Source organism: Semicossyphus pulcher, unplaced genomic scaffold (assembly GCF_022749685.1).
Source record: "Semicossyphus pulcher isolate SPU_LCO1_2020_fin unplaced genomic scaffold, fSemPul1.0.p SCAF_65, whole genome shotgun sequence".
In the NCBI taxonomy this organism is placed as follows: Eukaryota; Metazoa; Chordata; class Actinopteri; order Labriformes; family Labridae; genus Semicossyphus; species Semicossyphus pulcher.
In genome coordinates this window covers 79,739-151,827 of record NW_027211743.1, presented here as the reverse complement: position 1 = coordinate 151,827, position 72,089 = coordinate 79,739, and the positions used below count along the sequence as shown (strand labels likewise).

At 38.1% G+C, this 72,089-nt stretch overlaps 2 protein-coding genes and 1 long non-coding RNA gene across 3 annotated transcripts; 1 reads left to right on the top strand and 2 right to left on the bottom strand.

Moving 5' to 3' along the window:
• Positions 1-27,436: 27,436 nt before the first annotated feature.
• Positions 27,437-45,056, bottom strand: LOC138611029 (uncharacterized). Its single transcript, XM_069683907.1, has 8 exons — positions 44,916-45,056; positions 32,745-32,867; positions 32,456-32,581; positions 31,594-31,764; positions 31,158-31,306; positions 29,610-29,844; positions 28,012-28,229; positions 27,437-27,647 (listed from the first exon to the last, which is right to left on the bottom strand). The coding sequence occupies exons 1-6, from the start codon at positions 45,054-45,056 to the stop codon at positions 29,682-29,684; spliced, it is 873 nt and encodes a 290-aa protein (XP_069540008.1). The 3' UTR covers positions 27,437-27,647; positions 28,012-28,229; positions 29,610-29,681.
• Positions 45,057-45,083: 27 nt separating this feature from the next.
• On the bottom strand, positions 45,084-52,537 carry LOC138611026 (uncharacterized). The gene is made up of 4 exons (XR_011309595.1): positions 52,474-52,537; positions 46,806-46,877; positions 46,506-46,697; positions 45,084-45,308 (listed from the first exon to the last, which is right to left on the bottom strand). It is a non-coding gene; the product is annotated as an uncharacterized lncRNA (long non-coding RNA).
• Positions 52,538-55,084: 2,547 nt separating this feature from the next.
• Positions 55,085-67,836, top strand: LOC138611027 (probable RNA-binding protein 46). The gene is made up of 8 exons (XM_069683906.1): positions 55,085-55,217; positions 55,658-55,838; positions 56,041-56,197; positions 57,780-57,909; positions 63,316-63,413; positions 64,171-64,510; positions 67,341-67,531; positions 67,720-67,836. The coding sequence occupies exons 1-8, from the start codon at positions 55,133-55,135 to the stop codon at positions 67,834-67,836; spliced, it is 1,299 nt and encodes a 432-aa protein (XP_069540007.1). The 5' UTR covers positions 55,085-55,132.
• Positions 67,837-72,089: the final 4,253 nt, after the last annotated feature.

Sequence of the window (72,089 nt, the reverse complement as noted above, 5' to 3'; positions counted from 1 at the left end):
TGGCGAGAGGAGGTCGAAAACAGCATTTGAGCGTCTTTGGTAAAGATGCAATAAAGTGTGGATGGCATGGACTGTTTGTCGAAAGATGCCAAATTCAGCGACAGAAGCTCAAAACGTGCTTTATTGTTTCAATGAGTGCCTTTGAGACATAAAATACAGGTTTCTCATCTTAATCATAATTTTTAGTAATTTTGAAATATTAAATATTTTTTAAATCCTGGATAAGGACATAGCACCTTAACCTATGAAAAGTGTTAAAATGCACTTCTTTTGGCGAGAGGAGGTCGAAAACAGCATTTGAGCGTCTTTGGTAAAGATGCATTAAAGTGAGGATTGCTTTGACTGGTTGTCGAAAGATGCCTAATTCAGCGACAGAAGCTCAAAACGTGCTTTATTGTTTCAATGAGTGCCTTTGAGACATAAAATACAGGTTTCTCATCTTAATCATAATTTTTAGTAATTTTGAAATATTAAATATTTTTTTAATCCTGGATAAGGACATAGCACCTTAACCTATGAAAAGTGTTAAAATGCACTTCTTTTGGCGAGAGGAGGTCGAAAACAGCATTTGAGCGTCTTTGGTAAAGATGCAATAAAGTGTGGATGGCATGGACTGTTTGTCCAAAGATGCCTAATTCAGCGAGAGAAGCTCAAAACGTGCAGTAAAGTTCATATAGCGTGTACTGTCATACTTGTCGAAAGATGCCTAATTCAGTTAGAGAAGCTCAAAACGTGCTTTATTGTTTCAATGAGTGCCTTTGAGACATAAAATACAGGTTTCTCATCTTAATCATAATTTTTAGTAATTTTGAAATATTAAATATTTTTTTAATCCTGGATAAGGACATAGCACCTTAACCTATGAAAAGTGTAAAAATGCACTTCTTTTGGCGAGAGGAGGTCGAAAACAGCATTTGAGCGTCTTTGGTAAAGATGCAATAAAGTGTGGATGGCATGGACTGTTTGTCGAAAGATGCCTAATTCAGCGACAGAGGCTCAAAACGTGCTTTATTGTTTCAATGAGTGCCTTTGAGACATAAAATACAGGTTTCTCATCTTAATCATAATTTTTAGTAATTTTGAAATATTAAACATTTTTTTAATCCTGGATAAGGACATAGCACCTTAACCTATGAAAAGTGTTAAAATGCACTTCTTTTGGCGAGAGGAGGTCGAAAACAGCATTTGAGCGTCTTTGGTAAAGATGCAATAAAGTGTGGATGGCATGGACTGTTTGTCGAAAGATGCCAAATTCAGCGACAGAAGCTCAAAACGTGCTTTATTGTTTCAATGAGTGCCTTTGAGACATAAAATACAGGTTTCTCATCTTAATCATAATTTTTAGTAATTTTGAAATATTAAATATTTTTTTAATCCTGGATAAGGACATAGCACCTTAACCTATGAAAAGTGTTAAAATGCACTTCTTTTGGCGAGAGGAGGTCGAAAACAGCATTTGAGCGTCTTTGGTAAAGATGCAGTAAAGTGTGGATGGCATGGACTGTTTGTCGAAAGATGCCAAATTAGGCGAGAGAAGCTCAAAACGTGCTTTATTGTTTCAATGAGTGCCTTTGAGACATAAAATACAGGTTTCTCATCTTAATCATAATTTTTAGTAATTTTGAAATATTAAAGTATTTTATAGCCTGGATAAGGACATAGCACCTTAACCTATGAAAAGTGTTAAAATGCACTTCTTTTGGCGAGAGGAGGTCGAAAACAGCATTTGAGCGTCTTTGGTAAAGATGCAGTAAAGTGAGGATTGCTTTGACTGGTTGTCGAAAGATGCCTAATTCAGCGACAGAAGCTCAAAACGTGCTTTATTGTTTCAATGAGTGCCTTTGAGACATAAAATACAGGTTTCTCATCTTAATCATAATTTTTAGTAATTTTGAAATATTAAATATTTTTTTAATCCTGGATAAGGACATAGCACCTTAACCTATGAAAAGTGTTAAAATGCACTTCTTTTGGCGAGAGGAGGTCGAAAACAGCATTTGAGCGTCTTTGGTAAAGATGCAATAAAGTGTGGATGGCATGGACTGTTTGTCCAAAGATGCCTAATTCAGCGAGAGAAGCTCAAAACGTGCAGTAAAGTTCATATAGCGTGTACTGTCATACTTGTCGAAAGATGCCTAATTCAGTTAGAGAAGCTCAAAACGTGCTTTATTGTTTCAATGAGTGCCTTTGAGACATAAAATACAGGTTTCTCATCTTAATCATAATTTTTAGTAATTTTGAAATATTAAATATTTTTTTAATCCTGGATAAGGACATAGCACCTTAACCTATGAAAAGTGTTAAAATGCACTTCTTTTGGCGAGAGGAGGTCGAAAACAGCATTTGAGCGTCTTTGGTAAAGATGCAATAAAGTGTGGATGGCATGGACTGTTTGTCGAAAGATGCCTAATTCAGCGACAGAGGCTCAAAACGTGCTTTATTGTTTCAATGAGTGCCTTTGAGACATAAAATACAGGTTTCTCATCTTAATCATAATTTTTAGTAATTTTGAAATATTAAAGCATTTTTATAGCCTGGATAAGGACATAGCATCTTGACCTATGAAAAGTGTAAAAATGCACTTCTTTTGGCGAGAGGAGGTCGAAAACAGCATTTGAGTGTCTTTGGTAAAGATGCATTAAAGTGAGGATTGCTTTGACTGGTTGTCGAAAGATGCCTAATTCAGCGACAGAAGCTCAAAACGTGCTTTATTTTTTCAATGAGTGCCTTTGAGACATAAAATACAGGTTTCTCATCTTAATCATAATTTTTAGTAATTTTGAAATATTAAATATTTTTTTAATCCTGGATAAGGACATAGCACCTTAACCTATGAAAAGTGTTAAAATGCACTTCTTTTGGCGAGAGGAGGTCGAAAACAGCATTTGAGCGTCTTTGGTAAAGATGCAATAAAGTGTGGATGGCATGGACTGTTTGTCCAAAGATGCCTAATTCAGCGAGAGAAGCTCAAAACGTGCAGTAAAGTTCATATAGCGTGTACTGTCATACTTGTCGAAAGATGCCTAATTCAGTTAGAGAAGCTCAAAACGTGCTTTATTGTTTCAATGAGTGCCTTTGAGACATAAAATACAGGTTTCTCATCTTAATCATAATTTTTAGTAATTTTGAAATATTAAATATTTTTTTAATCCTGGATAAGGACATAGCACCTTAACCTATGAAAAGTGTAAAAATGCACTTCTTTTGGCGAGAGGAGGTCGAAAACAGCATTTGAGCGTCTTTGGTAAAGATGCAATAAAGTGTGGATGGCATGGACTGTTTGTCGAAAGATGCCTAATTCAGCGACAGAGGCTCAAAACGTGCTTTATTGTTTCAATGAGTGCCTTTGAGACATAAAATACAGGTTTCTCATCTTAATCATAATTTTTAGTAATTTTGAAATATTAAAGCATTTTTATAGCCTGGATAAGGACATAGCACCTTAACCTATGAAAAGTGTTAAAATGCACTTCTTTTGGCGAGAGGAGGTCGAAAACAGCATTTGAGCGTCTTTGGTAAAGATGCAATAAAGTGTGGATGGCATGGACTGTTTGTCGAAAGATGCCAAATTCAGCGACAGAAGCTCAAAACGTGCTTTATTGTTTCAATGAGTGCCTTTGAGACATAAAATACAGGTTTCTCATCTTAATCATAATTTTTAGTAATTTTGAAATATTAAATATTTTTTTAATCCTGGATAAGGACATAGCACCTTAACCTATGAAAAGTGTTAAAATGCACTTCTTTTGGCGAGAGGAGGTCGAAAACAGCATTTGAGCGTCTTTGGTAAAGATGCAATAAAGTGTGGATGGCATGGACTGGTTGTCGAAAGATGCCTAATTCAGCGACAGAAGCTCAAAACGTGCTTTATTGTTTCAATGAGTGCCTTTGAGACATAAAATACAGGTTTCTCATCTTAATCATAATTTTTAGTAATTTTGAAATATTAAACATTTTTTTAATCCTGGATAAGGACATAGCACCTTAACCTATGAAAAGTGTTAAAATGCACTTCTTTTGGCGAGAGGAGGTCGAAAACAGCATTTGAGCGTCTTTGGTAAAGATGCAATAAAGTGTGGATGGCATGGACTGTTTGTCGAAAGATGCCAAATTCAGCGACAGAAGCTCAAAACGTGCTTTATTGTTTCAATGAGTGCCTTTGAGACATAAAATACAGGTTTCTCATCTTAATCATAATTTTTAGTAATTTTGAAATATTAAATATTTTTTTAATCCTGGATAAGGACATAGCACCTTAACCTATGAAAAGTGTTAAAATGCACTTCTTTTGGCGAGAGGAGGTCGAAAACAGCATTTGAGCGTCTTTGGTAAAGATGCAGTAAAGTGTGGATGGCATGGACTGTTTGTCGAAAGATGCCAAATTAGGCGAGAGAAGCTCAAAACGTGCTTTATTGTTTCAATGAGTGCCTTTGAGACATAAAATACAGGTTTCTCATCTTAATCATAATTTTTAGTAATTTTGAAATATTAAAGTATTTTATAGCCTGGATAAGGACATAGCACCTTAACCTATGAAAAGTGTTAAAATGCACTTCTTTTGGCGAGAGGAGGTCGAAAACAGCATTTGAGCGTCTTTGGTAAAGATGCAGTAAAGTGAGGATTGCTTTGACTGGTTGTCGAAAGATGCCTAATTCAGCGACAGAAGCTCAAAACGTGCTTTATTGTTTCAATGAGTGCCTTTGAGACATAAAATACAGGTTTCTCATCTTAATCATAATTTTTAGTAATTTTGAAATATTAAATATTTTTTTAATCCTGGATAAGGACATAGCACCTTAACCAATGAAAAGTGTTAAAATGCACTTCTTTTGGCGAGAGGAGGTCGAAAACAGCATTTGAGCGTCTTTGGTAAAGATACAATAAAGTGTGGATGGCATGGACTGTTTGTCCAAAGATGCCTAATTCAGCGAGAGAAGCTCAAAACGTGCTTTATTGTTTCAATGAGTGCCTTTGAGACATAAAATACAGGTTTCTCATCTTAATCATAATTTTTAGTAATTTTGAAATATTAAATATTTTTTTAATCCTGGATAAGGACATAGCACCTTAACCTATGAAAAGTGTTAAAATGCACTTCTTTTGGCGAGAGGAGGTCGAAAACAGCATCTGAGCGTCTTTGGTAAAGATGCAGTAAAGTGAGGATTGCTTTGACTGGTTGTCGAAAGATGCCTAATTCAGCGACAGAAGCTCAAAACGTGCTTTATTGTTTCAATGAGTGCCTTTGAGACATAAGATACAGGTTTCTCATCTTAATCATAATTTTTAGTAATTTTGAAATATTAAATATTTTTTTAATCCTGGATAAGGACATAGCACCTTAACCTATGAAAAGTGTTAAAATGCACTTCTTTTGGCGAGAGGAGGTCGAAAACAGCATTTGAGCGTCTTTGGTAAAGATGCAATAAAGTGTGGATGGCATGGACTGTTTGTCGAAAGATGCCTAATTCAGCGACAGAGGCTCAAAACGTGCTTTATTGTTTCAATGAGTGCCTTTGAGACATAAAATACAGGTTTCTCATCTTAATCATAATTTTTAGTAATTTTGAAATATTAAAGCATTTTTATAGCCTGGATAAGGACATAGCACCTTAACCTATGAAAAGTGTAAAAATGCACTTCTTTTGGCGAGAGGAGGTCGAAAACAGCATTTGAGCGTCTTTGGTAAAGATGCATTAAAGTGAGGATTGCTTTGACTGGTTGTCGAAAGATGCCTAATTCAGCGACAGAAGCTCAAAACGTGCTTTATTGTTTCAATGAGTGCCTTTGAGACATAAAATACAGGTTTCTCATCTTAATCATAATTTTTAGTAATTTTGAAATATTAAATATTTTTTTAATCCTGGATAAGGACATAGCACCTTAACCTATGAAAAGTGTTAAAATGCACTTCTTTTGGCGAGAGGAGGTCGAAAACAGCATTTGAGCGTCTTTGGTAAAGATGCAATAAAGTGTGGATGGCATGGACTGTTTGTCCAAAGATGCCTAATTCAGCGAGAGAAGCTCAAAACGTGCAGTAAAGTTCATATAGCGTGTACTGTCATACTTGTCGAAAGATGCCTAATTCAGTTAGAGAAGCTCAAAACGTGCTTTATTGTTTCAATGAGTGCCTTTGAGACATAAAATACAGGTTTCTCATCTTAATCATAATTTTTAGTAATTTTGAAATATTAAATATTTTTTTAATCCTGGATAAGGACATAGCACCTTAACCTATGAAAAGTGTTAAAATGCACTTCTTTTGGCGAGAGGAGGTCGAAAACAGCATTTGAGCGTCTTTGGTAAAGATGCAATAAAGTGTGGATGGCATGGACTGTTTGTCGAAAGATGCCTAATTCAGCGACAGAGGCTCAAAACGTGCTTTATTGTTTCAATGAGTGCCTTTGAGACATAAAATACAGGTTTCTCATCTTAATCATAATTTTTAGTAATTTTGAAATATTAAAGCATTTTTATAGCCTGGATAAGGACATAGCACCTTAACCTATGAAAAGTGTTAAAATGCACTTCTTTTGGCGAGAGGAGGTCGAAAACAACATTTGAGCGTCTTTGGTAAAGATGCAGTAAAGTGAGGATTGCTTTGACTGTTTGTCGAAAGATGCCTAATTCAGCGACAGAAGCTCAAAACGTGCTTTATTGTTTCAATGAGTGCCTTTGAGACATAAAATACAGGTTTCTCATCTTAATCATAATTTTTAGTAATTTTGAAATATTAAATATTTTTTTAATCCTGGATAAGGACATAGCACCTTAACCTATGAAAAGTGTTAAAATGCACTTCTTTTGGCGAGAGGAGGTCGAAAACAGCATTTGAGCGTCTTTGGTAAAGATGCAATAAAGTGTGGATGGCATAGACTGGTTGTCGAAAGATGCCTAATTCAGCGACAGAAGCTCAAAACGTGCTTTATTGTTTCAATGAGTGCCTTTGAGACATAAAATACAGGTTTCTCATCTTAATCATAATTTTTTAGTAATTTTGAAATATTAAAGCATTTTTATAGCCTGGATAAGGACATAGCATCTTAACCTATGAAAAGTGTAAAAATGCACTTCTTTTGGCGAGAGGAGGTCGACAACAGCATTTGAGCGTCTTTGGTAAAGATGCAATAAAGTGTGGATGGCATGGACTGTTTGTCGAAAGATGCCTAATTCAGCGACAGAAGCTCAAAACGTGCTTTATTGTTTCAATGAGTGCCTTTGAGACATAAAATACAGGTTTCTCATCTTAATCATAATTTTTTAGTAATTTTGAAATATTAAAGCAATTTTATAGCCTGGATAAGGACATAGCATCTTAACCTATGAAAAGTGTAAAAATGCACTTCTTTTGGCGAGAGGAGGTCGAAAACAGCATCTGAGCGTCTTTGGTAAAGATGCAGTAAAGTGAGGATTGCTTTGACTGGTTGTCGAAAGATGCCTAATTCAGCGACAGAAGCTCAAAACGTGCTTTATTGTTTCAATGAGTGCCTTTGAGACATAAAATACAGGTTTCTCATCTTAATCATAATTTTTAGTAATTTTGAAATATTAAAGTATTTTATAGCCTGGATAAGGACATAGCACCTTAACCTATGAAAAGTGTTAAAATGCACTTCTTTTGGCGAGAGGAGGTCGAAAACAGCATTTGAGCGTCTTTGGTAAAGATGCAATAAAGTGTGGATGGCATGGACTGTTTGTCGAAAGATGCCAAATTCAGCGACAGAAGCTCAAAACGTGCTTTATTGTTTCAATGAGTGCCTTTGAGACATAAAATACAGGTTTCTCATCTTAATCATAATTTTTAGTAATTTTGAAATATTAAAGTATTTTATAGCCTGGATAAGGACATAGCACCTTAACCTATGAAAAGTGTTAAAATGCACTTCTTTTGGCGAGAGGAGGTCGAAAACAGCATTTGAGCGTCTTTGGTAAAGATGCAGTAAAGTGTGGATGGCATGGACTGTTTGTCGAAAGATGCCAAATTCAGCGAGAGAAGCTCAAAACGTGCTTTATTGTTTCAATGAGTGCCTTTGAGACATAAAATACAGGTTTCTCATCTTAATCATAATTTTTAGTAATTTTGAAATATTTAGGTATTTTATAGCCTGGATAAGGACATAGCACCTTAACCTATGAAAAGTGTAAAAATGCACTTCTTTTGGCGAGAGGAGGTCGAAAACAGCATCTGAGCGTCTTTGGTAAAGATGCAATAAAGTGTGGATGGCATGGACTGGTTGTCGAAAGATGCCTAATTCAGCGACAGAAGCTCAAAACGTGCTTTATTGTTTCAATGAGTGCCTTTGAGACATAAAATACAGGTTTCTCATCTTAATCATAATTTTTAGTAATTTTGAAATATTAAATATTTTTTTAATCCTGGATAAGGACATAGCACCTTAACCTATGAAAAGTGTTAAAATGCACTTCTTTTGGCGAGAGGAGGTCGAAAACAGCATTTGAGCGTCTTTGGTAAAGATGCAATAAAGTGTGGATGGCATGGACTGGTTGTCGAAAGATGCCTAATTCAGCGACAGAGGCTCAAAACGTGCTTTATTGTTTCAATGAGTGCCTTTGAGACATAAAATACAGGTTTCTCATCTTAATCATAATTTTTAGTAATTTTGAAATATTAAAGCATTTTTATAGCCTGGATAAGGACATAGCACCTTAACCTATGAAAAGTGTTAAAATGCACTTCTTTTGGCGAGAGGAGGTCGAAAACAGCATTTGAGCGTCTTTGGTAAAGATGCAATAAAGTGTGGATTGCATGGACTGTTTGTCGAAAGATGCCAAATTCAGCGACAGAAGCTCAAAACGTGCTTTATTGTTTCAATGAGTGCCTTTGAGACATAAAATACAGGTTTCTCATCTTAATCATAATTTTTAGTAATTTTGAAATATTAAATATTTTTTTAATCCTGGATAAGGACATAGCACCTTAACCTATGAAAAGTGTTAAAATGCACTTCTTTTGGCGAGAGGAGGTCGAAAACAGCATTTGAGCGTCTTTGGTAAAGATGCAGTAAAGTGTGGATGGCATGGACTGTTTGTCGAAAGATGCCAAATTAGGCGAGAGAAGCTCAAAACGTGCTTTATTGTTTCAATGAGTGCCTTTGAGACATAAAATACAGGTTTCTCATCTTAATCATAATTTTTAGTAATTTTGAAATATTAAATATTTTTTTAATCCTGGATAAGGACATAGCACCTTAACCTATGAAAAGTGTTAAAATGCACTTCTTTTGGCGAGAGGAGGTCGAAAACAGCATTTGAGCGTCTTTGGTAAAGATGCAATAAAGTGTGGATGGCATGGACTGTTTGTCCAAAGATGCCTAATTCAGCGAGAGAAGCTCAAAACGTGCAGTAAAGTTCATATAGCGTGTACTGTCATACTTGTCGAAAGATGCCTAATTCAGTTAGAGAAGCTCAAAACGTGCTTTATTGTTTCAATGAGTGCCTTTGAGACATAAAATACAGGTTTCTCATCTTAATCATAATTTTTAGTAATTTTGAAATATTAAATATTTTTTTAATCCTGGATAAGGACATAGCACCTTAACCTATGAAAAGTGTTAAAATGCACTTCTTTTGGCGAGAGGAGGTCGAAAACAGCATTTGAGCGTCTTTGGTAAAGATGCAATAAAGTGTGGATGGCATGGACTGTTTGTCGAAAGATGCCTAATTCAGCGACAGAGGCTCAAAACGTGCTTTATTGTTTCAATGAGTGCCTTTGAGACATAAAATACAGGTTTCTCATCTTAATCATAATTTTTAGTAATTTTGAAATATTAAAGCATTTTTATAGCCTGGATAAGGACATAGCATCTTGACCTATGAAAAGTGTAAAAATGCACTTCTTTTGGCGAGAGGAGGTCGAAAACAGCATTTGAGCGTCTTTGGTAAAGATGCATTAAAGTGAGGATTGCTTTGACTGGTTGTCGAAAGATGCCTAATTCAGCGACAGAAGCTCAAAACGTGCTTTATTGTTTCAATGAGTGCCTTTGAGACATAAAATACAGGTTTCTCATCTTAATCATAATTTTTAGTAATTTTGAAATATTAAATATTTTTTTAATCCTGGATAAGGACATAGCACCTTAACCTATGAAAAGTGTTAAAATGCACTTCTTTTGGCGAGAGGAGGTCGAAAACAGCATTTGAGCGTCTTTGGTTAAGATGCAATAAAGTGTGGATGGCATGGACTGTTTGTCCAAAGATGCCTAATTCAGCGAGAGAAGCTCAAAACGTGCTCTATTGTTTCAATGAGTGCCTTTGAGACATAAAATACAGGTTTCTCATCTTAATCATAATTTTTAGTAATTTTGAAATATTAAAGCATTTTTATAGCCTGGATAAGGACATAGCACCTTAACCTATGAAAAGTGTAAAAATGCACTTCTTTTGGCGAGAGGAGGTCGAAAACAGCATTTGAGCGTCTTTGGTAAAGATGCAATAAAGTGTGGATGGCATGGAATGTTTGTCGAAAGATGCCTAATTCAGCGACAGAGGCTCAAAACGTGCTTTATTGTTTCAATGAGTGCCTTTGAGACATAAAATACAGGTTTCTCATCTTAATCATAATTTTTAGTAATTTTGAAATATTAAAGCATTTTTATAGCCTGGATAAGGACATAGCACCTTAACCTATGAAAAGTGTAAAAATGCACTTCTTTTGGCGAGAGGAGGTCGAAAACAGCATTTGAGCGTCTTTGGTAAAGATGCAATAAAGTGTGGATGGCATGGACTGGTTGTCGAAAGATGCCTAATTCAGCGACAGAAGCTCAAAACGTGCTTTATTGTTTCAATGAGTGCCTTTGAGACATAAAATACAGGTTTCTCATCTTAATCATAATTTTTAGTAATTTTGAAATATTAAATATTTTTTTAATCCTGGATAATGACATAGCACCTTAACCTATGAAAAGTGTTAAAATGCACTTCTTTTGGCGAGAGGAGGTCGAAAACAGCATTTGAGCGTCTTTGGTAAAGATGCAGTAAAGTGTGGATGGCATGGACTGTTTGTCGAAAGATGCCAAATTCAGCGAGAGAAGCTCAAAACGTGCTTTATTGTTTCAATGAGTGCCTTTGAGACATAAAATACAGGTTTCTCATCTTAATCATAATTTTTAGTAATTTTGAAATATTAAAGTATTTTATAGCCTGGATAAGGACATAGCACCTTAACCTATGAAAAGTGTAAAAATGCACTTCTTTTGGCGAGAGGAGGTCGAAAACAGCATTTGAGCGTCTTTGGTAAAGATGCATTAAAGTGAGGATTGCTTTGACTGGTTGTCGAAAGATGCCTAATTCAGCGACAGAAGCTCAAAACGTGCTTTATTGTTTCAATGAGTGCCTTTGAGACATAAAATACAGGTTTCTCATCTTAATCATAATTTTTAGTAATTTTGAAATATTAAAGTATTTTATAGCCTGGATAAGGACATAGAACCTTAACCTATGAAAAGTGTCAAAATGCACTTCTTTTGGCGAGAGGAGGTCGAAAACAGCATTTGAGCGTCTTTGGTAAAGATGCAATAAAGTGTGGATGGCATGGACTGTTTGTCGAAAGATGCCAAATTCAGCGACAGAAGCTCAAAACGTGCTTTATTGTTTCAATGAGTGCCTTTGAGACATAAAATACAGGTTTCTCATCTTAATCATAATTTTTAGTAATTTTGAAATATTAAAGTATTTTATAGCCTGGATAAGGACATAGCACCTTAACCTATGAAAAGTGTTAAAATGCACTTCTTTTGGCGAGAGGAGGTCGAAAACAGCATTTGAGCGTCTTTGGTAAAGATGCAATAAAGTGTGGATGGCATGGACTGTTTGTCGAAAGATGCCAAATTCAGCGACAGAAGCTCAAAACGTGCTTTATTGTTTCAATGAGTGCCTTTGAGACATAAAATACAGGTTTCTCATCTTAATCATAATTTTTAGTAATTTTGAAATATTAAACATTTTTTTAATCCTGGATAAGGACATAGCACCTTAACCTATGAAAAGTGTTAAAATGCACTTCTTTTGGCGAGAGGAGGTCGAAAACAGCATTTGAGCGTCTTTGGTAAAGATGCAATAAAGTGTGGATGGCATGGACTGTTTGTCGAAAGATGCCAAATTCAGCGACAGAAGCTCAAAACGTGCTTTATTGTTTCAATGAGTGCCTTTGAGACATAAAATACAGGTTTCTCATCTTAATCATAATTTTTAGTAATTTTGAAATATTAAAGTATTTTATAGCCTGGATAAGGACATAGCACCTTAACCTATGAAAAGTGTTAAAATGCACTTCTTTTGGCGAGAGGAGGTCGAAAACAGCATTTGAGCGTCTTTGGTAAAGATGCAGTAAAGTGTGGATGGCATGGACTGTTTGTCGAAAGATGCCAAATTCAGCGAGAGAAGCTCAAAACGTGCTTTATTGTTTCAATGAGTGCCTTTGAGACATAAAATACAGGTTTCTCATCTTAATCATAATTTTTAGTAATTTTGAAATATTTAGGTATTTTATAGCCTGGATAAGGACATAGCACCTTAACCTATGAAAAGTGTAAAAATGCACTTCTTTTGGCGAGAGGAGGTCGAAAACAGCATCTGAGCGTCTTTGGTAAAGATGCAATAAAGTGTGGATGGCATGGACTGGTTGTCGAAAGATGCCTAATTCAGCGACAGAAGCTCAAAACGTGCTTTATTGTTTCAATGAGTGCCTTTGAGACATAAAATACAGGTTTCTCATCTTAATCATAATTTTTAGTAATTTTGAAATATTTAAGTATTTTATAGCCTGGATAAGGACATAGCACCTTAACCTATGAAAAGTGTTAAAATGCACTTCTTTTGGCGAGAGGAGGTCGAAAACAGCATTTGAGCGTCTTTGGTAAAGATGCAATAAAGTGTGGATGGCATGGACTGTTTGTCGAAAGATGCCAAATTCAGCGACAGAAGCTCAAAACGTGCTTTATTGTTTCAATGAGTGCCTTTGAGACATAAAATACAGGTTTCTCATCTTAATCATAATTTTTAGTAATTTTGAAATATTAAATATTTTTTTAATCCTGGATAAGGACATAGCACCTTAACCTATGAAAAGTGTTAAAATGCACTTCTTTTGGCGAGAGGAGGTCGAAAACAGCATTTGAGCGTCTTTGGTAAAGATGCAATAAAGTGTGGATGGCATGGACTGGTTGTCGAAAGATGCCTAATTCAGCGACAGAGGCTCAAAACGTGCTTTATTGTTTCAATGAGTGCCTTTGAGACATAAAATACAGGTTTCTCATCTTAATCATAATTTTTAGTAATTTTGAAATATTAAAGCATTTTTATAGCCTGGATAAGGACATAGCACCTTAACCTATGAAAAGTGTTAAAATGCACTTCTTTTGGCGAGAGGAGGTCGAAAACAGCATTTGAGCGTCTTTGGTAAAGATGCAATAAAGTGTGGATGGCATGGACTGTTTGTCGAAAGATGCCAAATTCAGCGACAGAAGCTCAAAACGTGCTTTATTGTTTCAATGAGTGCCTTTGAGACATAAAATACAGGTTTCTCATCTTAATCATAATTTTTAGTAATTTTGAAATATTAAATATTTTTTTAATCCTGGATAAGGACATAGCACCTTAACCTATGAAAAGTGTTAAAATGCACTTCTTTTGGCGAGAGGAGGTCGAAAACAGCATTTGAGCGTCTTTGGTAAAGATGCAGTAAAGTGTGGATGGCATGGACTGTTTGTCGAAAGATGCCAAATTAGGCGAGAGAAGCTCAAAACGTGCTTTATTGTTTCAATGAGTGCCTTTGAGACATAAAATACAGGTTTCTCATCTTAATCATAATTTTTAGTAATTTTGAAATATTAAAGTATTTTATAGCCTGGATAAGGACATAGCACCTTAACCTATGAAAAGTGTAAAAATGCACTTCTTTTGGCGAGAGGAGGTCGAAAACAGCATTTGAGCGTCTTTGGTAAAGATGCATTAAAGTGAGGATTGCTTTGACTGGTTGTCGAAAGATGCCTAATTCAGCGACAGAAGCTCAAAACGTGCTTTATTGTTTCAATGAGTGCCTTTGAGACATAAAATACAGGTTTCTCATCTTAATCATAATTTTTAGTAATTTTGAAATATTAAATATTTTTTTAATCCTGGATAAGGACATAGCACCTTAACCTATGAAAAGTGTTAAAATGCACTTCTTTTGGCGAGAGGAGGTCGAAAACAGCATTTGAGCGTCTTTGGTAAAGATGCAATAAAGTGTGGATGGCATGGACTGTTTGTCCAAAGATGCCTAATTCAGCGAGAGAAGCTCAAAACGTGATCTATTGTTTCAATGAGTGCCTTTGAGACATAAAATACAGGTTTCTCATCTTAATCATAATTTTTAGTAATTTTGAAATATTAAAGTATTTTATAGCCTGGATAAGGACATAGAACCTTAACCTATGAAAAGTGTCAAAATGCACTTCTTTTGGCGAGAGGAGGTCGACAACAGCATTTGAGCGTCTTTGGTAAAGATGCAATAAAGTGTGGATGGCATGGACTGTTTGTCGAAAGATGCCTAATTCAGCGACAGAAGCTCAAAACGTGCTTTATTGTTTCAATGAGTGCCTTTGAGACATAAAATACAGGTTTCTCATCTTAATCATAATTTTTAGTAATTTTGAAATATTAAATATTTTTTAAATCCTGGATAAGGACATAGCACCTTAACCTATGAAAAGTGTTAAAATGCACTTCTTTTGGCGAGAGGAGGTCGAAAACAGCATTTGAGCGTCTTTGGTAAAGATGCATTAAAGTGTGGATGGCATGGACTGTTTGTCGAAAGATGCCAAATTCAGCGACAGAAGCTCAAAACGTGCTTTATTGTTTCAATGAGTGCCTTTGAGACATAAAATACAGGTTTCTCATCTTAATCATAATTTTTAGTAATTTTGAAATATTAAAGTATTTTATAGCCTGGATAAGGACATAGCACCTTAACCTATGAAAAGTGTTAAAATGCACTTCTTTTGGCGAGAGGAGGTCGAAAACAGCATTTGAGCGTCTTTGGTAAAGATGCAGTAAAGTGAGGATTGCTTTGACTGGTTGTCGAAAGATGCCTAATTCAGCGACAGAAGCTCAAAACGTGCTTTATTGTTTCAATGAGTGCCTTTGAGACATAAAATACAGGTTTCTCATCTTAATCATAATTTTTAGTAATTTTGAAATATTAAACATTTTTTTAATCCTGGATAAGGACATAGCACCTTAACCTATGAAAAGTGTTAAAATGCACTTCTTTTGGCGAGAGGAGGTCGAAAACAGCATTTGAGCGTCTTTGGTAAAGATGCAATAAAGTGTGGATGGCATGGACTGTTTGTCGAAAGATGCCAAATTCAGCGACAGAAGCTCAAAACGTGCTTTATTGTTTCAATGAGTGCCTTTGAGACATAAAATACAGGTTTCTCATCTTAATCATAATTTTTAGTAAATTTGAAATATTAAAGTATTTTATAGCCTGGATAAGGACATAGCATCTTAACCTATGAAAAGTGTTAAAATGCACTTCTTTTGGCGAGAGGAGGTCGACAACAGCATTTGAGCGTCTTTGGTAAAGATGCAATAAAGTGTGGATGGCATGGACTGTTTGTCGAAAGATGCCTAATTCAGCGACAGAAGCTCAAAACGTGCTTTATTGTTTCAATGAGTGCCTTTGAGACATAAAATACAGGTTTCTCATCTTAATCATAATTTTTAGTAATTTTGAAATATTAAATATTTTTTTAATCCTGGATAAGGACATAGCACCTTAACCTATGAAAAGTGTAAAAATGCACTTCTTTTGGCGAGAGGAGGTCGAAAACAGCATTTGAGCGTCTTTGGTAAAGATGCAGTAAAGTGAGGATTGCTTTGACTGGTTGTCGAAAGATGCCTAATTCAGCGACAGAAGCTCAAAACGTGCTTTATTGTTTCAATGAGTGCCTTTGAGACATAAAATACAGGTTTCTCATCTTAATCATAATGTTTCAATGAGTGCCTTTGAGACATAAAATACAGGTTTCTCATGTTAATCATAATTTTTTAGTAATTTTGAAATATTAAAGCATTTTTATAGCCTGGATAAGGACATAGCACCTTAACCTATGAAAAGTGTTAAAATGCACTTCTTTTGGCGAGAGGAGGTCGACAACAGCATTTGAGCGTCTTTGGTAAAGATGCAATAAAGTGTGGATGGCATGGACTGTTTGTCGAAAGATGCCTAATTCAGCGACAGAAGCTCAAAACGTGCTTTATTGTTTCAATGAGTGCCTTTGAGACATAAAATACAGGTTTCTCATCTTAATCATAATTTTTAGTAATTTTGAAATATTAAATATTTTTTTAATCCTGGATAAGGACATAGCACCTTAACCTATGAAAAGTGTTAAAATGCACTTCTTTTGGCGAGAGGAGGTCGAAAACAGCATTTGAGCGTCTTTGGTAAAGATGCAATAGAGTGTGGATGGCATGGACTGTTTGTCGAAAGATGCCTAATTCAGCGACAGAAGCTCAAAACGTGCTTTATTGTTTCAATGAGTGCCTTTGAGACATAAAATACAGGTTTCTCATCTTAATCATAATTTTTAGTAATTTTGAAATATTAAATATTTTTTTAATCCTGGATAAGGACATAGCACCTTAACCTATGAAAAGTGTTAAAATGCACTTCTTTTGGCGAGAGGAGGTCGAAAACAGCATCTGAGCGTCTTTGGTAAAGATGCAGTAAAGTGAGGATTGCTTTGACTGGTTGTCGAAAGATGCCTAATTCAGCGACAGAAGCTCAAAACGTGCTTTATTGTTTCAATGAGTGCCTTTGAGACATAAAATACAGGTTTCTCATCTTAATCATAATTTTTTAGTAATTTTGAAATATTAAATATTTTTTTAATCCTGGATAAGGACATAGCACCTTAACCTATGAAAAGTGTTAAAATGCACTTCTTTTGGCGAGAGGAGGTCGAAAACAGCATTTGAGCGTCTTTGGTAAAGATGCAGTAAAGTGAGGATTGCTTTGACTGGTTGTCGAAAGATGCGTAATTCAGCGACAGAAGCTCAAAACGTGCTTTATTGTTTCAATGAGTGCCTTTGAGACATAAAATACAGGTTTCTCATCTTAATCATAATTTTTTAGTAATTTTGAAATATTAAAGCATTTTTATAGCCTGGATAAGGACATAGCACCTTAACCTATGAAAAGTGTTAAAATGCACTTCTTTTGGCGAGAGGAGGTCGAAAACAGCATTTGAGCGTCTTTGGTAAAGATGCAGTAAAGTGAGGATTGCTTTGACTGGTTGTCGAAAGATGCCTAATTCAGCGACAGAAGCTCAAAACGTGCTTTATTGTTTCAATGAGTGCCTTTGAGACATAAAATACAGGTTTCTCATCTTAATCATAATGTTTCAATGAGTGCCTTTGAGACATAAAATACAGGTTTCTCATCTTAATCATAATTTTTTAGTAATTTTGAAATATTAAAGCATTTTTATAGCCTGGATAAGGACATAGCATCTTAACCTATGAAAAGTGTTAAAATGCACTTCTTTTGGCGAGAGGAGGTCGACAACAGCATTTGAGCGTCTTTGGTAAAGATGCAATAAAGTGTGGATGGCATGGACTGTTTGTCGAAAGATGCCTAATTCAGCGACAGAAGCTCAAAACGTGCTTTATTGTTTCAATGAGTGCCTTTGAGACATAAAATACAGGTTTCTCATCTTAATCATAATTTTTAGTAATTTTGAAATATTAAAGCATTTTTATAGCCTGGATAAGGACATAGCACCTTAACCTATGAAAAGTGTTAAAATTCACTTCTTTTGGCGAGAGGAGGTCGAAAACAGCATTTGAGCGTCTTTGGTAAAGATGCAATAAAGTGTGGATGGCATGGACTGTTTGTCGAAAGATGCCAAATTCAGCGACAGAAGCTCAAAACGTGCTTTATTGTTTCAATGAGTGCCTTTGAGACATAAAATACAGGTTTCTCATCTTAATCATAATTTTTAGTAATTTTGAAATATTAAATATTTTTTTAATCCTGGATAATGACATAGCACCTTAACCTATGAAAAGTGTTAAAATGCACTTCTTTTGGCGAGAGGAGGTCGAAAACAGCATTTGAGCGTCTTTGGTAAAGGTGCAATAAAGTGTGGATGGCATGGACTGTTTGTCGAAAGATGCCTAATTCAGCGACAGAAGCTCAAAACGTGCTTTATTGTTTCAATGAGTGCCTTTGAGACATAAAATACAGGTTTCTCATCTTAATCATAATTTTTAGTAATTTTGAAATATTAAATATTTTTTTAATCCTGGATAAGGACATAGCACCTTAACCTATGAAAAGTGTTAAAATGCACTTCTTTTGGCGAGAGGAGGTCGAAAACAGCATTTGAGCGTCTTTGGTAAAGATGCAATAAAGTGTGGATGGCATGGACTGTTTGTCGAAAGATGCCTAATTCAGCGACAGAAGCTCAAAACGTGCTTTATTGTTTCAATGAGTGCCTTTGAGACATAAAATACAGGTTTCTCATCTTAATCATAATTTTTAGTAATTTTGAAATATTAAAGTATTTTATAGCCTGGATAAGGACATAGCACCTTAACCTATGAAAAGTGTTAAAATGCACTTCTTTTGGCGAGAGGAGGTCGAAAACAGCATTTGAGCGTCTTTGGTAAAGATGCAGTAAAGTGAGGATTGCTTTGACTGGTTGTCGAAAGATGCCTAATTCAGCGACAGAAGCTCAAAACGTGCTTTGAGACTTTCAGACATAAAATACAGGTTTCTCATCTCAATCATAATTTTTTAGTTATTTTGAAATATTAAAGCATTTTTGAATCCTGGATAAGGACATAGCACCTTAACCTATGAAAAGTGTAAAAATGCACTTGTTTTTGCGAGAGGAGGTCGACAACAGCATTTGAGCGTCTTTGGTAAAGATGCATTAAAGTTCACATAGCGTCTACTGTTATACTTGTCGAAAGATGCCTAATTCAGCGAGAGAAGCTCAAAACGTGCTTTATTGTTTCAATGAGTGCCTTTGAGACATAAAATACAGGTTTCTCATCTTAATCATAATTTTTAGTAATTTTGAAATATTAAAGCATTTTATAGCCTGGATAAGGACATAGCACCTTAACCTATGAAAAGTGTTAAAATGCACTTCTTTTGGCGAGAGGAGGTCGAAAACAGCATTTGAGCGTCTTTGGTAAAGATGCAATAAAGTGTGGATGGCATGGACTGTTTGTCGAAAGATGCCAAATTCAGCGACAGAAGCTCAAAACGTGCTTTATTGTTTCAATGAGTGCCTTTGAGACATAAAATACAGGTTTCTCATCTTAATCATAATTTTTAGTAATTTTGAAATATTAAAGTATTTTATAGCCTGGATAAGGACATAGCACCCTAACCTATGAAAAGTGTCAAAATGCACTTCTTTTGGCGAGAGGAGGTCGAAAACAGCATCTGAGCTTCTTTGGTAAAGATGCAGTAAAGTGAGGATTGCTTTGACTGGTTGTCGAAAGATGCCTAATTCAGCGACAGAAGCTCAAAACGTGCTTTGAGACTTTCAGACATAAAATACAGGTTTCTCATCTCAATCATAATTTTTTAGTTATTTTGAAATATTAAAGCATTTTTGAATCCTGGATAAGGACATAGCACCTTAACCTATGAAAAGTGTAAAAATGCACTTGTTTTTGCGAGAGGAGGTCGACAACAGCATTTGAGCGTCTTTGGTAAAGATGCATTAAAGTTCACATAGCGTCTACTGTTATACTTGTCGAAAGATGCCTAATTCAGCGAGAGAAGCTCAAAACGTGCTTTATTGTTTCAATGAGTGCCTTTGAGACATAAAATACAGGATTCTCATCTAAATCATAATTTTTAGTAATTTTGTAATATTAAAGTATTTTATAGCCTGGATAAGGACATAGCACCTCAACCTATGAAAAGTGTTAAAATGCACTTCTTTTGGCGAGAGGAGGTCGAAAACAGCATTTGAGCGTCTTTGGTAAAGATGCAGTAAAGTGAGGATTGCTTGTACTGTTCGTCGAAAGATGCCTAATTCAGCGAGAGAAGCTCAAAACGTGCTTTATTGTTTCAATGAGTGCCTTTGAGACATAAAATACAGGTTTCTCATCTTAATCACATTTTTTTTGTAATTTTGACATATTAAAGAATATTTATTGCCTGGATAAGGACAAAGCACCTTAACCTATGAAAAGTGTAAAAATGCACTTCATTTGGCGAGAGGATGTTGAAAACAACATTTGAGCGTCTTTGGTAAAGATGCAGTAAAGTTCATATAGCGTCTACTGTTATACTTGTCGAAAGATGCCTAATTCAGCGAGAGAAGCTGAAAACGTGCTTTATTGTTTCAATGAGTGCCTTTGAGACGTAAAATACAGGTTTCTCATCTAAATCATAATTTTTAGTAATTTTGAAATATTAAAGCATTTTTATAGCCTGGATATGAACATAGCACCTCAACCTATGAAAAGTGTTAAAATGCTCTTTTTTTGGCGAGAGGATGTCGAAAACAGCATTTGAGCGTCTTTGGTAAAGATGCAGTAAAGTGAGGATTACTTTTACTGTTATATTTGTCGACAGATGCCTAATTCAGCTAGAGAAGCTCAAAACGTGCTTTGAGACTTTGAGACATAAAATACAGGTTTCTCATCTTAATCATATTTTTTAGTGATTTTGACATATTAAATATTTTTTAAATCCTGGGTGGGGACCTTAACCTATGAAAAGTGTTTAAATGCACTTCTTTTGGCGAGAGGAGGTCGAAAACAGCATTTGAGCGTCTTTTGTAAAGTTCATATAGCGATTACTGTTATATTTGTCGAAAGATGCCTAATTCAGCGAGAGATGCTCAAAACGTGCTTTATTGTTTCAATGAGTGCCTTTGAGACATAAAATACAGGTTTCTCATCTTAATCATATTTTGTAGTAATTTTTACATATTAAATAATTTTTGAATCCTGGGTAAGGACATATCACCTTAACCCATAAAAAGTGGTAAAATGCACTTCATTTGGCGAGAGGATGTCGAAAACAACATTTGAGCGTCTTTGGTAATGTTCATATAGCGATTATTGTTAAACTTGTCGAAAGATGCCTAATTCAGTTAGAGAAGCTCAAAACGTGCTTTGAGACGTTGAGGCATAAAATACAGGTTTCTCATCTTAATCATAATTTTTAGTAATTTTGAAATATTAAAGTATTTTATAGCCTGGATAAGGACATAGCACCTTAACCTATGAAAAGTGTAAAAATGCACTTCATTTAGCGAGAGGAGGACGATAACAGCATTTGAGCGTCTTTGGTAAAGATGCAGCAAAATTCACATATCGTCTAATGTTATACTTGTCGAAAGATGCCTCATTCAGCGAGAAAAGCTCAAAACGTGCTTTGAGACTTTGAGACATAAAATACAGGTTTGTCATTGTAATCATATTATTTAGTAATTTTGGCATTTTAAATAATTTTCGAATCCTGGGTAAGGACATAGCATCTTAACCTATGAAAAGTGTTAAAATGCTCTTTTTTTGGCGAGAGGATGTCGAAAACAGCCTTTGAGCGTCTTTGGTAAAGATGCAGTAAAATGAGGATTGCTTGTACTGTTATATTTGTGGACAGATGCCTAATTCAGCGAGAGAAGCTCAAAACGTGCTTTGAGACTTTGAGACATAAAATACAGGTTTCTCATCTTAATTATAATTTTTAGTAATTTTGAAATATTAAAGCATTTTTATAGCCTGGATAAGGACATAGCACCTTAACCTATGAAAAGTGTAAAAATGCACTTCTTTTGGCGAGAGGAGGTCGAAAACAGCATTTGAGCGTCTTTGGTAAAGTTCATATAGCGATTACTGTTATACTTGTCGAAAGATGCCAAATTCAGCGAGAGAAGCTCAAAACGTGCTTTATTGTTTCAATGAGTGCCTTTGAGACATAAAATACAGGTTTCTCATCTTAATCATATGTTTTAGTCATTTTGACATATTAAAGCATTTTTGAATCCTGGATAAGGACATAGTACCTTAACCTATGAAAAGTGTTAAAATGCACTTCTTTTGGCGAGAGGAGGTCGAAAACTGCATTTGAGCGTCTTTGGTAAAGATGCAGTAAAGTGAGGATTGCTTGTACTGTTTGTCGAAAGATGTCTAATTCAGCGAGAGAAGCTCAAAACGTGCTTTATTGTTTCAATGAGTGCCTTTGAGACATAAAATACAGGTTTCTCATCTCAATCATAATTTTTTAGTAATTTTGAATTATTAAAGCATTTTTATAGCCTGGATAAGGACATAGCACCTTAACCTATGAAAAGTGTAAAAATGCACTTCTTTTGGCGAGAGGACGTTGAAATCAGCATTTGAGCGTCTTTGGTAAAGATGCAGTAAAGTGAGGATTGCTTGTAATGTAGCTTAGCGACAGTTCAAGCAGGAAGACTGTTCTCATTCATTCATTCATCATTAACTTCATTCATACTACACTCTCTCTCTTTCCCCCCTCTGTTCCTGTTTCGCGATCAGCTGATTATGGGCGTTCCCATTTAAGCATTAACCAATCAGAGTTAGACACGACGTCTGTGAACCAATCATCTTACTGCTGTCAAACTTTAAATCTGCTCCTCTCCCTTCCGCAGTCTGCTCATCGTTTCAGACGATTATTGCGACCCTCCTCCACCCCAGTCACCTCCATCCTTTTCATCAGTGTCCAGTCAGCTCAGCTCATCCTGCATCCTCTCTTCACCATCATCACCACCAGTGTCTAGACTCCATCGGGGGGGTATCCTATCCTGCTCTCAGCCTCTACACCCCTCCAGCACACGATGACATCACAATGGAGTCTAATCGCCAAAGACTTTGCACATTTCATTTCAACCTGTAAATAAATAATTGTCAAACGTATTAAGTCTCTCCTGATTGGACTGTTATATTTGTCGAAAGATGCCTAATTCAGCGACAGAAGCTCAAAACGTGCTTTATTGTTTCAGTGAGTGCCTTTGAGACATAAAATACAGGTTATTCATCTTAATCATATTTTTTAGTAATTTTGACAAATTAAATAATTTTCGAATCCTGGGTAAGGACATAGCACCTTAACCCATAAAAAGTGGTAAAATGCACTTCATTTGGAAAGAGGAGGTCAAAAAATTGTGGAAAGCCACAATGGTCAAAACGCGTAGTCCGACATTTGTCAAATAACGCATAGTAACACGGAAAAATATAACGTCATAGTATCATAGTACATAGTATCACTACTTACAGCAGTGATACTATGTTCTCTGAGAATGCTCCATTACTTTCTGAAAGGCAGAAAAAGCTTTGAATTGATTAATATTCTGATTAAAGCAAAAATTGCTGTGATAGACACTGTACTCCACATATTCTGCTAGTTCTCATTCTGATCCAGAAGGTGAACAGGACACGTTTTCATCCACTCCCCATTATACAAGAATTTCTTTCTAAACACAAATGTGATGTCTGACACAAGAAAGCTGATTCCTAATTAACAGTCTGTTCATGAAAAGATAAAAGTTAATTTATATATATATTTTTTTACATAATAGTCACAATGTATAATTTACAAGACCATTACATTAAAAACATACCCATTGGCTGCACTAAAAATGTCGCCATTTATCAGAAAAGATCTTAACAGGTATCATGCAGAACATCAACCGCCTTCCAATTATTCTAAATTCAACAGGTTGCCACTTGTGCTCCAATACTGCCATCTAGTGGGCGTGTAGGCGAGCACACCACATTAAATGAAAGTACACAAGCTACAGTTTTCTTCGATAAGTAACTAGTACAGAAATGGCGATTTTAATAACATCACTGTAAATTCATATCATTTCTAAACCCCAGTTCAATAAATATTGTATCCTGAATTCAATTCATACAAGGTTTATTGAGCGGGAAACTGTTTTCTGTCTTTCAACGACTGTATGTCGGGATTCCCCTCAGAAACGGATGAATTGGTATCACCCAATATTATACGTCATAAGAAGTAAAAAATTCACTTGTTAACAGGTTATTTTCTAATGTCTCAAGGCGTTTTTAGCATGTTATGACGTTGTACTGTTCCGTGTTAAGACGTCCATATTTGACATATTAATGCGAACGTCGGACTACACGTTTTGACCCTTATATAAGACTCTTTATATTGTGTAACGCTAACAGGTTGGAGAAAATGGCGACAAGTGTTCCCAGGGCCAGAGGGCGACCTTCGGTTGAACCTGAAGTGGACGATGAAATGCTTGGGCTCATCAGCGAGTTAATTCAGGATGCCAGCAATCATGACCAACAACAACCTGGTAAGTTTGTTTGTCATATTGAACAGTTGTGTTTTTTAAATAGCTCTTTAATGTGTAGCCCAAATATGTCATTCTAACAATTTCTGAATGATACTGTCTACCTGCACACTCAGGTGACCAAAATTTGGTACAGAAACCTAAATTGAGCTTGGGAATGACATCCCATGCCTCACTGCCCTCAGACAGAATTTGAACATGAGAGATTCAAAACACAATGCTTCTAACATTGTAATGAAAAAAAGACACACAATGTGAAGCTCTATCTTTAAATTAATGTGTGTATGTGGTACTTCCTGCTGACCTTGATCCCTTGTGCACTCAAAAGTGTTGGGTACATGAAATTGATTTGCTTTGCATTTTAATTGGGTAAATGTGTCTATAGCAACGTAATATACTGTTGGCTTTGTAAATCTCAAGATCCAACTTGTAGTGGGAACAGTCCAGCACAGGGGTTGGGATTGCGTGGAACAACAGTAAAATATCCTTTTTCTTAATCCTGGGTTTCTCTTGGTCTAGAGTTCTTCCTGGTTTCACCGTGCCTCAAATGGGAGGACAGACTGGGAGACCGGTGTACCAAATAACCCAAAAGCAGCTGCAGATGTTGTTGTCATTTAACTTCTCTGCAAAACAGATTGCCAACATATTAGGTGTGTCAAGAAGCACAGTGAAGCGACGCTTAAGGTACGTGTCTATTGTTTGATTTATTTACAAAGTGTTTTATCATATGAGGGTCAAGAAACATTGCTGAATTGCCCTGTCTATGAATCAGATATAAAGAAAACAAAACTATTGTGTATTTGAAATCGCAAATCTGGAATGAAAAATAACTGTGATGCTCATTATACTGTATACCACATAGCAGACCTTGCCTATCTTTTTTTCCATAACTAAACTAAGTTTTGTTAAGCAAGCTCTGTAAAGCAATCATTATTGTGGTTTGTTGTTTATTACCACTAGGGATGTCCTGATCAAGTGTTTTCACCCCGAATCTGAGTCATTTAATATTGAATATCTGCTGATGCCGAGTCCTGGTTGTATTTCTCAAGGTGTTATAGCTGCACAGTGCACACTTCAAGCATATAAACCTGAGTAAAACCAATCCAATGTAGGTAAGATATGATTGGTAATCGAATAGCTCTGCTTAAAGAAAAAGTGTCAGAATTTGATTGGGATTTATATGGCTGATACCCATCAATTGCTGTGATCAGCTCAGATTCTGATCAGGACATCCCTAATTACCAGAAATAGATCTCAATTCTTATTTTTTATTTATTGTCTTCTATAGACAGTACAATCTTTCACTTAGGGGTCGCTACACAGATCTAACCAATGACACACTTGATAACCACTTGATGGAGATCGTCTCTGGCAATGACAATGCTTCGGGCTAGGTCCCACAGGCTTCGCAGGAGAACCTATCAAGTAGCAGGGCCAAATTCACTGTGGCATCTTGATGGCAACCACAAGCTCATTAGGTAAGTGGCAATTGAAGATGTTTTACTCTGCTCTATTTACTTGCCCTAACAGTGATCAGTGGGTCACCCTTGGGGGGTTGATAATAACAATGACAAGGTTTGTCTTCGTTGATTTTCAGTACATTAGACTGATAGAGTGCATTGTTTTATTTTTTGTCTTTTTTAAAAAAGAGGTGGGAAATCACTTGACTGGACAGTGATTAGGACTTTTTTTTGCTACGAAAGCCCAACATGTAGCACAGAAAAATATACAAATCACTGCAGCTGCATTCAAGCCATTTGTGTTCTTAAATTATTAATGGCCTACTAGATCATGTTGTGCTACTACAGCCAACAGCATTTTTCCCCATTGTCTTTTGAGTGGATACCTTTAAAATGTAATTGAAATGTGTTTATTTTCTCTCCCTCCTTCACCCTCTCCCCCCCCCCCCCTTCTTCTACTCCCTTTATTCATCTTTTTTTAGGTGGAGGATTGTGATCCATGGAGGAGTCGATGGTTACAGTCGACTTGTGGTATTTCTTCAAGCTTCTAACAACAACAGAAGTAACACCGTAATGGACCTGTTTGTGGAAGCTATCAGCCAGTATGGTGTCCCATCCAGAGTCAGATGTGACCATGGAGTCCCCTCCAAACAATGCTTGTCTCTTTATGGATGTGTTCCACGGCTCAACCCGGGGGAGTGCTTTAAGAGGGAGGAGCACTCATAACCAACGCATCGAGAGGCTGTGGGGCGATGTCTGGAGAGGTGTTACAAACGTCTACCATTTCTTGTTCACATACCTGGAGAGCGAAGGAAAAATTTACTTGGGCAACGAAATGCACTTCTGGGCTCTTCACTTTTTTTACCTGCCCCGGATAAACCGTGACCTGAGATTATTTCTCAATGGAACCACCACGGGCTAAGGACCGCCAGACACATCAGATTTTTGTGCATGGTTGCCTTGCACAACAGTTGCAACATCACACCGGTCAATTTGGAGCGGATGAGCAGCCAATTCCAGGGGGAGATCAGGGTGCAGCTGCAGTGGAGGACCAAGGGGCGGCTGCAGCCGTTGGCTTGGTGGCGGCTGCAGTGGAGGACCAGGGTGCGGCTGCAGTGAAGGACCAGGGGACAAGAGTACCTGCCTTTGACTGGTTTAAAACAGTTCAGGTTCCTGTCAACCAATTTCTACCCAGTGATGAACAGTTGCAGTTCAGACAGCACATAAATCCTTTTGGTGGAGCTAGAGACAGTTTTGGAACTGATATTTTGGTCCTCAACTACCTGTCTTAGAGTGTTTTAAAACTCTTAGAGCAAGTCAACAACTTGTTGTGCGTCTTTTAAATGTTGTCTTGTGTGGATATTTTTTGAGTGCAGCTCTGTTGTTATGTGAGCAGATACCTTTTAATACAAAATAAAGTATAAATACAAATCTAATGTGCTGTGTTTTCATGTTTAAACTTAACGATGCATTATCCTATGAGTAATACTTTTAATTAGGCCATAAATCAATTACTCTATATAGCATATGAATTCTTATGTTTTAAGTTATGGCCAAAGTGTCTAAGTAGTGTGAATAAGAATGAGATGGACATCAGGTTTGAGGTTTTGATATTGATGACTTTAATATTGTTTTATTATCCCTGTCCAAACTGATGAGCTGAGCCTATTCCGAGCTCCATGTTTTCTTTGAAGTCAGTATAAGTCTGGCCCAAAGGTAGGTGGAGCACCAGCACACAAGTGTTTGCCCTGGGAAACTAGGCCAGTCCATCTTCAGGGTGCAAAAATGCCAGCTTCGATTCGGTGCTGGCCTGTGGCAAAAATGAGGACATGCTCAAGGGTCACTGGATGGGCAAGTCCACCTGTATAAAAAGGGACAAGGAAGCAAATTACATTACTAGGGCTACCGATCACACTTCAAGTACACTCAAGTTATTAAAATCAATCCATTGTATATGCTTGGCAACTGAATAGCTCTGCAATGAATTGGGGGAAAGTTGCCTGCATCCAAGCTGTTCCTTAATTTTATTTTATCCTTATTCTAAACAAAATAAAATATTAAATAACAAACCCTCTCTGTGATCTTTTTGGCCATTTTGCTGTCTCAAGGAAATTTTTCTACCTTTTAAGAAGTATCCTCAAATGGTTGTTATCCAAATACATTTACCATTTAACTTGTAGAATAATACACAGACATTTTGTAACAATTGGCATAGGAACCCATACCTTCTACCTCCAGGAGAAAATCTTTCCAAAAGGCAATCGTCCTGGCTTCCAACCGCCTCCTATTTGATGCTGGCAGTGATCTACATTTGGCCTGGAAAAGCCCCACGATGTCACTGGCCTTCAGGGATTTTGTGTCCTGGAGGAAGATTCCCTGGAAAGCTTGAGGGTGTGAGGTGACCTCCTCTAGGACACCAAGAGTGCCAAGTCCTTCTTTGAATCTGTCACAAAAAAGACAAACAGAAAAAAATCACAATGTGAATCAATAATGCCTGTACTGTTACTCTAAGACGGTCACGGTGTTCTTCAATCAGTGGAAGAAATAATAATTGGCATCATCAAGCGTCTCTGCACAGTTTATCTGACATTATATAAAGAAAGAATTGCCAAGTAGACTGAAAATAATGGGTAAGAAGTGATTTCTTTTTATGCCAGTTACAGCATATCTTAACCTATATCAAATACTTAAAGTTCAGATTTGCTGATTTTCAACCTTATATCTATCTATCCACATTAGGGATATAGCGTGATGCATGCTGCAGTTGTTGCTGATGTTCTCCGTGTCTCTGGGGTGCATTTGACGTCCGGGTACAGGAGAACAACAGATTTGACATCTGTGCTAAACTGCACCTCAGAAAACATCAGCAACAACTGCAGTGTGTGTCACACTATATAACTAATGCAGATAAATACAGATAAGGTTGAAAGTCAGTAAAGCAATAATTACCACAAGACAGGTCTATACTGTAATTATGGGGATGTGACGTTTCCAGGGCCTCTCACCATTGATATTACTGAAGTAGCCATAATCGCAGTAAAAAAAGGTATTATAGCTATTATAATATTAACCTTAACGTATGCTAAATGTGTTTTTATTTTTGATATAGTAAGAATAAACTCCACAAGGAAGCAAGAACAATGTTAGATAGCTCCCTGGTAGTTAGCAAACAAGATACTTTTTCTAAATGCCCAGTTAAATGTCGATCATTGTATCACCATTTCACCAATCAAGAACTTAGATCTTCTATGCCAAAACTTTGACACTCTGTGTATTTAAAAACAAAAGATAACATGCTAGAGCTGTGTTAGGATTTCTAAACTTGCTTTCTCCAGTTTAGTCCTTAGACCATGGTTTCCTACTTCCTCAATGGTTGCTGGGCCAGATGGTATACCAGAGACTTGGCTGAAAAGCCTTTGTGAGAAAAAGGTAGGTGACACCCCCCCTTGGATCAGACAAACAGCCAACATTTGGCCCACAATTTTGTAGGTGGTATTGTGAAGGGCTACAATTGGAAAAGAAAAAATAAATTTGATAAGTGATCATAGTAATGTCAAAATCATGCTGTGAATAAATTCAACAAGCATCTTTTCTGACATTGTTGAAAAAAATAATCTTATTTGTACAGATTGTTTAATGAATAACACGTCAATTACAGTACTGTGCAAAAGTTTAAGGCAGGTGTGAAAAAATGCTGTACTAACTAAGAATGCTTTTAAAAATGGAAGTGTTAATTGTTTATTTTCATCAATGAACAAAATGCAGTGAATGAACAGAAGAGAAATCTAAATCAAATATCTATGGTCCACGTGTTTAAACATACCAATACTGTCAACAGCCAGGCTGCGTGCTTCTTCAGGACCTTCAAATATTTGATGCCTTTGGAGCTGTCCGATCAGGAGTCCAGCTTTGACTCTGGGTTAAAGGCTGGCCGTCTGAAGGCTCTTGAAGCACAATCAAACTCTTCACCACAAAGAACATTGATCTGGTTGGCTGTGAGAGCAAGATGGTGAACCCTTGACCTCAGAGTCTTCAGTTTGACAGTAATGTCTATAGGTCTGTATGGCGAGAGGAGGGAAAAAGGGAGGAGTAACTTTTTTAATGTCATATGCACAAACACAAAGTTCTGCAATGTCAGGTTTTTGCACATGCTCCTGTAGGCTGTCATGTTTTTGCTATATTTAGATTTATTTTCAATCAACTAGGATTAACATTTAATTATGTTATAATTAAAGGATCTTAATTCGAGATTTTGAACATTAATATATTATTACTATTCTATTGATATCCTGGCACTCTGTTCTAAGGGCACTGGTTTTAAAGCCATACTTATAGAGCTTACAGAGAGAACACACTCAAACTTTTAGATTATGCGTTTTTTATGAAAAATGAGCCCGGATTCAGGAACTACATAGCTTATTTCTTACCTGAAATGCGTTGAATATCAGATTTCATTCTGCCATTGAGGAGAAAAGTTTACAAACCATCCATTTCCTCATTAAAAACTGGTGACAGAAGCTCTCCCTAAACAGTCTGCTGAAATCTGATTCTAAATGCATTTCAGGTGAAAAATAGGCGATGCAGTTGCCGAATCTTGACTCATTGTAGATCTAAAAGGCCAAATTGATCTTGTATTGTATTTGTATTTTTTGGTCTAAGGCAAGTGAAATAGTGACATCTAGTGGCTGAAAATCTCAAATTGAGCAGCCTTAATGTTTAATATATATTTTTACTACAGTTAGTTCCGACCAAGTAATCTGATTGGACAAGAGGCATTCCATGAGTGACAATATGACGAACAACATCAATGGAACTTTTCACTGTGTATCACTCCGCCTCAGCCAGCTGTTCTGAATACTGTTAATTAGCATTACAGCAGACCATGTATGTTTACATTAATCAAGCTGGTACCTTTGAATCACACAGCAGACTCTTATTTCACTGCTTGATGATAAATTAAAACAAACAGATAAATGAACATGACAAAAATAGCTGATCTGTAGTAACCTGTAGACACAGAGTGCAGGAGAATGTTTGGGTTGCTTGGAAACAAAAGTTCAGTTTCAGTTAAGTTGATGAACTTGTTCAGTTGGGGGAACAAAAATGATCTGTTGTTTATTGTTAATGTTTACTACTATTTGCTGCTTGTATAACTGTTGTATAAAAGCAATATCACACTCAAGGTTGCGATGTTGTACTGAATATCATCACGGCTGTGATTATCTACGACCAAATCACAGCTGTGATGATATTCAGTACAACATCACTCCCTCTCATGTGATATTACTTAAAAGTTGGATATTATTTGTATAATACAACTACAATGTCCCAAATAATGGCCTCGTCATAAATAATGTGTGCAGGTACTTGCCCTTCAATATCCTCCTGCTCTGGGCTTAATGGAATGGAGATATATGAGGGGCTGTGGGTTGGAGAGGGAGCAGGCGAAAAGGTGGGGATTGTTGTAGGTGGTTCAGCTGGAGTTTGGTCATCTACTATGGAGGAGTTTGACATAATATCCTGAAATTAATTGATAAACAATGTTAACATGCATGTGAAATCTCATTCAACTCCATCCACAATTTTACATCCAAATTGATGGCAAGATTTTGCCAAAGCAATTTTGAGGAAGTCAAGCCAAATTGACTAACCATCCCAGGGAAATGGCAAATTGTTTTCCTTGAGAAGCCTAACCAACTGAAAGCAACTTTCAAAGTTTCTTGGGTCACAGTGCAGAGCATATTTATACAATATTACAGTAATGATGCCCTCACAGAACAGCGCTGACACACACCAAAATCACTCACCTCCACTGCATCCCCGGACATCCAGTTAATGTACAGAGTACATGGTTCAGTGATGCCATTGTCGGCCAGTGAACTTCCTCGAGTGCTAAGGTGTGCAGTAGGGGACATAGCCTTTTGCAGTGAAAATATTTCACTGGCCATTTCTTCGCTGCCTGCAAAGGCAACTATATCCTAAAAAAGTGAAATGTAGATCAATACCTTAAAAAAGTGCAGATATCTGTGAACACTGATGAGAAGAAGAAGGTGGTACAGAAGTAACCTGGAAAGGTTGACTGGGCAAGAAGCATCTCCTTTTCAAGCCACCATCGGGATATTTGAAATTCAAGTCTACCCTATTTTCAGGTTCTGGCATAGATTTGACAACTTCCTTCCTTGTATTTATGACCTATAAACAAATCAAAATTGTCTCTTATGTGATTACAGAAGATTAAATTAAACTTTATTGTCATTGGTTTGCACCCAAATACAGTTAGGGGTCTAACCAGAAGTCAGAATCAAGTGCAGTGCAATGTATAAGGGTATATAAATAATTAAAATAGATTACTAAATCTTCTGGGGTGTCATCTTAGCAGCATATAAAACAAACACAAAAATATTCTTTATGCTTCCGACAATTGGTTCTCTATTTGGACTTTTGGACTTTTTTTTGTATAAGTAAAGCCTGGGTGACTAACTAACTCCTGGACTTGCTTTTGTCTTCTCTCCTGATGTCACATGAAACATAATTTTAAGACATATTCAATTGATCAATCAGAACAACCAGAACAATAATGAGTTTAAAATTGAATCTTTTCTGCAAAGCAATATTTTGCTCAGTTAGTAGAGTGTGAGATGGCCATATGATATGTCTGCATTTTCTTACCCTTTCTCTGTCTATTGCCAGTGAACGCTCAAACTCCTCATACTGCTGGCTGCGTAGGGTTCGCCATTCCAGCAAGCCGGTCTCTCTTTCCGATGGTTGCACATCAGCCTGTTCAGCAAAAATGTCCTGAAATCACAGAAGCAGTGTTGGAAAGTAATACCTGCAACACGCAGGTGATCTTGTGTTGTGATCAACCATGGCGGGCAGAAAGATTTGTGATTTGTGACCTAATTTTCAGTTAAAATGGAATTGCGAGTCTGTATTATTTTTTTCCTACTGCATGCCCTACTCTGCCTCCGACTGGCCAGTCGTTGCCTTCGTTGGTTAGGTTGAGGCATGAAGAGTGAGATGGATATGTATGACTATGGGGCTGTTTCAGCCACGGTGGCAGGTGGCCATTTACATACTGACACTAAAGGTACAGCAGAAATATAGATATTAAGTTTAGTTAGTTTTAATGACTACCGATGGTCTCTGAATAAAAGAGAAATTACATTTTTAAAAGCCACTGTCATTGGTTGATGGAATCAGCATTGCCAGTGATGCCCAATAATCATTGTATTAATAAGAATTTGGATAGTGAAACCAATCTTGGCTTTCATTCAGTAAGCCACCTACTAGAACTTATTAAGGCAGTAGTAATTTTGAGAATCCTGACGAAGATAGCAAATATGCCTGGATAAGAGCATCCATAAGACACTTGAAACTTATAAATCATTATATTTCACATTTATTATCTTTTAAGACTGTTGATATAGGGCATCAGAAAGTATTATGTGTGTTTATGAGTGTAGTCATGAAGCATTATAAATTCATTATAATTAAAAATAAGTATAACATACAGGCATACAGGTTATTAGAGAGAGATTTCTGTTACTATGTATAAAGACACTCAACACCAAGAGAAATAAATCTCATTACCGTATGTTATTGACAAGCTAATGTGGAACAGTAATTAAGCTTGTCCCATGTTATATGAATCATTGGATCATTGTAACCCATTAAACAAGAATCAGGGCATTATCTTGTTTGTCTTTCTTCCAACAGCACAGCCTATAACCATTGTAATCCACTTTTAAACACTAAATACAAGACTCTACTTCAATTTTAATATAGTGCTATGAAGGCATACATTACCCAATATCTTACTAGCTTCTTTATTCTCAACTAGCTATATAGACTACGAGTTTCCATCTTTCAAACATAACTATTGATTTAAAACAGTGATTGATAGATTGAACAGTGGAAACATGGAAACTAGCGATTCCAACAAAAGTGTGATACAATGAGGATTTTGCACTAACCTGTCAACCAAAGTGCCAGAACTCGAAGGGTTGTCTCCGTTGCCTTTATTTTGGGTTGAGTTCTGACGATTGACAAGGTGCTGAAATCTACCAGCCAAAGCTTGCAGCCTCTGTTGCCGGTCCATAGCCTACGTAGTGAATATGCACATAGAGGTATTTGATAGAATAGTACTCTGATGAAAGTCAATGGCCCTCATTTATCAATCTAACATAGAAACCAGCGCAGATCCGAGCTAACATTTAGTTAGATATATCGGCCATAACAACATAATCGAGGTAACTAACCTACCGTACCAAAGTTAACGTTAAGTTAACTTAGCTAACATAACAATAAGTTCGGTGGGAATGGCGCCATAGCGTTGCATTCACTTAAACATCATATTGTATCCTCCAACAACAGTTAACATTTATAGCCAAGTCCCACACAAAAAAGTAATTGTGCAACACAACCGTGGCCCCAAAATAACAGTTTAATTTTCTGCTTTCAATAAGAATAGCTGTCTGTCTCTCCTCTTCATTTGCGATAGGCGGAATGTCACAGCATTTGAGACAATATACTCCATATCCATCCGCAGCAAGCTGAGAGCAAAGCAGTTTAATTTCTAATATTTTCTATAAAACGTTTTGTAGTGTGTCTGACGGTTATCGTGCAAGTGTAAAAAGAACTATTTTTTGCCGTGGAGGAATTTAGTTGTGAGGCCAGAATTTACCCGGTAACACGACTGGTTAGAGATGATTATTAAACCTCGCTACAGTAAGAGCCTTGCTTACTAGGCAAGTGACAATGCCCCTGAAAATTTTTAGATTTAAGTAATGCATTGATCCTTTGCAGAAAATTGATTGGACACAATTGCAAAATGAGTGTTGGCGTTATTCTATTTAGATTACATTAAAGTGGCTTAAATTTGCCAGCTAGTATGAAATGAGTTGCTCTAATTGTGACTATCACCACAAATGTTATTGTAGCGTGGTATCAGGAAAGGCCTGATCCAGGCCTGACCTGGTCATTTGACCCCACCAGGAAGAGAGCTAGACCACTAGCTCTGCTCTGGGGACCAATAAATTAAAGATGTTATCCACAGGGGAAACTTTACTACTCTTCGTCTGCAGGACCAACATCCCACAGACACCAGATGAAGGACATCATCTGATAAATCATGGTATTACGGTCATTTAATGTTTGTCTCACAAGATTAGCTGTGGGGAAATAAGGAACCACATGCTTTGATCCAGGGACGGTGGATCAACAGAAACGACTCACACCCCAGAGCCCTGGGGAGAAGAAAGAGTTTTGGAGCATCCATTTGTTCTCCCCCCCCCCCCCCAACACCCAACACCCAACACCCCTCTCTCTGCCAGACCTGCAGACAGGCAGGGGAAGGGGGGGTGAGACTGAGACAAAGGAATGTTAATTCAGTCAGGACATCTGTTAATGAATTTAGCAAGGTTGTGTGTCTGTGAATACATATATGCCCTACAAGTATATATGTATATATATATCTATATAGATCCAGGTATCACATTCACATGGAAGTGCATAAAGAGTGTGGAAGGTTGCTATGTGTTGATCTGGACATTCATCATTAATTTGTACTTTTATCCTCAGGAATCTGCCATGTAACCTCATTCTGTGTATTTTCATCCAGTGGTGTTTGGAGTCTATGAGCAGCTGAGAATCCAGAGGTATTACATGTGGGGAGGTTATATGGATTAGGATAACTACTTTGGGGTAGAAATAAATATTTTAATAAGTAGAGAAAGTCTCGGATATGAGGAGTGGTCAAACTCGCGCCGTTGCAGGGGACAGACTCCCGGTGCTCAAGCCCCGGTGCTCGGACAAAATCTCAGTCCCGAGCCCAGAAGACGAACTCAGCCTCCATCCGGCTCAGGCCGCAACGCGGGACTGACCGGGACGTCATCATCCAGAGAGACCGAACCGGCCGTGCGGCGCCGCTCCGAGGGATGCTACCCGGGTTAAAGCCCAGGGCACCTGAAGCTCCATGCCATGCCGACCTGACGCGCTCCACACGCCTCATCTGCAACGCGGTTGACCCTCCTCACCCTCCGAGTAGGTCTAACTTTGGTTTACTGTATATTGGGGTTGATGCTTTAGTCACAGATTTGTTAGGAAGGTTAGTATAAGGTTTTGGGCGATATACCTCCTAATATCTCAGCTGCTACACTTCACTCCTTTGAACAGGTTTCAATCCATCTTTCATCATATTCATCCTGTTATTAATCGTTTCACGTTCATCACCATATTTAGTTATCTCATGTATGTTTAGTTGTATTAGTCAATAAATTCTTCATTTATAAAGAACTGATTCAAGTGTCTTTGTGTGTGTGAAGAACTAAGCCTCTGTACACCGCGAAACGAACTCAATTTTAGACTGTAGCAACCTTCAGGTTATGAGACTGAATTAAAATAATTAGGTAACTAATTATATGTTTTCCCTGTTTTGTCAAAATAGGGTGGTGCCCCGTTAAATACCTATGATAGGTTAAGTGTTTTAATTAACGTTAAAGTTAACTTCTCGTCAATATAGAGTGCAGGCATTCTATGACGAGTCTAATTAATTATTAAATAATTAATCGACCGATTTACGCTACATTATCAAATATTGATTTATACAAAAAACTTGATAACTGAATGCTGAAAGAATGTAATTTTAAGAAAGCGGTAACTTAATCATTGTGGATGACCTAAATATAGATGAGGATAAAACTTAATAAGAAAAACCTGAAATGGATTACAGACATACTAGACTTAGAACAGTTCATTCATTATTTTAGCAACAGATTTTTTTTTGAATAATTTAATATGCTAACAGTACTATGATCACGACCCAATCGACAATTGGACAATTGACAATTTGAAAACTTCATTCCAACAGCTAAACTGGAATGAGTCAGGAGAATCTGGAACAGGATTATGCAATAGGTAGAAGCATAGCGCTTACACTGCCAGGAGTAGGGGTTCAACTCCCACTGTGGCCAACCACATTAAAAATGAATTGTACCATAAGGCACTTTGGATTAAAGCGTTTACCAAATGACATATTAAATGGCAAAGAAATGAATTCCACAAAATGTTATATATTAAAAATAAATTTGTATGAGTAATGCAATACAATTAGAATAAGTAATTGTATAAGTAACTTACTGCATGCACATTCAAACCTCTGCAGATGAATCAGGACGCAGCAGCGCGACTGGTCTTCAATCAACCCAAAACAGCACGTCACTCCACTGCTCATATCCCTACACTGGCCCCAAGTCGCTGCTCGCATCAAATTCGACCCTGTTGCTTGCTTACAAAACAGCGACAAAACCGGCTCCTAACTACCTGACCCAGCTCCTTCATGAACACTTCTGCACTTAATGATATTGATGCTGCTGCTGCTGCTGACTTTAAGGATGTGGATTATGTGGATTAGGATATTCACGATGATGATGACTATACTGACCTTGTTGATGTTGCTGACGATGATTATTATAAAAACAAACAAACAAAATAACGTACTTTGCTCTGCCTGTCGGCACCAGTGTCCGATCGCACTTGAAGCTGTTTGTTGGCACTAACTGACTTCGTTCCCTCCTGTCTGCACTGTCGCTTGTGTTCGATTAACTCTCAGATGTATGTCGCTCTGGACAAAAGCGTCTGCTAAATGAAATTGTAACATTGTAATAATTGACAATAACAAATCTAGTATAAATAAAATGTTTAATCCTTGATGTATTCTTTTTTATGAACTGATTGAAACCATTATCAAAAACAAAAACAAAAGTGCCATCGACACATCGTAGAAAATATAGTTTTATATGCATGTTATGACTGTAAATTAAAACAAGCATTACAGCCAAATATCTAATCAACTATAGGGCTGTAGAAAAAGTTCGAGGACAAAATAAAGCTCAAATGTGAAATGTTCCCTTAAAAAACTAAACTAAAACGGTATAGTAAAAAGGTATAGCGAACTGCTGGAGAAAATAACTCATTTATGCTCAATATATTACTCATTTCATTTTCTACGGATTTTTCAAATAGGCTAATAGAGAGTATTATGTCTATCATTTTGGACAACAAGCCATGGGTGGTTATAGGTCCACAGCTTCCAGTCTCCCTTGGATGGCTGCTGCTGCTATGGCCCTCCTCCGGTGGGACTTGTAATGAATACATACAATACATTTCCTCTGCCATTAAACTACTTTACAGCAGTGATACTATGTTCTCTGAGAATGCCCCATTACTTTCTGAAAGGCAGAAAAAGCTTCGACTAGGTTAATATTCTAATTAAGGCAAAAATTGCAGTGATAGACACTGTACTCCACATATTCTCCTATTTCTCATTCTGATCCAGAAGGTTAACAAGGTCTTTCTAAACACAAATGTGATGTCTGACACAAGAAAGCTGATACCTAATTAACAGTCAAAGATAAAAGTTAAATTAGATTATGTTTTACATAATAGTCACAATGTATCATTCACACGACCATAACATTAAAAACATACCCATTGGCTATACTTAAAATGTCGCCATTAATCAGAGAAGATCTTAACAAAGTGTACATCGGGCATGCAGAACATCAACCGCCTTCCAATGTATTTAATTCAACAGGTTGCCATTTGTGCTCCAATACTGCCATCTAGTGGGCGTGTAGGCGAGCACACCACATTAAATGAAAATACACAAGCTACAGTTTTTCCTCGATAAGTAACCAGTACAAAAATGGCGATTTTAATAACTTCACTGTAAATACATATAATTTCTATACCCTAATTCAATAAATATTGTATCCTGACCTCAATTCATACCAAGTTTATTGAGCGGGGAACTGTTTTCTGTCTTCCAACGAGTATATGTAGGGATTCCCCTCAGAAACGGATGAAGTGGTATCACCCAATATTATACCTCTTAACAAGTTAAAAACGTACATGTTAACAGGTCATTTTCTAACGTCTTAAGGCGATTTTAGCGTGTTATGACGTCATATTCTTTCGTGTTAAGACATCAATATTTGACATATTAATGCAAACGGCGGGCTAGATGTTTTGACCCTTGTGGCTTTCTGTTAATAAGTGAGTTCTTAACTTGTTAACACGTATAATATTGGGTAATACCACTAATACCACTACCATCCGTTTCTGAGGGAAATCCCTACATGCTGTCGGTGGAAGACAGAAAGCAGTTCCCCGCTCAATAAACCTTGTATGGATTGAGGTCAGGATACAATATTTATTGAACTGGGGTTTAGAAATGATGTGAATTTACAGTGACGTTATTAAAAACACAATTTTTGTACTGGTTACCTATCGAGGAAAAATGTAGCTTGCGAACATTCATTTAATGTGGTGTGCTCGCCTACACGCCCACTAGATGGCAGTATTGGAGCACAATTGGCAACGTGTTGAATTTCGATACACAGGAATGGAGTTGATGTTCTGCATGCCTGATGTACACTTGTTAAGATCTTTTCTGATTAATGGTGACATTTTTAGTGCAGCCAATGGGTATGTTTTTAATGTAATGGTCGTGTGAATTATACATTGTGACTATTATTTAAAAAATAATCTAATTTAACTTTTATCTTTTCATGAAAGACTGTTAATTAGGAATCAGCTTTCTTGTGTCAGACATCACATTTGTGTTTACAAAGAAATTCTTGTATATTGGAGACTGGATGAAAATGTGTGCTGTTCACCTTCTGGATCAGAAGGAGAACCAGCAGAAAATGTGGAGTACAGTGTCTATCACAGCAATTTTTGCTTTAATCAGAATGTTAACCAAGTCAAAGCTTTTTCTGCCTTTCAGAAAGTAATGGGGCATTCTCAGAGAACATAGTATCACTGCTGTAAAGTAGTTTAATGGCAGAGGAAATGTATTGTATGTATTCATTACAGGTCCCACCTGAGGAGGGCCATAGCAGCAGCCATCAAAGGGAGACTGGAAGCTGTGGACCTAGCCACCCATGGCTTCTTGTCCAAAATGTTAGACATAATATCAATCAATCAATCAATCAAATTTTATTTGTAAAGAGCCAAATCATAACCAGAGTTATCTCGAGACACTTTACAAAAAGAGCAGGTCTAAACCGACTCTTTTTTATGTTATTTAAAGAGAGGCCCAACATGAATCACCATGAGTAGCACTTATCAATATTCGGCACATTGGCAAGGAAAAACTTCCTTTTAACAGGCAGAAACCTTGAGCAGAACCAGACTCATATTGAGCAGCCATCTGCCTCGACAGGATGGGCCTAAAATGGGATAGAAGGAGATGCAGGATAGAGACAGGCAAAGACAGCAACAACATGTGTTCTTGTTACAACAACAACAACATATGTCCTTGTTACATCAACAACAACAGGTAATACATACTTATGGTTACAATGCCAATAATAGTGGTACACTAGTGTGAAAATTAGCAAAAAATAAATTAGCGTGAGAAGCAGAGTAATGATAAAGGTTGTAGTAATCGTAATTGTAACAGTTGAAGTCAACAGGTCTACTATTAGCATTAGCAGCAACAATAATGATACTATGGAGGAGACTGATGTTAGTAGTTGTTGCAGTCGAGCAGGTCCACAGCAGCAGCAGCAGGTGGTCTGCAGCAACGATCCCCAGGAACCTACAAGACAAGGGAGCACAAGAACTCCCAGGAAGATATATGGTTAGTAACGTTAATGGCCCCAGAAGATACAGAGTTAATGAGCTGCATTAAAAGGGACTTCGAAGCCTCGCGCAGTCGGGTTTTCAGAGCAAGTTGGACAAAAACCCGACTGCGCAAGGCTTTGAAGTCCAGCGGGAGTGAGGGGGCCACAGTTTTCAGGGCCAGGCAGTGCAGCTGCTCCCCACCGACTGCACAACTCCATGCATGATGGGAAAGGATTTGTTCTGGTTTGAATGAAGCGCCTATTGGCTGAAAAAAGCCTTGACACCCCCCCACAAGGAAGTGATGAGACTTCTATCTTATTCATCATTATTCATTAAACTTCATGAAGTGTCAGACAGACACCGAACGGTTTTCTCAAAGTACTGTCATTCACAATGTGATGCTTTACTCATTCCTCATTAACACTGTCTTAATAAACATAACTGCAATGACGTTTATATCGAAATAACTATCAAAAGCCCTAAATAAAATATGAGAACTTAATATTAAATCCAATTAAAATAATAATGATAGTAATAATAATAATAATAATAATAACAACAACAACAAATGAAGACTTTATTCACTTCAATTTACAGTGAGGTGTTGGTATTATAGATGCTTGACGAAGCCAGCAGCAAACTTGTCAATAAAGAAGTTTATGACTCCTCCCCCGACTGCAATCGGCAACTCTCGCCTACTCTCGCCGGTTGTCATCTCGAACAAGCCTAAACTAACCGTCACGCAATATGCTTGGCAAGGGGACGATCGATTCTGCACAGGTCTCACTCATCTCGAACAAGCCTAAAAACTCACTTGTTAACAGGTCATTTTCTTATGGAAAGCCACAAGGGTCAAAACGTGTAGTCCGACGTACGCATTTATATGTCAAATATGGACGTCTTAGCATGGAAAAATACTACGTCGTAACACGCCAAAAACGCTTTAAGACGTTAGAAAATGACCTGTGAACAAGTGAGTTTTTAACTTAAGCGGTTTGGACCATAAAGGCTTCCATGCTATTGGTTGGCTTCAAAATACCCACCCCTTTTTGATTTAGGTGCTGCGTTGGGCTGTACGGATGGCTACATTGTGGTCACGTGGGCTCTTGCTGGTGGGTACGTTTGGGCTACGTAGCTATCATGTGACTTACACGCAACTGTGCCATAGTATGTGGAACAGTCCATTGTGTGCGGGGGTGGATCAGTTTGTGAAATAAGTAGTGTCTATTCCAACCAGTGTGAGGCAGCAATGCGCTAAACGAGCCTAGTCTGCCACTCTGGTGGTTTAGAGAGCAAAGAATGGCGTCTAGAAACTTCGTCAGGAACTGTGGCAGGACATTTGCAGAATGTACCCAACGTTTATTATCTGATGACCATGATGATGATTTTCCAAATAGGCCTATAGAGAGTATTATGTCAAACATTTTGGACAAGAAGCCATGGGTGGCTAGGTCCACAGCTTCCAGTCTCCCTTTGATGGCTGCTGCTATGGCCCTCCTCAGGTGGGACCTGTAATGAATACATACAATACATTTCCTCTGCCATTAAACTACTTTATAGCAGTGATACTATGTTCTCTGAGAATGCCCCATTACTTTCTGAAAGGCAGAAAAAGCTTTGACTTGGTTAACATTCTGATTAAAGCAAAAATTGCTGCGATAGACACTGTACTCCACATTTTCTGCTGGTTCTCATTCTGATCCAGAAGGTGAACAGCACACATTTTCATCCAGTCTCCAATATACAAGAATTTCTTTGTAAACACAAATGTGATGTCTGACACAAGAAAGCTGATTCCTAATTAACAGTCTGTTCATGAAAAGATAAAAGTTAAATTAGATTATTTTTTAAATAATAGTCACAATGTATAATTCACACGACCATTTCATTAAAAACATACCCATTGGCTGCACTAAAAATGTCACCATTAATCAGAAAAGATCTTAACAAGTGTACATCAGGCATGCAGAACATCAACCGCCTTCCAATACATTAAATTCAACAGGTTGCCACTTGTGCTCCAATACTGCCATCTAGTGGGCGTGTAGGCGAGCACACCACATTAAATGAAAGTACACAAGCTACATTTTTCCTCGATAGGTAACCAGTACAAAAAGGGCGATTTTAATAACATCACTGTAAATTCATATCATTTTCTAAAACCCAGTTCAATAAATATTGTATCCTGACCTCAATTCATACAAGGTTTATTGAGTGGGGAACTGCTTTCTGTCTTCCAATGGCAAGGGATATCCCTAAGAAACGGATGAAGTGGTATCACCCAACACACACATAATATAACACCAACATAACCACAACAATTAAATCACACTCATTAAACACACTAAAATAATGTGAACATCAACAGTCCCATAATGCTTTGTGCCTCACGCAACGGCCCCCCCTGGTCGCTACAATATTTTTTAACCGGCCATAAAAACTTTCTTAGATATAAGGTCAATAATAAACTGTGGTAGAAATAAACTAAGACATTTCCTTTAGTACTGAAGTTACAATGTATCTATACTTTTCACTGAATTTAGAGAAAAATATAAAGTACTTAAAAACAGCTCCATATTTAAAAAGTGGTGTAGGCCTACGCAGTAATGCTTTAATAATAATCCACTGATATTAAACATATTACTCTGCAATAGGCGCTCCTGCATAATGAGTAGGCTACCTTAAGTTATTGTACTGTAAGAATATCGGGATTAATACAGGTTTATCTTATTGCAGGGCTTTTGCTTGTAATGAGTATGTATACACTGATATTATTTTTTTCTTTAGTACATTTTTAATCACTGAAACAAAATAAACTTTTTATTATGGCAGCTCATTAATCCACTGCACAATGAAACTTGCAGTAGTTCTGATCAAGCACTCCGCTCTCTCCTTCATCGCTCATCCGGCTGTCATTTACAAGCTCTTCAGTTCCGCTAGTGACCATACTGTAGCTCAGCTGCTAGCGATAGCCTCTACAGTTTCCTGCTAGGTGTCTCAGGTGTTTAGCTTCTCCTCAGCCTCCCGTAGTGACAGTGGTACATGTATACTGTAGTTTATATGTAGTGAGTTGGAAATACATCTCCACAACATGGAAACTCAATAATTAGCTGCTGTAGCAAGTCCTCATTAGCCGGCTAATGTAGCGTCAGTTCCCCGTCCAGCAGCCCCTGAAGAGCCGACAACACTGGGTTGCTGGGGTGGCTATGTGACTGTCCAAAGGACGCATAGAAGTAAACAGAGAACGCCCACGGTCCCAGTGTTGCCAAATCCTCAGTAAGGAAAGTAGATGTTGGCTGCCCTAAAAGTCGCTAGAAGTTCCTAAATGACGTCATCGCCTAATTTGCATAACTGTCTATTTGCATGTCATTGTAATGGACGCTGTAGGAGAGAGGAATAACGTCGTGGGAGAGACAGAAAGTGAGTAAAAAACACCCTAAATATGTTTAGAACTATAAATGAACTTTCTTCTTTCGATTCTTAGTTTGTTTGTTTTTTTTATTATGCCATTGCACTAGGCCATCACTTCTCAAAATAACTTTATGACTCATGCTTTGTCTCGATCCACATTACATATATCGATTTTGTCATGTATTGTTAAATGTTAGAATACCAAATTTATAAAAAAAATCATTTACTCTTGCATCCCGCTCTGTAAGCCAGGGCGGGATCAGCGGCGGCTTTGCGCATGCGCGATTCATTGCAGTGTGGACGCGAAGCGGTGTGGGTCTCCTCTCCACTCTGACTGCAGCTGGGACTGCTGCATGCGCGAGGCTACTGTGAGACTGACCGCCTATGAGTGCTTTGGAACGGGGGAGGGGTTCACGGGTGCACCTGCTGATCGTTAAAGACAGTAACTTAAGAACGATACGTGCGTTTAAGTCAGAGTCTCCAAAACACCAGAAAAAGTCGCTAGATTTGTCGCTAGTCACTTTTGAAAAAAAAGTCGCCAAGACGATTTGTAAAGTCGCCAAGTTGGCAACATGCACGGTCCACCAACGACTAGTTCATGTTTCTAGCGCAAGCTAAATAACAGAAGCAACGTGCGGAGTCGTTGCAAAACAAAATTTAGTCAACAACTTAAAGTATGTTTTGAAGTAATGGGAGGACACCGCCCCTGATGCCCCGACCTCATTTATTTTAGTCGCCAAATTAGATTTTTACGCGCATTTGGCGAGTGGCGGGTGCTATTTTTGGACCCTGTGGTTGGGGCCTATGAGCAAAGAGCAAAGAGCAAAGAGGGCGACAAGATGACACACTACCTCTCTTTATATGGTGCCCTTAGGTGGCGATTGGCCAACAAGGACCCCTCGAAAGGAGTACAGATGAGGCATCTCAGTCTGCTACATTTATAATTTTTAGTCAAACAAGTCTTAAATTACAACTTTATTCTAAAAAATAACAACTTTATTCTCATAATATTACGACTTATAATATATTATATATATTATGATGATATAACAGACTCAGAACAGGCTGCCTTCTTCCAAAAACCCATAACCATCTCCACTGTCTTCAGAGCATTACGCTCCAGGTTGTTCTCACCACACCAGGTCACCAGATGGTCAATCTCCCACCTGTAGGCAGACTCGTCCCCACCAGAGATGAGTCCAATGAGGGTGGTGTCGTCCGCGAACTTCATGAGCTTGACAGACTGATGACTAGGGTTGCAGCTGTTGGTGTACAGGGAGAAGAGCAGAGGGGAAAGAAAGCAGCCTTCAGGGGAGCCAGTGCTGATGGTCATGGAGTCAGAGATGTGTTTCCCCAGCTTCATGTGCTGCCTTCTGTCGGACAAGAAGTCAGTGATCCACCTGCAGGTGGAGTCGGGTACGTTCAGCTGGGAGAGCTTGTCCTAAAGCGGACCTGTTGGCAGTGGCGACCCCAGGATTTTTTCCTGGGGGTGGCCAGAGATGGTCACAGAAAATCTTGGGGTGGCACACCAAAACCAAAACTTACACTCGTTAGGCGAAAAAAGCACCATCTTGCCACAGCTATACATTTTTTTAAAATTTTCTTTCACACAAACTATAATGAAGAGTATAAGAAAAGTTATCATTTAAATGAATAGTACATAATTATTATAATTCTGATTATTCAGGGCTTTCTAACATCATATGGACTATTCAGCCATTGAGGAAAAGTAGACAGCTAGTGGCTGTAAAAGCTACATATGTTGGCTTCTGGCACATTTTAATGGCACTCCTCTATCATATATACTAGTGTTTATTATTACATATTTTCGTGATTTTGCTAACCCATCTCTAAACAGTAAGGGAATTATTTCAAAGGAGCATTAGGCCTCTTGTGCGTTTTAGCACACTCTGTGTCTGTTAACAAGTTTGGTACAAAGTAATTCCTATACCAACGCTGTTTAATTAATTAACTTATAATAATCAACAGCCTGCTTACAGTGTTCATGTTTGGATCTTTAATAAATGACAACATATAGAAAAAAAATAACTGTTGTATCCTGTCACATGCTCAGACTCTCTTTTTACATAAGAGGTTTTTGAACTGCCATTGTAAAAACCGTCCCTGCCTTCTCTCCCAATATAAGTATGTACCCACATGGCTGTGACTCAGTGAATTAAATGCCCTTGTATTCCAGCTCTGCTCGCATTTTGGGACTTTTAGGGTGTGTAATTATCGTCCCCGCTCCCGCGGACTCGCAAGTGTGATGTTTTGTCTCTGACCAGCAGCTTGGTGGAGGAGAGGACCACCACGGTGCAATTGAAGTTTAAATCTAGTAACTAGCAAAGCTGTCTGTTTCATTACTTCATATATGGCTATGATACAAATGATATGGTAAGCCGCAAGAGAAATAAAGAAGAGGAAAACAATTCCGTGATAATAATCATTCCCTTGTGATTTTGACGCAGACAGATGTGTTCACTGCAGCACTTGCCACTGTAAAAGCAAGAGGTGTAGGCCTACAACTAGTAAAAATTACAAACACTATTTGTATTGCATCTATAGAGATTGTTTTGCTGTAAAAGTATAATGTAGGCTTTAAAGGTAATTCATTGATGGTTCTTTCATTGAGCCCATTAAAATCTGTGTGGCATGTTGGCGAAAACTTTTAAATGCTTACTGTGAGTCATCGCGCTGCTCTTCATTACCACAGAGGTCAAGGCGACGGGTCTGTAGTCATCAAGTCCTGTGGTCCTTGGCTTTTTGGGGACAGGAATGATGGTGGAGGCCTAGAAGCAGGCTGGCACGGGACAGGTCCTAGAGAGGTGTTGAAGATGTCAGTGAACACCGGAGACAGCTGATCGGCACAGTGCTTCAGGGTGGAGGGGGAGACAGAGTCACGGCGAGGAGGAAGGAAACAAGTGTTAGCTGTCCCCAGTTAGAAGCCCCTTAAATGAAACCGTTTGTGGCTCGAACTCACCTTGCCCTGCCCTGTTGCTGTCGGAGGAAGATTTGGGTCCTGGTAGGTCCGGGTATCATCGGATAATCCGTTCTGTGATCAAATCAAAACGTAACAGCTAAAAAAGGCTCGTTTTATCGTTTTAGACCAAAAACGAGAAAACGCTTTCTCGTTTTGTCACTCAGAATCCAAAATTGAAAAAACAACAAAACCAATTCAAAAGAAATGGTCCAGTTTTGTCCATTTATTATTTTGATTTTATCGCAATGAATAAAGGAATACATTTGGGCTGTCACTTGACACGGAAGTAATAGTTAAAATGTCAAATTAAAAGCCCCTAAACAGTGCTAGCTGGCTGGCTGGCTGGCTGGCTGGCAGGCAGATAGATAGATGGACACAGAATGTAGATTTAAGTTAAATTGTAATCGATCTGATATAATTTCATAATTTTTTTATATCAAAGAGTCCAGAACATTTTTTGCAGGTCTTTAAATGAGTATTAGGTAGATAAAAAAGAAAATCTAATAATCAAATAATCAAACCTCGACATCACAGATTTTAGTTTCCTTATTTCCCGTTCATCAATTTTCTTTTCACAATTAAATATTTTTGTGATTTTTGTGATCTAATTTTCAGTTGTGTTTAGTTAACATAGTCCAGCTATCTTCAAAGTCACCAGCAGAGGTCCCCATCATCCACCCTGAATGTTATAAACAGCAACATGGCTTAGGATAATCATGACAACAAGAAAATAATGATAACAATTATACAACATATTACAATTGAACTTATAAGAACATTGCTCTATCATTTCATTTGGCCTGAGTGACTCATTTTATATACTCATATTCCAAATGTGTATAATAACAGGCAACCGACAGTAACATGTCATTTTCAGCTGCCAAAGAATGATTGTGGTTTGTCTATGCCCAAAAAAAAATAGATCTAAATGTATAGACATGGCCATTTTCAGCAATCAAATATACTTTGTTACCACACAACTATATAGAAATTAGAAAATAACACAAAATGAAAATAACAAAAATGTACTAAACCCTATTTGGCTCCAAAGAGAACTCTGTGAAGTCTGATACAAGCCTTTCTATTTCTCTCTCTCCATCAAACCATGGCGTCTTTGGTTACGGTGGGACACTTAAAAGATAAAAGTGAGAGTACCCGTAGAAATTACACAGTTGTTCCCATCATTGCAGGTGCAGAATGCAGTGGTCAGACTAAAACCAGGTCTTGCATGTATAGATGAGAAGCGCAGGGGCAATGATGGGACATAACAGAAGGTTGAGCTTTTACCCTGTAAGACCCAGTATTGCCTTTGCCCACTGTGGCACAAGAGCTGCCCCAAGAGGCCTCCAACACGCATAAAGAAAAACCATATTTGCAAAGCATGCCAGTGACATCTCTCACACCCCACTGCAAATTTAGATCCTCTGCTAAATTGTAAAGAGAAATATGTTCCTGTAGATCTATAATGTGCATTTGTCCACTGAAACAAGGAAGATGACACTTTAAGTGTTATTTTCTCATTTCTATATAGTTGTGTGGTAACAAAGTATATTTGATTGCTGGAAATGATAATTTCTATACATTTAGATCTAGTTATTTTGGGGCATAGACAAACCACAATCATTCTATGGCAGCTGGAAATTACATGTTACTGTTTGTTGCCTATTATTATACACATTTGGAATATATACCTAGGCGTAAAATGAGTCACTCAGGCCAAATGAAATGATAGAGCAATGTACATATAAGTTCAATTTTAATATGTTGTATAATTGTTATCATTATTTTCTGTTGTCATCTTAAGCCATGTTGCTGTTTATAACCTTCAGGGTGGAGGATAGGGACCTCTGCGGGTGACTATTATTATTATTATTATTACTATTATTATTATCAGTTTGTAATGGTCTACTAGAATTAATATTGGTGTATTAGTAGTAGTTGAGGCAATGATCAATGTTTGTCAAGGGAATATGAAGTATGAAATATGCACAATATGAACAAATGCCTTAAAGGCAGACAATTACCTTGGATCAGCTCACATCTTATAAGCTTTTTCAAACAAAGGGATAAAGCCAGGGCCAAATATCGCCTGTCAAAAGATTCTGCTGATTGGGAAAATTACAGAATCTTAATAAATGCATGGAAGACCAAAACAAGGAATGCAAAATCCAACTATTATAAAGATAGCTTCTCTCAGAATTTTCATAACCCCAGACACTTTTGGAATCTATTGAACCATATTCTTAATAAAACTAATAAAAGTGCCATAAACCGGTTACAAATTAATAATGAACCTATTTCTGAACCTATACTTATTTACCATTATTCCCATTTTAAGAAGCATTTCTCTTCTATTGGTGGATCTCAAAACTTTAAGGTTTCAGTTTTTAGACCCAATTTTTCCACCACCACTGCTCTTCTTAAATTTACTAACGATGTGTTTTCATCTTTTGATAAAGGCCAACTCACAGGGGCAATTTTTATTGATCTTTCGATCTTTCTATTCTATTGGTTTAGATCAAAATGCTCTCCTCTGGTTTAATGCCTATCTGCATAAGACACGTCAGTGTTTTGTTTTTGAATGGTCTCAGTCCGACTACAATATTGGCGAAAGGGGTGTTCCACAAGGTTCCACCTTCCACTTCTTTATTAATTATTCATGAATATGTTGAATATGTTCAAACTGTCTTGCTCATCTTTATGCTGACGACACTGTTCTCTACATTTCCAACTCAGATATGACACAAATTCAAAATTCTTTACGGTTTGATTTTAACTCGGTCCAAAAATGGTTTCATCATAACAGACTCTTACTGAATAAGAAGTCCTGCAGCATGGTGTTGGTATGCGACAAAATCGCTCATATCCTTTTGACACATTTATTTTGATGATGGGTCACCCCTTGAGAAAGTTGATACCTTCAAATATCTGGGACTTTGGGTTGACCCTGAACTCTCATTTAAACCCCACATTGATTTTATTACTAAAAAAGCATATGGCTGTCTGAACTCACTTTGTCGCTCAATTAATTGCTTTACATTTCAATTCAGAAAAAGAACATTTTCTTAGTTTTTACTGATTATTGATTATGTTGATATTGTTTATCAGAACACCTCAGACACTAATCTTAAGCCCCTTAATGTTTTTTATAATTCCCTGTGTAGATTTATCTTGAGGTGCCCATACAGAACTCAACAATGTTTCATGTATGAATCACTTAATTGGCTGCAGCCTATATCTAGAGGGCAATTTCACTGGGTCCAGTTCATTTTCAAATTTGTCCATTTCAATTGCCACTCCTATTTAAAACAGTTTCTGGTTCCATATAGGTCTTTACATTCACTCAGACATACGCAATATCCCTTTTTCTTTGTCCCAAGAATTCTCAAAGAAGTTGGTCGCCGCTCATTTCAATACAAAGCTCCAATTGACTGGAATAATCTTCCTTTATCTCTGAGATCCATTACCTCTTGCCGCTGCTTCAGGACATTTTTCTTTTCTTTTCTTAAAACCACACATTACTATCTCGCGGCCACGCATTATTATTTTTTCCCTCAGATGTCCCCAGGGGGGCTTCGTATTAAATTAAGAAATACGAATAAAGAATTAAGATTATTATGTATTATTAATATTTAAGATTTTTAATGATTGAATTAAGATTTTTTTCTTCTCTGAAACCACAATTCTGCCCTAATTATATGCTAAGTTTGGCAGTACATCTTGCAGTTAAATGGCAGTTTATTTTCTTAACATTCATTTTTGGCATTTTGATGTGTCTTTCACGTTTTTTTTCTCCACATATCCCCTTTTCTGGTCAGATCTCTTCTCTGATCTGTCGTTTGTCCACCAGCATGGAGCTATGTGTGGACTATGTTGTTGTTTTTTGGTTTCAGTTGCAGCCTCAAAAAATGGGATTCCATATGAGTGATCGTAGAAAGATTCTACAAGAATAAATATATTCTTAGTAATACTTCTAAAAGTCTTGATGTATTCTGATGCTAGTAACATACCATGTCATTAGGTTCAATTCACTTCTAACCAACAGATGGGAGTCTCACTGAAGTTTATGGCTTTGTGAATACATGTTTGAGATATCTTAACTTATTTCCAACAGTGAACCACCAAAAAAGTTTTTCGGCAAGACTGCTCAAAATTATTTTTTTTATTTGTCCATCTGCCTTTGTCTGTCTATAGATTGAGCAATCTGTTGAATGGATCTTGGCCAGCAGACGGCTCACTAATATCGGCTTCTTTCTCACCATAGTCTGGTCAGCATTGATCGGCCCTTCTGTTCTAAGTCTCACTCTGATTGACTGCTATTATTGGCTCTAATGAGCTGCTAGTGATTGCCCAAACCCAGCTTCTAACATCCAGCAGGAACACTAGCTTTTTTAAACTCTTTGTCTACTTTTTAGCTTGCTCTAATTTCTCTTGCTTTAATCATTTGGTGAGAATATTGACTTGATGTGGGCATTATTTTCTGCAAGACAGTTTGAAATCTTTTCTTAAATTTTCTTTGATACAGCCTCTCTTTTACAGTAGATTTAAAGTGAGCAAAAGCTGAAAACTTGCCTCTAAATAGTGCTTATTTTAAGCGGCAAAAGTAATGATTATCAGCAAAAGAATTATACTGTGAGCACGTAGAGAGTCTGCTGAACATGTAGATGTGTTTTGTCTGTGATGCTAGAAATTCAGATCCCACAGCGAAATACAAAAGTGCCCCCAAGTGGTTCGCCCGAGGAAGTTGAAGTCAAATTTAACATTGCTGTAGATGGAGAGTTTTTGAGCACTCCTGTTGCTTTAGAGCTCATTGTGCCAAAACTGTTTAATTTGTTTGACTTTCAGTAGTAGAGGAGAAGATTTCCTACATTTTGAGGGTAAAATTATGTGTGTGGAGTGAAAATTGTGGGCTGAGGAGCAATTTGTTAGGAGGAATTTTGAGTTATTTTTAACCTGCTCTATACTGTACTGATGACATCACGCACTCTAGCCTGTGCCATCTGCACCCATTGTAAAATCTGAAAACTGCTGAAAACATTGCGTTACTTTGAGCTAAATTATTCATAAACGATAAAAGATAGCAAAAAGATTTGCCAACACTTTAAAGCAAAAATGAAGTCTGTGAGCGAAGTATGCTGAAGCAGTAGTATTTTAAAGTTATGAGTTGAATTTTTTCCATCTGTTTTAATTGAATGCTGAATCAGTGTAACCATTTGTGTTTTTCTGCTGGACTATCCTGGATGTGTCTCTGTGACCCTGGTGTTTATGGTGCAGGAGGGACGTCTGGCTCTTCTTTATTCTGGTGTGTAAAATCGTCAGCACACAGTCATAATGCTGCATATGCAACTGCAAGGACATATATCTGCAGCTCAGGAGACATTTCCTTTTTACAGAGTTACAATATCACATCATGAAATAATATCTGTAACATACAATCAGCGAACGTGATCGTATAGATGTTATCAGAGTACCAAGCATAAAGGGTATTTTTAAGCTTTAAGTTTTATGCACATTAAAAATATCAAAAAAATTTGAACAATCTTTTTAACCCAAGAGGAAAACCTCCTTGACTGTCATACAGCCGTTTTAAAGTTATCATTTACATCATCAATTTATCATATACAACTATAAATGCAACAACATCATATATAAACTAGACAATGCCTACCTGGTGTGTAAAATCATCAGCACACAGTCATAATGCTGCATATGCAACTGCAAGGACATGTATCTGTTCAATACAAAACAGGAGATCACGGTCAGTAACGTGAGGATACAGCCACGAAGGCAGCCGACACATGTTAAGCTAGCAAGCATTTGCTCCTCATGTTAGCAGATTGCAATTCGTGTATAAAGTTACCATTTCTACACCTAAGCGTCTGTAACTCTCACTATAAGTTCTATTCATGTTCATAGTTAGACTCCACGTTACTGACAGTTTCCAGGACATTTATAAATCATTAAACATTGTAACATTGAACGGAGCATTACATACACTCACCCGCCTGCAGCTCAGGAGACATTTCCTTTGCTGAGGTACGTACGGTGGCCAGCTAGGAGCCCTTACGCTGCAGTTGCGCTACGCAACCCACCAGGTGGCAACAAAGTCACATTAATAATACAAACACATACATTTGCTGAAATTCAACACAAAGAGTATTTCCAACTCTGTTACATCAGCATTCCCACTAATAACACACAATCAGTGATAAAAGTGGTCCTCTTCTTCTTCTCTCTCCCAGTTCTGTAGTTATCAGTTGTCAGAAAGCTGCTGCAGAGTCGGCATGTTGCCAAGGCGACGGCAGTGCTGGAGGTGTGTGTGCTGCTGTAACTGAGCTACTCGACTTCCTGCTTCGCCCTGCTCGCCCTCCTGCTACCCGGCCTCATCTGTACGGCCTTGTAGACTCACAAAACGACGAAGGAGTATTAGGGCCACATTAAAGAAGAAAAAAAAAAGGTTTCGGGAAAAAAGACGTAATATTACGGGAATAAAGTCGTAATTTTACCAGAATAAAGTCATAATATTACGAGAATAAAATCGTAAAAATACGAGAATAAAGTCGTTATATTACGAGAATAAAGTGGTTACTTTATTAGTCGTAATTGTAGACTATTGTTAGCCTAAATGTTATAAATATCAGAAGAGCAGCAGCCGCCTTCACTAAAATGAGGAACGTGTTAAGTATAACTTCACAGCTGAACATCTTGTGAAGCTATGCTTATAAATGATTGCACAGGAGGCTTAACACAACTTGGGCCGGAGCTGTATTTATGTATTCGTTATTGAACACACCCGGTAGCATGGAAGCACAGCATACATGTACCTCGCGAGAACATTCGAGATCTCCTGCCTAGTAATGCGCAAGCACACTAAACAGCTATATCAATACATACGTATAGGTTTCACAAATACGAAATATTTAATCTTCCTGAACACCAGCACCACTTTGTCATATTAATCAGGACTCTGAAAAGTGATTTTATTTGAAAATGACTCTTGATCTTTTTAGCGCAGGCGACTGGCTGCCCTTCTGATATTACCCTTCAAAATAAGATACAGGCTAACCATGGCCTAAAATTACGACTTTATCGTATTCTCGTAATATTACGACTTCATTCTCGTAATATTATGACTTTCTTTCTTGTAAAATTACGACTTTATTCTCGAAATCTTAGAGTTTTTTTTCCCCTCAATGCCCTAATACTCCGTTGTACAAAACACATAAGAAAGCACTTAAAAATGATGTCTGTGAAGAAAATAATGTGTAAAAATTTAGAATTATGAGTGAGTGTAATAAAGATTTTTCCTCATATTCTTCAGTTTGTTGTATTAACATTTTGAGGGATTGTCCTTTATACGCATAATTGATATGAAAAAAAGTTTATTTGTAAAGCATTTTTTAAATAATTATATAATAATTGCAAAATAGGCCATATATCTTTTTATTTTTTAATAATCTTTGTTTTATTATTTTTTGATTTAATGTTTTGATTATTCATTAAAATTGTAATCAATTTAAAATGTTATACATTAATATTGATCTTTTTAAATTTAATTGAATTTAATTTTATGTGGGTAACACGTGAACCCATTTGTCCCGCCTTCTGTGCCTCAGAGAAACGAGCTCAGAGAGACTGACCTTAATGTCAATCATATTTCCGGCCAGTTGATTGAAGAAAAAAAAAACGGTTGGAAGGCGCTAAAGTTACCGAAGCCGCTATCATAACATTTAGCTAACTTAACGGTAACTGCTATGCTAATTTGTAGCCCCTGTGGTGTAGTTTTGTCCATGTTATACTTTATAGATGAACGAGTGCAGTTTACACGAGCTAACGTCAGCATATTAAGGTTATTGTTGCCAAAAGGTGGTACCGGGGACTTTCAGGGGTCCTTGAACCGGTTACTTGAACCGGTTACAAGTGGTCTACAGAAAATAACAAATGAAGTCAGCTAACGTTAGCTTAACAACACATTTAAGGGGAGGCTAAGCTAACTTCATTTTCAACTATGCAATAATATTCGATGTATTGTATTTATTTGTTTCTGCAAGCTTTCTTTGCTTCTAATTGTTATTAGATTATTCATGATTACAAGTTAGATTGCGTTTTGATGATTTTCTATCAACGAAGTTGTATGTTGATCACCAGGTAAGTAATTCTTTCCTCCTGAGCTGACAGCATCAGTCCTGTGACCCGCCTGTCTAAAGCTGACTGTACTCTTTCAGACAGTCGTGGACAGAGAGTCAGGCGGAGACATGGCCGAAGACTCTGGGAAAGTGAGTCCTCTGTTGGGCGAGGACGAGTTCAAGGCATCTTGCGCCAAAGAGATGGCTCTGCTGGACCTGATGGAGAAGACGGGCTACGACATGGTGCAGGAGAACGGACAGAGGAAGTTCGGAGGACCCCCGCCAGGTCTGTGTGTCTTAAGACCATGAAAACACACGAAGAAGAGAATTAGTGTTGTGTTATATGAAAAGGGGCAGAAAATATTAAAAAGATGAGCAGTGTGCACATACAGAACACTTATGTCTGATTAAAGCTGTCTAAAGAAAAATCCAGGGATTAATAACTGAAATAATCTGTTTGTTCCTAATGTAAGCCCTCAGTGATCTGTGTAATATGTCAAAAAAAAACTCAAGATGTGAGGGTATTATGAAACATCTCCTTTTAACTTATGGAAAGGTCAGTGTTTATCTTTTGTTCTCAGTCTGAAAAAATAGATTTAAAATAGTGATTTAAGTGAATGGAGTTTGGTTTGGCTGCAGCCTGTTGATGTAGCGACTCCACTGGTCTGAGATCAGCTCCAGTGAAAGTTCTGTCTGACCGTCATTGTGTTTTCTTTTGTGCCTCAGGCTGGGAGGGTCCGGCCCCCCCGCGGGGCTGCGAGGTGTTTGTGGGGAAGATTCCCAGAGACATGTACGAGGACGAGCTGGTGCCGTTGTTTGAGAGCGCCGGAAGGATCTACGAGTTCAGACTGATGATGGAGTTCAGTGGAGAGAACCGCGGCTACGCCTTTGTCTTGTACACCAACAGGTGAGTGTGTCTATTTATATATTCAGTTTGACAACATAACAGAAATGATCCCTTTAACTACTAAATCTATGGTCTTATTATTTGTGGATTATAAATCACATTTATTTAGAAAGAGGAGAACCAGAATCAACTGAAGGCAGGGTAATAAAAAACAAAGATCCATGTTATGATAATTTATCCTGACCATTGGTTATGGGTGCAGAGAAGCAGCTCAGAGAGCGATCCAGATGTTGGACAACTACGAGATCCGTCCAGGGAAGTTCATCGGTGTGTGCGTGAGTCTGAACAACTGCCGCCTCTTCATCGGCTCCATCCCAAAAGACAAGAGGAGGGATGAGATCATGGACGAGATGAAGAATGTACAAACACACACACACCTGAGCCACATGTGGACATCTGGAAAACTAAAAGTATTGTTTACATGTTTATGACTGACAGTTTAACCAGGCGTGTAGAGAAACAGAAGACGGAACAGCTGCGTAAAACACTTGATTGTAGTTATTTTTAATTAAGTGAAATAATTAAAGGTAGAGTGAACTAAATGTAAGTCAAAGTTCTTCCCCTGGATACCAAATTAAAGCTCATGGAGGAGCTTTAACACAGAGAATAAATTAATTTGTAAAATGTTTTTTGAAATGTCTTCAATTAACTCTAAGAAAAAGGTTAAAAAAAATCTTTGAAAACTTGGAAACAAAATGAACAAAACTAGCAAGAGCAGAGCCGTTTGGTTGTTATTGTAAAAGTTGAGCTGTGAAATGAGAATGGATGATGGACAGATATGTTCTTAGTCATACAGACTGAACATGTGGACACACAGAGATAAGCTAATGGAATGGACTGTACTTGTATAGCACTTTTCTAGTTTGCCTTTCACTCAAAGCTGCTTTTACACTACACACACATTCATACACTTATGGCAGAGGCTACATAAAGTGCCCACCTGTCAATCGGTTATCACATTCATACCCGTTAGCTATACCACAGGGGCAATTTGGGGTTTAGTGTCTTGCCCAAGGACACTTCAACATGTAGCCTGGGGGAGCTAGGGATCGAACCTCTGTCCTTCCAACAGAAGAAAGACGACCGACTCTACCGCTGAGCCACAGTCGCCCCGGACAGCAGTAGTTGTTGTGTTCAACCAGCAGCTGGTAACATTGGCAGCTCATTGAGTCGTGCTAACAGATGCTCAGTCATCCCTCATTTTACATGTCAGCAGATCCCACACCACAGCTGCCAGCATTTACATGTTCTTGTGCTTATTTTTTTCTGATCAGGGTTTTTAGTGTCTATTATTTTGCTTTTGAGAGCCCAAGATTGTTTAAAGAGTGTTTTTCGCGGCTTCTAGTAAATCTGGATTGCAGAACGTTTTTGTCTCAAGCTCACTGAAGTGATGTTTTTATCCCTCAACCTCTCCATATTGACTCAGTCATTGAGCACACCTGCAGACCGGCAGCTTGTTCTTTATGTGTTACAGCAGAGTGCTGACTAAATGACATCATGTAGTTTACATTTGACTTGTATTCTCAGCTCATCAGCCCAATGATCTCTACTGATTGGTTAATTATTTATAACTTTAGAAAACTCTGAAAACAGTGACAGAAAAATGAAGTTCCAGGTGGGAAAACCATTTCTTGAGTTGGCTATGTGCATGTTGATGAATGTTGAAACAGGAAATAGTTTGACAAACTGTTGTCTTAAATATCATTGTAACTGGAGCATTAAGATCTCTCTTTTTGGAAACTCAGGGGTGGAAACACAAAGGCTCAAAACTAAACATTTGTTCCCTCATTAACACAAACAGCAGCATGTGTTGTTTCAGGTCACAGTCATCATTTACAGCAACAGTAGAAGAAGCAGCAGCTGTTACTGTTTACATGTTAACCACCACCTTTGCTCCCTCCTGTGTGTGTGTGTGTATGTGTGTGTGTGCGTGTGTGTCAGGTTACAGACGGCGTGGTGGATGTGATCGTGTATCCCAGCTCCACAGATAAGAACAAAAACCGAGGGTTCGCCTTCGTAGAGTACGAGTCGCACAAGGCTGCAGCCATGGCCAGGAGGAAGCTCATCCCGGGTACTCACTCTCTTTGCATCCTCCTCTGACTCCTTCATCACAGCTGTCCGTCTCTCCTTCTTTATTCCACCTGCTGACTCTGGGTCACTTGTGTTTGTCCAGCAGGGGGAGCTAGAACACAGAAAAATGCAGCAAAGAGTCTGAATGAGGATTTAACTTCCAGTCCAGTTTATTGAATTTATTTTTTTAAAGTTTAATAGCCTACAGTCCTGCATGAAGGTTTTTAATGTTTACTTTGTGTTCAATCATTTGTATTCAAACATATATTATTTTAAATGATGCAGTTTGTGCTTCTGTAACACTGACAGCTGTGTCTTTAACTTAGCCTCCCCTTACTATATAAGATACATATGCAAGAAAAAAAATCAAGAATCTAAGTGATCCATTCTTCATTTTTCAAGCATAAAACCCTCAAAGTTTTGGTTACAACAAGAGCCCGACCAATACTGGATTTTTGGGACTAATGAAAATTCCGATATCGATGTATCGGCCGATATATTCAGATATGTTCAAAGTGTATCTGAAATTAAAAGAACAAAATTCCAATTCTGAAATGTTATTGTTACATTTGCATGACATACAAAATTAAAGTGTTTCTGTAGCAACTTAAATAGCACCAAAATAAATTATCAAATTAAATAGACGTGAGTATAACACAAAAACACACAAAAGTTGGAACAAAAAATTATTTTCTTCTTTTCCCACCTTCACACAGTGCTGCTACAGATAAAAGTCACCAAACACAGACCAGCTCATTTGACAGACAGATATTGTTAATAATAGGAATAAAAGGCTTAATAAGCAGGATTTTCCATATTAAATATTCCCTCTTAATCAACATCAATCCAGGAGAAGTGTGAGCTGATGTCTGTATCAGCAGAGGATCTGCCCTTTGTCTGTATTTCTATTCTTATTATTGTGCTCTGTTTGGGACATTTTGGACTATCTATGGACTGTCTATCGTGGGGCAGTGGTCTGGAGCTCAGCCAACAGTCCGCAGGTCAGGTCTCAATCAAAACGTAGCATCACGGTGACATGGCTATCTCTCTGCCTGTCTATCTGTAACTCCGTCGTAACTTTAGCATCTTTATGAGACATGAAAGGGACTTCACAAAACGTATTAATTTGCTGTTCTGTGAAGGAGAACAGTCCGCACGTGCGTGTCTTGCTGCTGTAAGGAGCGGCAGATGTGACTGAGGGCGGAGTAGACAGACGCACAGTCTGCAGCATGGGGCGATGATGGCTTTTTAAAATAAAATCCTGTACCGTCCTGCTGGGTTGTACGGAGGTGTAGACGTGTAAGCTTGTTGTTTAGAGCATAACGGCTGTGAAACTAGCAGACAATTAAGCTTAAAGCTCCTGCACCTTTGTTACTAAAACTGAGAGCCAGACTGTACACTCGGGATCTCATGGGCAGTTTAGATGCGCAGAGGGTAGAAACAGTGGTGCTCTTAAAGCAAGCTTTCTTTGGCTGATTACTGTGATTTTAACATGAGTTTGTTGTTCACAATGTTTCGTTCTGTATGGGAAAGATAATGCTTCCCTTCACTGTGTGTGCTGCTGTTGGAAAAAAATTTGAAAAAGTTAGTTATATAATCAAAAGTTTTATAATGAAATGTTTTAGGTGAAAATTTATAATCAAATGTTTTAAAAGTTAAAGTTTTTATGGTAAAAATGTCTTAAAGTTAACATTTCTATAGTCTAATGCCTTAAAGTCGAGATGAAACAGCATTTCGAGAGTATTTAGCTTCCGTATCGTGACGTATTTTTGAGTGAAACAGGACTTGCAGGCGGGACATATCATTAGAGGGATTTGATTTGATCGTTGAGAAGTGGGCGTAGACAGACGTTCTCCACAGCGCAGTAGCTAGCTAACTGACCGAGCGTTCTTGGTGCTCTGCGGCTAAATGTTGCAGATTGATTGACAGGTGGATGTCATGATATTTCTTGTTGAAATTGGTTGGTCCTATCTTATGTAAGCACATGTGATATTTTGTTTTACAGGAAGAAAAAATGATTGGATTTTGATATAAGAATACGAAGAACTGGATTTTCTGTATTTTTTTTGGTCTGTATTGTCAAATAGATGCACAATATTACGGAGGATGTGATCTAAAAGGATTAAAATGACATTTTTCATTTCACCTCGACTTTAAAGTTAAAGTTTTACAGTCAAATGTTTTAAAGTAAGTTCTTAAGTTAAAGCTCTAAAGTAGAATCCTAAGCTGAGAAACTCGCTGGGCTCATTATAGAAGCCAGGTGCAAATCAAAGGGTGGGAAACTGGCCGCCTTATCTGATCTAGAAAAAAAAAAACAGGTGTCCCCTGCCAACGAGCCCCTCCTTTATCTGTTGTACAGTGCATGGGCGTGCCTAATTGGCCAGAGTGAGGAAGAGTCCTGCGGAAAAGTTGGAAATGGGTCCGACGAAACTGAAGGGACACAAGCTGAGGGCAGAGAGCCAGAGTTTGGGGAAGGGGGGTAGCACAAGTCTGCCACTTGCGACACACTTTAACCAATTAGGCAGAGACTTAAAAAAGGGGAAAAAAACGTGCCGAAGCCCAGCGAGGGAGGGGTTTAAAGTATATAAGACCAAGCGGCTAACCTGTGGGCAGTCTCATCCGGATGGACTCGGGTTTATTTGTTTGTATTTATACGGAAATAAACTATTTTTGCATCAGATTCTGCCAGTCTCTAGTGTTTGCTTGTCTTGCTTGAGTTTTTTGAAGACTTTGATTATAGTTTTTCAACCAAGTTTTATCATCTATTGGCGATTGAAATTAAGTGACAAGAGGGTTCGGGGAACTTTTTTGCCACAACACTGCCCTGCTCAGCTGTGACGCGCACTCAGGCAGCATTAGGGACCTCCTCATTTCCCATCATGCCTGCCGCCTAGTGCTGACTGAGTAGTAAGTTGTTAAGTTTCCTATTTATGTTCCAAAAAGCAAAAAATAATTATGTTAATTTTTTTTATGTCTGTTTGGAACATATGTCCTTTTTTTTTAATTATTATTCACCTCTCTTTTACGTTAACAGACAAGATTTTACCATTCCAGAACCAAGACAAAGTGTAAGCAAGAAACCAAAAACAGACCCCCCATAATAATAATAAACCACGTACATAAATAAATAAACACCAAAAATAAAAAAGATATATCTATCTTTATACACATACCCATACACACACACATACAGTTTATACATATATACAAATTTAATTACATATGTATACATAAACCCAATACACACAGCCTGTACATGCATACACACACACACATCCCTGCATATACACACACATTCAAAATAAATATTTTCAGAAGAATTTTGTAATTAATGAATCAAGTGTGGTGAACTAGTTAGGAGTTGGTTTGACAGGAGTCATTGAAAAGAGGTAGTTGATTCTGGCTAATATTGACATTTTGATAGTTGCAATTCGGCCTGCTAGGGAGAGTGGTAAATTATTCCAGCAGTTTAACTGCTCTTCAATGGATTTAAGGATGGGGGTAAAGTTGAGGTGGAACAGCTCTGGAAGCTTGGAGGAAATATCAATGCCTAGATAGCGAATGTTACCAGTTGGGATATTGGAGGGTAATTTGGGGTCTGTCGTCTTACATTGGTGGTGATTTAGTGGTAGGATGGTGGATTTGGACTAGTTAATGGATTAATCAGAGATGGAGGAGAATTCCTCCAAGAGTTTAAACAATGCCTATAAACTGACCTTATGGATAGTGTTGGCAACAGTGATTCCAGTGATTTGTGAATCTTGGCGAATGGCGGCTGCTAGTGGCTCAATGGGAATAATAGTGGAGAGAGTGGACATCCTTGCCTGATGCCGCGGTTTAGTGTCAAACATTGTGAGGTTATTCCATTGGGGATTACTGATGCTGTGGGTGAGTTGTAAAATATTTTAATCCAATTGATGAATGACTGTCCAAAACCAAACTTATCTAATGTTGCAAATAAAAAGTTCCAGTTTACACGGTCAAATGCTTTCTCTGCGTCTAATGATAGGATGGATGTGTTAATCTTTTGATTTGTGGATATATTTATTAGGTTGAATAGACGGCGCATGTTATTTGATGAGTGTCTACCTTTAATGAATCCTGTTTGGTCGGGGTGAATTAAGGTATGAATGGCTTTTTCCAGTCTCATAGCTAGTACTTTACTGATAATCTTGATGTCTGTGTTGATGAGTGATAAAGGGCGGTAGCTTGAGCAGAGAGTAGGATCCTTGTTAGGTTTGAAGAGAACTGAGATGAGTGCTGAATTCATATGTGGTGAAAAGTTGGATGATTTGTACATTTCTGTTATCATCTCAACAAATACTGGTCCAGAATTTGTTCTACTGTTTGAAATGATTGCCACGGTCTGGTAGATTTGATGATATTTGATCTGTCAAGTTTTGGATAAATGGTTGCGTTGAAGTCACCTCCAATAAAAATGATTGTATCAGAGAAGGTTATTAGTTTTGTAAAGAATTCATGGAAAAATTCTGGGTTGTCCTCATTTGGGCCGTATTGATTGGTTATTGTTAACTGAACTTACCCAATGGATCCATTGATTATTATATATCGTCCCTCGAGATCTGTTATGGTTGAGTTATTGCTATATGGTATTTTTCTGTTGATCATCACTGCAACGCCTCTCTTCTTAGAGTTATAAGAAGCGGCGAATATCTGGTCCGCCCAATTTGGTTTAAATTGATATAGATTTGAATTGATGAGATGCGTTTCTTGGTAATTGTCATTTTTGTGCTGGTTTATAGTTGTAACATGAGTGAGGTCCTCTCCTCTGCTTGTCAGGAGGTGTCATGACTTTCTCTTGCAGCACTGCAAAAATTAAAGTTATTAATATCGGAGCATATTGGAGGACATATACGCCGACACCGATACATCTGCGAAATGCAAATATGGGCCGATAAAATCGTCTGACTGATAAATTGGTCGGGCTCTATTTCTAATTTTGAGGTTCTACTGTTTCGCTAAACACAGCAAGTCTTATTTTTAAAACAGTAATTTATTAGCTTGGACGCTGCCTCAGTGTAGCTGAACAGCCATCTGTAGCAGCTCCATGCTGCCTGAGGCAGGAGGAGGCTGCTGTCCTGTCACAGATCAGATGGATGAACCAGCAGAGAATCTGCTGAACTGTTGAACTTTTGCATTAATAAAATATTGTGCAATTATCGGTCAATTTCCCCGATCAGCCTCAAACATACTTCCTTCTGAATCCTGTGGAGAGGAAAAAACAACAGTTCAGCATGTTTCTTTCATAACTCTCCAACTGCTTCTACAACACTCAGCTCATTACATTGTCATTACAGACAATATATATGTATGAAACTATTGTCATACATGTTAGCATGTTGAGTATACAGATGTGATGTTGTCGTGTTCCTGTTGTGTCCCACAGGAACCTTCCAGCTGTGGGGTCACTCTATCCAGGTGGACTGGGCCAAGCCGGAGAAAGATGTGGACGAGGATGTGATGCAGCACGTCAGAGTCCTCTATGTGAGTTTGTGTGTGTGTGTGTGTGTGTGTGTGTGTGTGTGTGTGTGTGCGTGTGCGTGCGTGTGCGTGTTTGTATGTTTGATATGTCTGTGTGTGTGTCTGTTTGTCCCTTTAAAAAATAATAATAATCACTTACAAAAGAATCCCTTGTTATGAAAAGGATGCAGATGAGGTGAAATCAGGTGTAAGATTTTAATGATTTCTCTTATTAAACGATCAGAAAGGATTCTACAAGTTTCAGAGTCTCTCACTTCAGCCCGCTGTAGAGAAATTTTTTAGAGCCTTTAAATCAGAAAGTCTCCAGCCCCCGCACTGCTGGACAGGCAGCATTTTAGGAAGAGAAGTCTGACATATTCGGCCAACTTGTTTAGATCAGAGGTGTGAAATAGGGAGAGAGAAGGAGGGAGGCTCACAGGAGCTGCACGTCCTCCAGGGGATCAATTAGGAGGCTTTTACTCTGAAACTCTGAAATGTAACCTGAGGGCGACAGATACAGACCTAAAATCACCTTACACATGTTGGAGAGCATTCAGCAGGTACAGAACACATCTGTCTCTCTGTGTGCACTTTTTATGCACTCAATTACAGCTTGTTTTTAATCTTCACAGTATTTTTCATCAGTATTAACATCGTTGTACTCACAGACATCGTGTAAGGCATCACTGAAAGGAGTCAGACATGTTGTGGCATATGGGACCTGTACTATCTGAACATCAGCAATGGGGTTGTAAGATGTACGATGTTTGTGTCCCTGCAGGTGCGTAACCTGATGCTGAGCACCACAGAGGAAACCCTCCGCCAGGAGTTCTCCCGCTTTAGACCAGGCTCAGTAGAGCGCGTCAAGAAGCTCACCGACTACGCCTTTGTTCACTACCGCTGCCGGGATGATGCCCTCTTTGCGCTGAGCCTCATAAACGGGGCTGTGATTGACGAAGCGAGCGTGGAGGTGACGCTGGCCAAACCGGCGGGGGTCAGAGACGGGAGCGTGGCCGGGAGGAGGTACAGCACCAGGGGTTACCTGGGGACCAGCACAGGGGCCGGAGGAGGGGGCGGGACGTTTTTCCTGAACAGGGGTGACGGAGCCATGGAGAGGTTTGGTAATTTTGGACCTTTTTTTTTTACAAATTTGAGTTTTGAAATGTCTCATAGAAACAAAAACTTTTAGTGGACATATTTTGATCGGCTGTATCGTGGCTACAGCGGAGGCCATCTACTGGACCGATTCCCAAAGTTTTTAGCTCGTTCTTCCTCTTGGCCTTCATACACTCATCATACTGCACTTTGTGTCTGCTTGAACAAGTTAGTTGTGTTGCTTTGCGGCACAGACACAGGTCTCATGACCACTTTGATTATTGTTTCTTCATCACATCACTCACCCTAAAAGTGAAATACCTACAAGCAAGCAATGACGAGCCGTTTCCGGGACCAGCTCTTCATCTTCTGTTCCAGACATTTGACTTTAGTTTCTCCGACCGTCTCTGTTGTTTACTCTTCCACTCTGTAAGATAGGCACATGACATGCCGGCTCCCCCAAAAGTGAAGTCCAAACCTCTCCATCACCCCCTGGGGGAGGGGCTTGATTTGATATGCAGTAGAGTTTTCTACAGGCGGAGCATTTTAAACGCCAATATCACCGTCATGTTTAATTAATTGTGGGAAGACAAAATGTGTGCGGGATTAATATTCCATTTATAGTGCAGCCCTGCTTCTGATGTTTAGGGTCGGTCGGGAATGTCTTATTGTATCCGCAGATGTTTAGCCCTCAGAGGTTTGAACAAGACATCTGCGACCAATCCCAGAGACAGTCGTAAATGTTTAGGGTCAGTTCAGGATGCCTTCTTTTGTTTGTGGATATTTGGGTCAGCTGTAAATTACTTTTGTGTCTGTTGTAATGACCCTAACTGATTATATTTCACATACTTTGGTAGGTGTGTCCTGATTTTTACTCCAAAATCAGACAAAGTTGGAGTATGAGCATCTAGGCTGTTTTTTGTTGTACACAAACTCTACTGGATTCTGTCAGACTTTAAATGTGACCTCCAGCCCTACCTTTAGTGTCAGACTTAAGACTGGCTCTTCTCTTTGATTCAAACTGGCGATCTTTCCTTCCAGCTTCCTGAGCTAGCTAGTAAGCTATACTTACATGATGGAGGGGGAGACAGATTTAAGATTGAGAAGGAGACTTAGAGAGGGAGAGCTGGACAGAGACGGGAGTGAGACAGGTGAAGGAGAGAGGACAGACGAAGACAGAGAGTGAAAGGAGAGAAGGAGATTCTTGAGTAGAAAAATTAGGTCAGGTACTTTGTTTACAATCACAGACTATAAATATAAGAATGATCAGCAGGGTCTAACTCCCCTAGTAAGATTGTATAGAAGTCTATGAGAAAATGGTCCTCCTTCTCGATTTATTCCCTCAGTAAACATTCTCCTAATGAGTTTATGGTCTCAATCTCTAGTTTCAAGTCTTCTTCAACTCAGCATGATGTTCGTTGGCCAACAGTTGGGGAAAAAAAGAAGCAGAACTGACTGCTGTGCATGTAAACATGCATGCGACGCTTCTGCCGTCACAGATGAAAGCTACTTGGGAGATGATCGAGGCAGACGGGCAGTTACGTGAGGTGGCTATAAGTGGGTTATCAGCGGCACCTCGTCCCGTTGCAGGTTAACGCTGTGGCTCCATAAACGGACTGTTCACAGAGCGAACGTGGCGCAGAGTGTTTTAAAAGCTACACCTGCAGCACACATAAAGCGTGAGGTTGTGTGTGTGCCAACAGAAAGAAGGTGACGGTAAGATTTTGTTTCAAAACGTTACTGTCACAGGGATGATCACGCTAGTTTAACATACATTTGAACAGCGTCATTAATGTTACATACCATTTAAGTAACGTAACTGCAGCTACTACAATTTATTCATGCGGGTGTCAGAGTTGCTGAACCAAGTGTGGTAAAAGAACCCTCTTTAAACCCTTATGATATTTTTGGTCTATTTTTATGAGTTTATAATAGTTGAACACATGTATTGAGTAATAAAAACACTTACAGAAGGAGAAATTTGATGTTAAAAAAATAACTGAAATAGGGCTTGCATTTCAGGGCCAGTGGTTTTAATGGCAGGCCTTCAAAACAGTAGTCAACAACCCAATGATTGACGTCACGTCGGCTACGACCATTTTTGTATACAGTCCATGATTAGAACAGAAAAGAGTCAGCATTTTGTTTGGTTAAATTCGCAGCTAGACCTTTAAAAACAAATGTATTGTGTTTTTTGTTTTTTGTCAAAGAAAAATCCCTCAGTGTGACCCTTTAAAGGGGAAATGTTTTGTGTAGTTTACAGTAACATTAACACTGTAACATTTCTGTTGATGTGAGACAGAGGGCTTTCTATCATCTCAGCTGTTATTCACAGTAATAGTTAAAAGTACCACACATGTTGGACAGTGATTTATTGCTGTTACGTCCTCTGAAGCCTTTAATTTGCAAACAGTTTAAGTGTCAAACATGAAAATGATCATTAATGTCAAAAAACAGCCTTTGATTTGATTCATATTCATGACTCGAGTGTAAACAGGGTATTTGAGACGTGTGTGTGACGTTGAGGAATGTGCTGGTGGATTCACTCGTCAGTGTAATAAGTGACATCGTTAGCATAAGTGGATATGTTTCATGTATCCTGGTGATTAAAGCAGCTAAAGTGTTGTGTTTACTGACAGCGAGTGCTGCTCATACTTCATGCTGTCTAAAGAGTGACGGGCAGCTCAACTTGTTTCATTTTATATTCCGAAAATCTTCTTTTCCACAGCTTGACCCTTACACTGTTTTCACTGTTACTCCAACTACACTACACTGGTATCTTCTGACTACACTCATGTCTAATGAGCAGTAATGCTGATCCTGCCTCTGTGTGTGTGCGTGTGTGTGTGTGATCAGATGAGGCAGACCGGTGTGTGTTCCCCCTGTTCCCCGGCACCCCCACCAGCCTGCTGTCACTCAAACAGAGTCAGATCGGCTCGGCCGTCAGTCTGCTTGACTTCTACTGTCGCAAGAACCTGTGTTCACAGCCCGAGTACGAGCTGTTCTCCACGCCGGGGCAGGACGGGAGGCTGCTGCTGCTCTACAAGGTCTGCAGATACACGGCAGGCATACCTTCTCACCTTTACCTTTGTAAACTTCACTTTCCTGTCATTTATTCAAATGGAAATCTACAGAATACATACATACAGAATAAGTAGATAAATGTTTACATCGACTTAGCTGATAAGTCTAACCATATGAGCAACAAAAACAGAGTGTGCGTGTGTGTGTGTAGGTGGTGATCCCGTCCACACGCAGCACCTACATCCCTGACAAGCTGTGTGCGCTGCTGGACGATGCCAAAGAGCTGGCTGCTCAAAACACCCTGTGGAACCTGGGTATTGTTATCTAAAATAATAAATGTCAAAAATAATTTGTTTATAGTAAGTATTCTTAGTTATTAACGGTTAAATCATTTGTTAATAGTAATAACAAATAATAAACGTAAAATAAAGTGTACTGATCCCCAGACCTCCAACATGATTCGTGTCTTGATTTATCGGCCCTGTCAGACACTCTTCATGTTTAATATGTTTATGCTGGTGCAGAGGGGCTGTGAACTAACCTGTTGTTGGTTTAATAAGAATGAGACACACTGTTTTATGAGACGTAAATAATCTACTGTTACACATACAGAGCAGTGAACAGAATTCATTGTTTTTAACAGTCCCTTTGTATTAATGCAGCCAGCACACAGGACTGGACTCAGAGCTGAAGCTGTGTTTACATTATTAAATTTACACAGTCTCAATATAACCGTCATCATTTATTTACATCCACAGTACTGTTTCCTCCTCTTTTCTTTAACATTTACACTGTGCAGAGAAAGATAATTAAACTGGGTTAAAGTAAAACTTCAGTTTTCAGGAGTTCAGAGTCTGCAGTGTCTTTACTTCCAGCCCACCTGAGCGTTGCACGAGAATCTCAGGGAAGAAAATTCTGCTTTGGCAACCTGACATGCTGCGTTATTGTAATTGTGTGGTAGCAGCTGTCAGTGTGTGGAACTGGTGCCATCTGTAGCTCTGAGCCCAGCACAGGAGTTCTGTTTAAAGGTGTAAAAACTTTCCTGCAAAGTAAAAGAGAGCCAACTGCATATAAATCAAACCCCTCACATGTGGAAAATCTGAGTGGTTAAACGCTGAGCGGAGAACATGAATGTCTGGAGCTGTCAGAGGAAAAAAATAGAAACATGCCAACATCAGAATAAAGGCATATAAAGGAACACATATAATGAGAGCCATCAGGAGAGCAAAGCCCTGTTAAAGCTCATCATATATGCTGTTGTATTCTTGAAATCTGGTGGTTTTGCACCAATAAAAGTAAAAGACTTCACTGATTACTTGGACACTGAAGAAAACTTTAAAACATAAGATCTTAACCTTGTTAAGCCCTAAAGTGCTAGCAGGTGATTTTCGCCTAAACAGACATACCCACTAAAATCAAGAATATCTCCACAACTATCAGGTCTATATGCATGGTCTTGGTCTCTATGGGTAAGACCTCAGAAAATGTACTCCCAGTGTCTGTAAATTGTGACTATAATATGCATGAGTAAACTGTGATCAAACAAAGGGGAAAAAAGTTACATTTTTTCCTTGGCTAAAATTTAATCTAGATTACACAGAGGATAACACCATGATAGCAATGTTTCTCTGCAAAAAGATGACAGTGAATTGATTCAGCAACTCCTTGACTACAACTGTCAAAGTATATAGAAATATTACAAAGCATATAGATTCTACAAAGGTTTTAGTAAGGATAGGACCATGTGGACTCTCCATTTGGCCATTTGGATACCTAAAGTACACAAAGTGTGCCAAATGGGTTGTTTTACCTCTTTAAAGGGATTCTGACAACAACTACTGATTTCCACTACAAGAGGCTATGTGCACATAATGCAGTCTTTGGCTCTGACATTTATCCTGTGCATCATCACACTCTACCATTGTGCACAGCATAAAATCAATAGAAAACAACTAAATTGTATTATTTTGTCTCCAAATGGAATAGTTTTATTCTACAAGTCAGAATGTGCAATATTTACAAAAGCAAAGGTAACTGGTAAACATTCAACATTTCAAAAACATGTTAATATTCAACATATCAAAAATCAAATCTGACTGTCCGACTGCCAAGAGCTTGAGTAATATAATACTGAATGAGGGCAACTGACAGGTCCACCCCGCCCATGTGGCTGTTGTAATCCTTGATGGCATCAGGAACAGGACTGTTTTTTGGCGACACTGTCCAGCCTCTTTCACTCTCCTGTGTGTGGAGCCTTCACTGTAAGCCTTGTGGAAAGTGCTGCACATTGTCACCTCCTTGGTGTCCTTACACTTCACAAAGAGCCTGTCGTATTGTGTTCCTTTCTTTTTCTGATTCTCCTCGTGTTTTAATCACTATTTGTAGTGATGAAACATTTTACCTCTTTGACATCAGACAGTTGAAGGGACCAAAAAATTGCCTTAAATCTGTCCCTTGTCATGCAGTTCCATGGAAAGTGAAAGTTGTAGGGCCACTCTCTTCACATGTCTACCCTGGTATGATCTTGAACCATCCCAGAAAAGATGACAATAGCCAGAAAAATGTAGAAGTCCTCAACTGAGAGGGGAGACCACTTCAATTGCATCACTGATGCTTTTCTTCTGTCTGCTTTTTCATTTGTGCTCTTGATGATTGTGTGAATCACGCTGGAGCTGAAGAACAGTTTGAATGAGCTCAGTGGTGACCATGTCACACTGGTGTCAATCCTGGGCCCTACTGGATTTCTTGGCTCAAAATTTAACATTGGTGGTTCCACATCCAGCTCTTCAGGGTTACACCACCTCTCCTGCCCATCGCCGGCATCATGTCCAGAGGAAGCCTGCTTTAGTTGCTTACTGGCAGGCCCACGACATCTCTGCTGACCCCTCTTCGACTGTGTTGATGGCCCTGGGGCGGGGGAGGAGGACTTAGCTGAAGTTGAACGCAGCTTACGTGAAGGTGGCACAAACTCCTCGTCTCCCCTTTTATCATCCTCACTATGGAAACAGAGAGATAGATGTTGAAAACTCAATATGTGTCACAACTGAACTAGGACTTGAACCCAACTGCACCACTCAGAAACAAAGTGCCAAATAAAAATCACTCTACAGAGGAAAAACACTACAACAATGAAGAAACAAAAAATCACTCTGAGGATAAAAAACTTCTGTGACAAAAAAAAGGATAGACAAAGTATCAAAATAATACAAAACCTGTTTTGACATAGAGCATAGCATGGACAAGGCGTTGGTTCTCTGACTTGCGGGACAAGGCAAACTGGCACAGAACAAAGACAAACGCAGACAATATATAGACAAGGTAATGGGGAACAGGTGGAAACAATCAGGGCAGTGAAGACCATCAGACCAGCTGGGAACACACAAGGGGAAGGGGCAAGTTACCTGGGTGTCATAACACGCTAAAAACGCCTTAAGACGTTAGAAACTGACCTGTTAACATGTACGTTTTTAACTTGTTAAGGGGTATAATATTGGGTGATACCACTTCATCCGTTTCTGAGGGGAATCCCTACATACAGTCGTTGGAAGACAGAAAACAGTTCCCCGCTCAATAAACCTTGTATGAATTGAGGTCAGGATACAATATTTATTGAATTGGGGTTTAGAAATGATATGTATTTACAGTGAAGTTATTAAAATCAGAATTTTGTACTGGTTACTTATCGAGGAAAAACTGTAGCTTGTGTACTTTCATTTAATGTGGTGTGCTCACCTACATGCCCACTAGATGGCAGTATTGGAGCACAAATGGCAACCTGTTGAATTAAATACATCGGAAGGGGGTTGATGTTCTGCATGCCCGATGTACATTTGTTAAGATCTTTTCTGATTAATGGCGACATTTTTCGTGCAGCCAATGGATATGTTTTTAATGTAATGGTAGTGTGAATGATACATTGTGACTATTATGTAAAAAATAATCTAATTTAACTTTTATCTTTTCATGAACAGACTGTTAATTATGAATCAGCTTTCTTGTGTCAGACATCACATTTGTGTTTAGAAAGAAATTATTGTATAGCCTAATGGAGACTGGATGAAAACGTGTGTTGTTAACCTTCTGGATCAGAATGAGAAAAAAAAAAAAAAATCAAATGAGCAATATATTGAGCATATGAGTTAATTTTTCCAGCAGTTCGCTATGCCTTTTTACAATACCGTTTGTTCGTTTTTTGAGGGAGCATTTCACATTTGAGCTTTATTTTGTCCTCAAACTTGCTACAGCCCTATAGTTGATTAGATATTTGGCTGTAAGGCTTTGTTTTAATTTACAGTCATAACATGCATATAAAACTATTTTCCACAATGTGTCGATGGCACTTTTGGTTTTCATAATGGTTTCAAGCAGTACATAAAAAATTAAAAAAAATACATCAAGGATTAAACGTTTTTATACTAGATTTGTTATTGTCAATTATTACAATGTTACATTTTCATTTAGCAGACGCTTTTGTCCAAAGCGAGAGAGTTAATACAACACAAGCAACGATTAAGACAGGAGGAAACGAAGTCAGTAAGTGCCAACAAACAGCTTCAAGTGCGATCGGACACTGGTGCCAAC

Excerpts from the sequence above, each read along its gene's own strand:
- LOC138611027 (XM_069683906.1), top strand. The coding sequence starts at position 55,133 with ATGGCTCTGCTGGACCTGATGGAGAAGACGGGCTACGACATGGTGCAG. Across the intron at positions 55,839-56,040 it reads TTTGTCTTGTACACCAACAG|AGAAGCAGCTCAGAGAGCGA; the intron begins GTGAGTGTGTCT and ends TTATGGGTGCAG. Across the intron at positions 64,511-67,340 it reads CGGAGCCATGGAGAGGTTTG|ATGAGGCAGACCGGTGTGTG; the intron begins GTAATTTTGGAC and ends GTGTGTGATCAG.
- LOC138611029 (XM_069683907.1), bottom strand. The coding sequence starts at position 45,056 with ATGAAGTTCGCGGACGACACCACCCTCATTGGACTCATCTCTGGTGGG. Across the intron at positions 32,582-32,744 it reads ACTGGCCAGTCGGAGGCAGA|GACATTTTTGCTGAACAGGC; the intron begins GTAGGGCATGCA and ends CTGTGATTTCAG. Across the intron at positions 31,307-31,593 it reads TGTCCGGGGATGCAGTGGAG|GATATTATGTCAAACTCCTC; the intron begins GTGAGTGATTTT and ends AATTAATTTCAG.